The sequence below is a fragment of the Tachypleus tridentatus genome, chromosome 11 (assembly GCF_004210375.1).
Source record: "Tachypleus tridentatus isolate NWPU-2018 chromosome 11, ASM421037v1, whole genome shotgun sequence".
NCBI classification, from domain to species: Eukaryota; Metazoa; Arthropoda; class Merostomata; order Xiphosura; family Limulidae; genus Tachypleus; species Tachypleus tridentatus.
Genome location: NC_134835.1, coordinates 72557882 through 72629970, shown reverse-complemented (window position 1 = coordinate 72629970; position 72089 = coordinate 72557882). Strand labels below are relative to the sequence as shown.

At 34.5% G+C, this 72089-nt stretch overlaps 1 protein-coding gene across 4 annotated transcripts; it reads right to left on the bottom strand.

Annotated features, from left to right (window-relative positions):
- Nucleotides 1-24988: 24988 nt before the first annotated feature.
- LOC143232451 (synaptotagmin-A-like) lies at nucleotides 24989-46852 on the bottom strand. Of its 4 annotated transcripts, none has more exons than XM_076467917.1 (8): nucleotides 46603-46852; nucleotides 33752-33803; nucleotides 32618-32765; nucleotides 31958-32157; nucleotides 30813-30941; nucleotides 29440-29787; nucleotides 28082-28196; nucleotides 24989-27587 (listed from the first exon to the last, which is right to left on the bottom strand). In XM_076467917.1, exons 4-8 carry the CDS (start codon nucleotides 32042-32044, stop codon nucleotides 27250-27252), a joined length of 1017 nt encoding a protein of 338 aa, XP_076324032.1. In that variant the 5' UTR covers nucleotides 32045-32157; nucleotides 32618-32765; nucleotides 33752-33803; nucleotides 46603-46852; the 3' UTR covers nucleotides 24989-27249. The 4 variants fall into 4 exon arrangements, with proteins under 4 accessions (XP_076324032.1, XP_076324034.1, XP_076324033.1 ...); XM_076467919.1 differs by lacking the exon at nucleotides 46603-46852 and adding an exon at nucleotides 35101-36712; XM_076467918.1 differs by lacking the exon at nucleotides 46603-46852 and adding an exon at nucleotides 33916-34069.
- Nucleotides 46853-72089: the final 25237 nt, after the last annotated feature.

The following is a 72089-nucleotide window of genomic DNA, read 5'->3' as shown; positions in this document are numbered from 1 at the left end:
ATATTTTGTACGGGTCAAAGTACGGGTCAAAGAAGGTGTAAAGAATGTTTGCTTCTTCTTCAAGAGTAAAAAATACTGATGAAACTTATGGCATGAAGAAAAAGGAACACCTACTTCTTTCCTCCTACCTAGTGAAATAACAGCTAAATAGCTCTGGGTTTAAATTAATCAAAATTATAGTTCCAATCGTGTTTTTTTTCTTATAGCAAATTCACATCAGACTATCAGCTGAGCCGACCGAGATAAATCGAACCCCTGATTTTAGCGTTGTAAATCCGTAGACTTGCCGCTGTACTAGCAGGGTGGCAGTTTCAATCGTACTGTCTATCGAATAGCATGTATTTGGAGAAGCAAAATAGACTGTAATTAAAATTATAAAATAAACTACCTAAAGACGTAATTCCAATACAACGGAAAACTGTTAATATCAGTCGAAAAACTATTTTGAAAAAGAAAAACTAATATAAAGTGATAAATTTGGAAGATTTTATTGCACAAAGAAACAGAAGGAAGTGTCGTATGATAATATCAACAATTGTTAAAAGTTATACCCACTTAATTTAATCATATATATATATATATATATAAACTGGCTCATACCGTACCTACAGATATGTATAACCTAATATGGTCTTAATAAAGATTTTTATTCATAACTTTTAATACCTGAAACAAACTACTAAACTTTTTTTTAAAAATACAGCTGTGTTTTGTTTGTAATCCTCGTTTACTCCCTAAATTTCCTCTTGTACCTGTTTTATTGCTTCATTGTCACTGTTAAAGTTCTGCCTTTATCATATACTCACACTCACTGGATTCTTACGAGTAAGAGTAATTCCCGTGATACCTAGATCAGTAAAATGTGTATTACAGAGTTGAATCTGAATTTCCAATAGAAAGAAGAAACTGGACATTAACTGGCAGTTAAATTCAGTGACAAAGTTGATCTTCTAGTGGCTCTATGCAAAGCTCGATCCCGAAAACCATATCCACTGTTATTTTCGGTAATACTACACTACGATATCATGACTTTCAAATGAATAATGTGCTATATTTTACTGCAGTAATTACACGAAATACAGACCAACAGAGACGAAATTCATAAAGTTGGAACTGGCATTAGTTGTAATGACGGAATTCAGCGAAAGAGAAAGGAAATTGTAAAAAATAAGGCATGAATAATCAAATTCTGAAACCATGATGGATTCTTATCAAATATATATACATATATATGCTCTGGGACAGCCATAAAAATGATAAATGTATGGTTTATATTCGATTATTCTCAGATAATTCATCTTGTTTTATTATAAAGGTAAATTTTATGTATCGTAACTGAGCCACGACAGCAGGGATCTCTTACAATTTCGTGATTTCAAACAATTGTATGAGTTTCATGGGCCTAATACATTTCTCGTGGAACAATAAATACTTTATTTTAGAGGTAAACAGCTCATATTTCAACTAAGAATAAAAAAAACAGGTCACATCATCTCAACTAAGAAATGTGTAAAAGATGAAGGAAAACACTTCTTTTGAAATGGAGAGAGACCTGACTAAGACTCAAGTAACGAAACCTTTTCTACATGTTCGAATGCAATCAATTTATCTAGAGTGTATTTGTTACCAACTTCTCTTAGTTGTTCTATAGGAATGAAAGTCTAAATTCTAGTTTCAAATAACGAACCTGTCATAACACTAGCTAAATATTTTAACACTCACAAAATCACGTGCTCTTAAACCTCAGTACCAAAATTCCGCACTTTTCATGAGTCTGTATATTTTATAGCATATCAAATTAAATACTCTGAAATCTCACTACTAGAAGAGATTCCGTACGAGACTATATACATTTTATCACAAATCAAATCATATGCTATTCTATAGGTTGTGAATGATTGAATCCCAAACATATGTTACTATAAGGCTTCCAAAAGTACAAAAGATGTTGACTAACCATTTCTGTAAAGAAACTCCTTCAATAAATATTACAACTTTACCTACCTAGAAGGAAGCTCGTATACCTTCGTGTTCAGTGAACTGTATGTCTCTAAAAATAGTACATCAAATTATGTTTATATTTCCAATCATGTTTTGTCTTATGGTCAGGCGTGTTCTATTGGTTATTGTGCTGGTCTGAAGATACAAAAGTTCATGATTTGTGTTCTGTTGTTAAAAAAAAAAACGCTTTCTGCAATTTGAAGCCAGGGTGAGTTATAAGAGTAACATTCAGTCTTCACTTTTAATGGTAACAACTTCATATTTTGCGTTGAGTGGTCCTGACTTGTTGCTTTCATTCTAGTTTACCATTTAAAACTTAAATACGAATGGCACAGATATATTTTGTGTAGCTCTGCACGAATATTCGAAACATATCAAACCAAAACAAAATCATCTTAGTAAGAAAGCTTTACAAAATACCCTGGGCCTTCTACTCTCAGTCATTTTTCTACGTTTTATTTTATTTTTAAAATATATAATGGGAATGACTTTTGGCATAAGTTAAATTACAGTTACTCAGCAAATGGAATCAACGTAAACTATGTCTGAAAACATTATTGCAGGAGATAATAGGACAGCTGTTAAGTGAAAATCAAGAGTTTCGTAACAGAGAACAACCGCAATCAGCTTGGTTGATATACTAATCCCTACTGCTGACCTACACCCTTGTGCAAATTAATTGAAACAAATGGTCATTTTACAATATTTTCAGCATGGCGGCTGGTGTAGGCTCGCTGGACCCGCTGATTTCCTTTAATAGTCATTTATCCACACAGACGGCATCATTAGCTGTGTTTTGCAGTACGGTTGATCTATTTTTGGGATATATGACGAAATTTTGAGAAATATTACGTCATTCGAAATTGCGTTAGAAGGGCAAGGAGACCAGTCAAGAAACAACTTCTTACCAACTCAATGAAGAAAAAACGGTATCAATGGGGTCTGAAATACAAGAACTAGACGCATGAACAATGGAGGAAGATGTTATTCAGTGACGAAACTCATTTCTTCGTACAGAGTCAAAGAAGTCTGCATGTACGCAGAACTCCAGGTAAGAAACTTCGAGAATTTCACATCAATCAGTTCGTAAAACATCCCTTGAAGAAGATGTCTTGGAGCTTTTTCAACTACTATGGCGTCGGATGCTTACACATCGTAGAAGGTATGATGCAAGGACCACAGTACATCGAAGTTTTGCAGAGAAGAGTCGTTCCAGAATTGAAAAAGAGATTTCCAGATGGATCTGGCATTTTTCAGCAAGATCTGGCTCCGTGCCACACATCGAAACTTGTGAATAATTTTATGACTACAACGCGAATAAAGGAGCCGGACTGTCCTGGAAACTCTCCGGATTTAAATCCTATTGAAAATCTTATTTGTAAAGAAAGACTTCGGGGAATTGACTGTACTGCGAAAGATAAGCTAATTGAGGCCATAATTGAGGTGTAAAAAACTTAGTAAAGATTGCAGTCAACTCGTGGACTCGATGCCAAAGCGAATTAATGATCTTCTGAAAAATAAAGGTGGTCATATCATGTATTAATTTGTGAGTAATTTTTGGATTCTCAGAAATAAAACGCAAAAAATTGAAAAAATCGCAATTTTCCGTTTTATTTTAATTAATTTTTACAAGGGTGTACTACCGTTAAAAACACCCAGAGATTTATAGTTACAAACCAGGAACACCTTTACTTGTTGAAACACTTTCTGCAGTATTCTGAGAAGTTTGTTTACACGAGGGCTTAATCTCGTTTCTAGTGTGATCACGAAACTCTGTTTTATTGCACTTTGCTGGTTACAATAAAAAGTGTTCCTAAAGCGTAGAAGTATTGCCTTCGTGGAACAAAATCGCAGTCGATTCAATTTGGATGGAAATTTTAGTAAAATTAATTTCAGTTTGGAGTTTTAAATGCTGAGTGTTTTACGGAAATCTAAGTTTTCTTTACACATTACACTTGTGTGTCTAAAGTTACGCTATACAAAAAAACTGATTATTACATATCGACAATGTTTTAGAAAATTCTGTTTGGAACACGGACAGATGGTGTGTGTGTATTTTATTTTATAACAAAGCTATGTCCACAGAGAGGAATCGAGCGCCTGATTTTAACATTGTAAATCTGAAGACTTATCGCTGTCCCGGCGAGGGACTGAAATACAGACACATATTGTTTTTGTTTTAAGCACATTTGGCCTTAGAGTAACAGCTGAAGGTTCTCATGGCACGCAGTTCATAGAAACTAATCAAGAACTTTCCAACTGAAATGTAAGAAAACACAGGAATCGCTTCTTAACACCTTTCTAAACCTTTATACTGATAATGAATGTACTTCCTGTTTACAGGCGTTATATAAAAGCAGACTAAATGAAAAATTTTATTTACAATTTTGATTTCTAAAGCATAAAGCTCCTAGTGGCTCAGCGGTATGTCTGCGGACTTACAACGCTTAAATGCGGTTTCGATACCCGTGGTGGGCAGAGCGCAGATAACCCATTGTGTAGCTTTGTGCTTAATTCAAAACAACAACTACAGCATAAAAGTAAATAAATATTATAGCCTACAATAGGTTCTTTAGCTTATATAAAAATGGTACCAATTACATTATGTGATTCGGTCGAATCCAGCTAATCTAATTAGATTTTCAGCCAGTTTGTATTGTTAAAATTTAAGGAGTTTGTGTAAATCCTTGATTAAAAAATTCACACAATCAGTGTAATAAAATACACAATTTAAAAAATATATTCTTAAAGAGTCGTGAATAAATTAATACAAGTATACTGTAAGTATCTATTTTGATAATGTTGATGGTTTTGAATACATATCATAAATTGTGTATTTTAAAACATTCAGTTTATAATACCGATGTATCCTTTTTTACATCAACTACTTTAAGAAACACAGAATTTATATGTTTTTCATGTGTGTATTTAAACTGTTTAGAAAATGTATCTATAACATAATCCAGATCTTGTCTTTACTTCTACGTCATCAATCATACTTCGTAATATCAAACTAGCTTGTGTGCTCGATCAAAGCGTCGAGTTATTCCTGTCCCTAAATGTAACGGTTGTCAGAAGCCATCATATAATCTACAAAAAAGAAATTCTATTTTTTGAAAAGAAAAGGAAGATGATGTGAAACATTCCTATTTAAGAAATTTCTGAAGTTTTATTAGTCGGCAGTGGAATACTTTAATCCTAGCTCATGTTTTACCGTCTTTTGAAAAGACTGAGAGAAAAGTCGCCAAGAGTTCTGGTGGTCAAGAAAACTGCAAATAGAAATAAGTATGAATGGCATGGGTTTTAACAATAACACGGAATAGAATAACGGAAGGTATAACACAGAAAAACATTCTAAAAGTCAGATAAAAAAAACTGATAAAATTCAATCAGGATAGTTTAAAGACGAAGTAAAAAGACATCAACAGCAGAGTGAATTGGAAACTGATAATAGAAAACACATATAAACTTGGCGTAAAAAGATAAAACCACGGTCCTGGATAGTTGAACTTCACCTTTGTTTCTATAAGAGCTTTTAAGAGGTCTGGTATAGCCTTGTAGTTATAGCGATCGATTTATGATCATCTAGTCGTTGGTTCGAATTTCCTTACCAAACCCTCTCGCCTTTACAGCCGTTCACGGATGTGTCATATGTGATAGTCAATTAAACTTATGGCGAAATATTGTGTTTTCACTCCTACATCAGGGAATGAAGTGTTGAGTGTAGTAGTTAGTTGATTGTTCAGTTCATGTTGTAGGTTACAAATTAGGAACATTCTTTTTTCTTAATGCCCAATCACTTGAGTTGTTTGTTCTGAAGTGTTCACTGTTTGTTGGTTCGGTGGTTTTAAATACCAGATATTGAAAGGACTGTTATCGCACTTTTCTTGTTTCTGGTAGTTATGCCACTGCATCTCAAACTATGATCAACTTATTATGCCTGAGATGGGCAGAAAGTGAAATTTTTTATCCAATAAACATATGTCGATATCTATTGAAATGGAACAAAAACAATAACGCATGCGATTCATAAATTAGGAAAGGCTAGGATATGTAGTTTCGAACAGCCTTCGTGAAATTCAAGAAACAATCAAAGAAAACTTCTTAGCCTGTCTTGAAAAATGAAGATTAAGTGAGGGATTTAAAAAAACGTTCCTCATTAAATCAAACTATCTTTTTAAAAATATCAAAATACAATGTCGAAAAATTAATATATAAAACTAAGTTCTGTCTGTTAGTTCGTACCTTTCAGGCATATGTTCCTTATACGTTTCTATATTTCTTGATCAATCAGCACTAAATTTGGACACCCCATCTAATTTAGGAAAAAAGTATCAAATTAGCATAACTTGAACAAACAATACAAGACAACATAAGGAAGGTCTTGAGGGGGTTGGAACCTCACCTAATTTCATATTGATAGAATTCTTGAAAACATACTTGTACGTTTATGTACTTTTGTTGTACTTTTAATGCGTGTAATATTAAGAAAAAAATAGAAGCACAATTTCCTATCATTTGTTATAAACTAGTTTTCACCATTCCAAAGGTCGGGTAATCCAGCTAGTACATAATATATCAAAACGTACCTGAAAATGCTTGTCATCTAGTTCATTCCAGGCCTCAATGTAAGGTCTGAAATTTCCAGCCATATTTCAAAACGTATGTTTGTATCTGTGAAAAAATACTTCTTGCTAAAGTAACATAGAGAGAGTTTGCGATACAAAAAGCTGTATAATGGATACAGCGTTAAACCTTCATAAAACACACAACAAAATAATTGTTACTGTAGCAAAAAGCTTTACGATATAAAGTTATCTTGTTTTTTTTATCTGAATTACACAAAGATGAAAACAACAATACATTATTTACTATATAACTCAATGCATGAAAACTATTCTCGGCTTTTGTAAAATGTGCATTTTTAAAGTTCTGCGTGGAAACTTTTCAGTTAAACATTAAATAATTAGGTGCAGAAAAAATAGTGACACTTTTCGTTTCCAATGTTTAGAGGACAGTTCTTCAGACACCGAAATATCTAAACAAAACATTTGTTTGTTGCTAGCGGATTGTCTTTAGTATTTAAATCGCTTAAAGAAGGCCCAGGTGGTTAAGGCGTTCGATTCGCAATCTGAGAGTCACGGATTCGAATCCCTGTCACACCAAATATGCTCACCCTTTCAGCCATAAGAACGTTATAATGTGACGGTCAATCCCACTATTATTTGGTAAAATAGTAGCCCCAAAATTGGTCAATGGGTGTTGATGGCTAGTATATATAGCCCTCGTGTAGCTTTGCCCGAAATTCAAAACAAACCAAACAGCGCTTTTGTTTAAAATTCTCTCACTATGAGCTCAATCCCTATGACCGACTTCGTAACCATTTGTGCTTGTTATAAATTTCGTGCTATTATTTTAATACAATATGTATATCTCCACAAAATTTTGCATAAGTAAACATTACAAAGCTCTCCTACGCAAAATATCATATTTTTAAGTTTTAGATTTTTAAAGTAATAATTTGCTCATTCATTTTTTCTTTCAGGACGATCGATATTCGACATGTACAGTAATTTTTAATTTAAGATTGAAAAAACTTTTATGCATCAGAAAATTTTCAAATTTCACATATGAACTCTTTATAGCCTCCAGTTATTTATCAAATGTTTTTATAAGAAAAATCTTTATATTTTATTTGTTATTTTAACTATTGTATCTCTGTACAGATTTAGTCAATTTGATAGATCACGTAACCACCACTCTCAATAGTTAATAAAAAAAAACACTTTTAGTCATTTAATAAACCATAACATTATTAACTGCTTATAAAACAGCAGCACATTCATTGTTTAAACATAACAGCATTTTAATTGCTTAAAAACAACAGCTTTAGCTGCTTTCAAAACAAAAATGATATTTGATATCGTGTTCAGCTTAACAATGGAAATGTTTTGTTTTTACGCAACTAAATCTTCTGAATTCATGATACATTCGTTTTATCAGATATAACGCGGATTATAAATGTCGACTTTCAAATTTTAGTATACATTAAACATATTTTATTTTGTTGTTGTTTGTTGTTTTGAATTAAGCACAAAGCTATACGATGGGCTATCTGTGCTCTGACCACCACGGGTATCGAAAACCGGTTTTCAACGTTGTAAGTCCGCAGACATATTTTATTAGATAATTAACATTTTCAATATTTTCAGAGTAATTTAAATAATTCAATTACATAATATGTATAAAGAAAGTTTAGGAAAACAACTCCATTTTAAAACAATAAAATATTATGTATTAGGCGTGAATAAAAATAAAATTACAATTATCAAGCAATAAAACTTTACATATAAGATGTCAATAAAAATAAGATTACAATGTCCAGCAAAATAGAATTTTAATGTATAATTGGTAACACACCTCAGAAATTGCTAGACGTAATACAAAATAATTTCCACAGTAAGTCACTAAAACAAATTGAGTGTTCACTAATTTTGACTAAAGTTGTTTATTGTTTTGTCTTCTTTATCCAATGAGTTTACTGACCAAAACATCAAAATTCCAACCGGAAATGTGCTGGTAGAATCATAATGCCAATACTGGTGATAACTGATCTTTATCTTTATATAATAAAAACAAGCATTATATTTCAATAAAAATTATTTATTTAGATGATTTCATAAAACAATGCACATGAAAATAAACAAAATTACGTGAAACTATTCGCGGAGACTCTAACCAGAGATTTTAGCGTTGTCAGTCCGTAGACTCACCACTGTTTCATAGGGGGTACATACAAATAAGAATGAAATATTGTTATTTTCATTTTATATGAAACATCGAGTCATTCGATTTTTTTACCATTTGTATGCTGCCATCTGTCGAGCGTATTATTAACTGTAACATAACTGTGATAGCATAAACTATAAATGAGTTACTTATATTTAATTCCAGATTAATATTAGAAATTAAATGCACTCGATGCTGCCTCATCTGACGGTCCTTTTCTCTAGCCATGGTTTGTGCAATTCTTGAGGTTAAACGAAAAGAGAGAATTTATTATGTTTAAAGTGCTAACAACAAGCAATTAATAAATATATGAGGCAGTTTATGTTGATGTGACACGACTAAAATTACTATATGAAGAAGCTGAAGATGATTCAATGTCTTTATTGCAGGTTAACTCTTCTGTGTCCCAATTTCCTGGTGAATATGGCACTGGAAGACCAACCACATGAGGTACTGGTTTCATTTCACATGTAATATCTGGACATTTAAAGTACCGTGTAATTTTGTTAAATATCCATAAACATTAGCCATGCAAAACTCACAGTCAATAAAATTTGCTTTTGGCTCATGACATATCATGAGAAGTGCAAATTACAGAGTTATTCTCTTTTTATTAAGCCAATGTGTCAAACCTGATGTGCAAACTACAACACGCACGTGGAGCTCAATGTTTTTCTTGTTCCACAATTTTACACCCATAACAGTGGTACGAAGTTACCTTTACCTTGTGTGTGATGTTTTTTCCTTTGTGAAACTGTAAAATATTTTCCAAAAATATAGAAAAAACTATTTGGATGATTTTTGCACTTTCTGACTTTACTTAAACTGAAAGCAGCCAACATTTCAACTGATTTTCTAATAATCAAAATTTAAAATAGTTTAAAAATAAAGTTTTGCAGAATTTGATTTTATTACGAGTATGATGGGAGGAAGAAAATCGGACTTTGTTTTGATTGCGCACGTAGCCAGGAGAAGTGACCAAGTGAGTAAGTGAGAAGCAACTGAAAGAAAGTGAGGCGTCTGGTTCCGCCCCTTTTATGCTCATTCAAAGAACGTTTCGAATATTCTAGCAAATCGAGCACATGAGGGTTTCGTGATTCCAGAGCAGAGCAGGTGAGCATACGAATGAAGCAAAAGTGTGGCATTTACCTACAAAAATATCGAGAACAAACAGTATACAATACTACCAAAAGTGTCAGGACAAGATAATATTCTGTTTTTCTTTCCAAGTATTGGGGCTACTTTTCCACAACATTACAGATTGTAACTTTCAACACTATAGTACTGCTTCACTGTTTCCTGTTCACAAATTAAAGAGCCAGAGAGACAATACTTATCATTCTTTAAAATTCTCATATACTTGTACTAAAGACATGTCATGAGGGTTTCTCTTGAATGAATGTGCTGATTAATTTTAGGTCTAAAGGTCTAAAATAACTGTCATGGTAGCCCATGCAAAGTCTTAACTACATAGAAAGAAGCAAATAGCTAGCGTAGAGTACCAGTATATGCAAGAAGAAACCAATTTAATGGCACTTCATAAATAAACCTTGATAAAAGCAGTTAAACATTATATAGTAAGTTTCATTGTCATGAACGGATCAAACGCGTAAAGCATTGTCAGTAGAGCAGAAAGTTCACATAAAAGCTTTATGTAATGCTAATTGGACTCTTCGACAAATTGTTGCAGACTAAAAATGTTCTCCAAACTCTGACAAGTAGATCCTAGATCGTAAGACCGAGAGTGGTAAATTAAAAAAAGGAAGATGTATAACACCTAAACTTAACGATACAGATGTTAAGTATCATTGTTTATGCAGCCCTTGGAACAGAAGGAAGGCTGCCACTAGTCTCAAATATGGAATAAATGACCATGTGCCAAATGGCAGAAGTGTCCAAATGTATGGTATCAAAAAGATACATTGATAATGGAATATTTGGTCGTATAGCAGTTAAAAACCTTGACCTTAACCTCAAAATAGTGTCAAAAGACTGCAATTTGCTAAAAGAGTACGAAAGTTGTATTATGGATTGATGAATCCAAGTTTGATATATCTGATTCAAAGCGTAGCTTGTACGTCCGGCGGAGGAAACTTGAAAGATATTTATCTCAATGCATAGTACCTACCATAAAGCAAGGTGGAGGCAGTGTGATGGCTTAGTGGTGTTTCTTTGCTGAAGCGAAAGGAGATATTTGCAAAATGGATGGAATAATGAACCAGCGCAAGTATTATTAGATACTGATCTGCCAGGGTATACCAAGTCGTTTCCGTATTATTGGTAAAAAATTCTACTACCAAGAAGGTAATGACCCCAAACACTCATCTAACCTATGCAGAAACTACTTAGCTAAGAAAGAAGCTGCTGAAATCATTCAAACGATGCAATGGCATCCACAAAGTCCCAGACTCAACCCAATCGAGGATATATGGGATTTGATAGATCAAAAACTTGAAAATTTAAACTTAGTTCCAAAAAAACGTTATGGAAGTGTGTTAGAGACACTGATTAAAATATGTTGCAACAATTCCTGAAAAACTGTCTGTAGTTATTAAAGCAAAAGGAGACACACAAGAAATTAACTGTTTGCTGAACTCAAGCACTTCCACGGAGTTTCTGTTGTACTAAACATGAAGGTTAATAAAATGTTTGTGTTTCAAATGTGATTTACCTTCCACTGTTTTTTGAAAGAAGTCTGAAATTTAATTTTAACTTTGTTCTAACAATTTTTCACATACAGTATATGGACAACATATATGGAATTTTACAAAATACAAGATAGTCAGTGTTTATAGTTATCAAAAATATACGACCTTTACCCACTAAACTGTCCAAGCAAACTTAATTTCACAATATAAATCTATTTTACTGAGATGACTGCATGGTATTTCACATAATGCTGATAAAATAATGATATATTAAAATAACCCAAACTCTGGACATGATGGACAAATTTTGAATTCATATTTGAAATCAGCACCACAAAATTACCCTCAACTACTTGAGGTTTATCCAGTAGCAAATATTTTGTTGTCTAGTGTAGTTGTCTAACAAATCAATATACGACCATATATTGCAAAAATTATGTTGACTCGTACGTAATGGTTGGCTTTTATGCAACAATGATTTTCCTGTATGAGTTCTAAAGCTGCACTCAGTGTAAATAAGTTGAATGTTTCAAATATAATTAGAAACCCGGCTAAAATATGGGTCTGTAATTTCAGTAAAAAATGTCTACAGTATCTCCAGCCTTGTTTCATTACTTCTCACTATCCCTATTTACATTTTTTAAATTCCCAATTCATTATTCACCTTGCAAAATAAAATGCTCAGCTTTTTATACAAAACATGTACTCCTAACATCATAAATTAAATTACAAAGACAAGTGTTTTTTTTCCTTTAGCATATGTTGGTGTTTTCTTATAGCAAAGCTGCATCGGGTTATCTGCTGTATCCATCGAGGAGAATTGAATGCCTGATTTTAACGTTGTAAATCTGGAGATTTACCACTGTCCCAGTGTTGGACGTTTTACTAATGAGTAACTACTATTTGTCTTCCAAATCAATTATCAGTTCCACAAATGGTACTAGCTGACTTACCATCATTAACAAGCTGGTAACAATAAGCAGCACAATGGTATGTTTGCGGACCTATAGTGCTTGAAATCGTGTTTCGATACCCGCAGTGAGAAGAGCAGTGGTAGACTTTTGTGTAGTTTGTGCTTAATAACTCAATCGTTGCCCACCATGGCTAGGTGAGTTAAGGCCTTCGACTCGTAATCTGAGGGTCGCGGGTTCGAATTCCCGTCACTCCAAACATGCTCGTCCTTTCAGCCGTGGGGCGTTATAATGTGACGGTCAATCACATTATTCTTTGGTAAAAGAGTAGCCCAAGAATTGGCGGTGGGTGGTGATGACTAGCTACCTTCCCTCTAGTCTTACACTGCTAAATTAGGAATGGCTAGCGCAGAGAGTATTCGTGTAGCTTTGCACAAAATTCAAAAACAAACTACAACGTTGTAACAATAGTTACAGGGTACAGTAGTAGAAATAAATATATATTAAAATACACAAACCATACTGTTTGTATTTTTATAAATATTTATTCGTTAAGTTTACTTATTCTGACGAATTGAAACTTTACGTACAAAGCTGAAGATTATTTTAATTTTTACAATAAGAAAAGTTATAAGAAGTGAGCTAAACACGTGAAAATAATGAAAACGTTTACCGACTCTTTATTACGTACGTTAAATAAACACAGTGGTACCTCGGTTCTCGAACTTAATCTGTTCCAGATGGCTGTTCGTAAACCGAATCAATTTTTCCCATAAAAAATACTGTAAATTAAATTAATTCGTTACAGACTTCCAAAAATTACGCATTATGAAGCATTTTAAGTAAAAAATTGCTTATTTATACCTGTATAATAATACTTACATGCATAAATTCAACCACAAAAACTATAAACACAATAAAAAACAATAAATGAAAATTTAACTGCACTTTACCTATGCTGAGGAGAGCGGATGGCGTAAGTGAAAGGTGGTGAGGAACGTGGAGTGTAAGAGGGTTATTAATCTTTGGAAGAGGAGTCACCTTCTATAAAAACGTCAGGTAACTCTCCTTCTGGGGTCCTTTCTCTTTTCTGTCTCTTTGCACCGCTACAACCTGCTTGAGACTCACTGGACCTATTTCTCACTAAAAACTTATCTAATGATATTTGTTTCTGACTGTATTTTAAAATTTTCTGAAGACATCGCATTGTCATTGAAAAGGTTTATGCTGCGGTTTGTTAAAGCTTTGTCAGGGTGAAATTTTTCCACAAAACTTTGTAACTATCTCCATTTTCCACACATTTCCTTGATTACTGAACTAGGAACATCCTCCCTTCCCTCCTCCTCATCTGAAGACACTTCGTCAGTTGCCTTCTGTTGCTGCTCCTTCTGAAGGTCTTGGAGTTCTTCCGTGGTGAGCTCAGTGTTGTGGTCTTCCACAAACTCCTCCACATCATCACCACTCACATTCAAGCCCATGCACTTGCCTAGTGAGACAATATCCTCGACAACAGGCTCAGCCTCAAGGCCTTCAAAGTCTCAATCTGCTACTGAGTCTGGCCACAATTTTTTCCAGGCTGAGTTCATAGTCCTCAAAGACACTTCCCTCCAGGCTTTGTCTATAATCCTCAAGCAATGGAGGATATTAAAGTGATTTTTCCAAAACTCTCTGAGGGTTAACTCTGTGTCAGAGGTCACTTCAAAGCACCTTTGAAACAGTGCTTTGATGTAGAGTTTCTTAAAGTTCGATATGAACTGCTGGTTTATGTGCTGAATGAGAGGAGCTGTGTTACGGGATAAGACCTTCACCGTAATGAAACTCTTACTACTCCACCAACCCGTCCTCCAAGCCTGATGGGTGAGCAAGTGCATTGTCCATCACAAGATGGGCCTTGAGTGGCAACTGTTTTTCCGTGAGATAATTCTTTACACTTGGGGCAAACACTTCATGGACCCACTCCATAAAAAAATTGCCTGGTTGCCCATGCTTTACTATTAGCCTTCCACGTGACATTTAGTTTACTTTTCAGGAAATTATTTTCCTTAAAAATCCTCGGGTTCTCAGAATGGTACACAAGCAAAGGCTTAAGTTTTAAGTCCCTACTTGCATTACTACATAACAATAGAGTTAGCCTGTCCTTCATTGGCTTGTGTCCTAGCAGTGACTTCTGCTCCTTGGTGATGAGGTCCTCTTTGGCATTTTCTTCCAAAAGAGGCCTGTCTCATCACAGTTAAACACTTGTTGGGGAATAAAACCCTCAGCTTCTACATAGTACTTAAATTCTCTAACAAATTTATCAGCAGCGTCTTTGTTACAACTGGCACCCTCCCCATGTCTCACCACACTATGTATGCCACTTCTCTTCCTAAATTTTTCAAACCACCCTCTACTAACCTTAAAAGCATCAATTGTACCAGCACAAATGATGGTCTCAGAAATGCTATCACTAACTAACTGTTTTTCGTTTACCCAAATCTACATCATATTTTCTACCTTTTCCATCGTTTGTTATCTTTGTTTCGTAATCACTGTCACTCCTTTTGCAACATCAGCTCCTTTAATGACCTCTTTATTTTTCAGTATGGTGCAGACTGTAGACTTCGCCATACCAAACTGTGTATCAAGGTCAGACATGCGAACACCACTCTCACACTTCGCTATGAGATCTTTTTCACCTCTATTGTGGCTCTAACAACTTTTCTTTTTGGTTTGCTGCTTTCATTATCCTTCTTTGACCCCATGGTGGCTTATTTAATCAGAATATTTAGAAAATCAAAAAGAAAAACGAGAACGTTCACAGCAGATTTTAGTGTGGGGTGTGGACTGAGTGACTGGTGCGGGTAAAATGTTTTGGGCAAGCTTGGCGTGGGCCGAAAATGGTCGAAGGGTCGTTCGGGTCATCAGTCGGGTTATTTCGGGGTTCGGGTACCGAGTTTATGTTCGACAACCGAGACATTTTTTTCTCAAACAATATGTTCGAAAACCGAATTGTTCGAAAAAAAGTCGTTCGAGAACCGAAGTACCACTGTATACTGTAAGTTTGTGATAAAAATACTTTATGGCGTCTTAAATGTACGCATAATTTATAAAAAGATGTTTAATTTCTTGGGTATTATATTAACTGTTCATTGCTTGTTAAACAGAAAAATATTTTTCATCCACATCACGTGTCTGCGAGCTTAAGCTGTTAAAAACCGCGTTACAACACCCGTGGTGGGCAGGGCAAAATAAACAAACAAACAAACGAAACATCTACATTACTATAATGTAAATTTTGAAAGCCAAGAGATGGCGCCAGTAATGATACGTTACCCATCATTACAAATAGTTGATAATTTATTGAATTAATTCAGTTTCGTTAGGTTCAAGTGAATGGCATGTATACTTACTTCATATTTTAAGATAATAAGTTAATAACATTTAGTTATTTTACATTTCAAAACTCATGTGTCTCCTAAAATAATTAGTGTTCCTAGATAGGTTAACTGTAAGTGTATGAAATACAATTTTAAAATTCGGTGTTCGATTCACGCCAATGGACAAAGCGCAGTTAGTCTATTGCATAGCTTCGCCTTAAAAAAATAATAGATATGCTTTCCTTTAGAGTATCGTACCATCGGAGGCTTAGTGGTAAGCCTGACGGCTTATAATGCTAACATTTGGTTTGTTATTTTGAATTACGCACAAAGCTACACAATGGGCTATCTGTGCTCTGCCCACCACGGGTATCAAAACCCAGTTTTTAGCGTTGTAAGTCCGCGGACATACCGCTGAGCCACTGGGGGGGGGCGCTTGGTTTGTTTTCTGCAGTTGACACAGCACAAATAAATTATTGTCATAGTTCTAAGTTAAAACAAACTAATCGTGTTTCGTTTCCGTAGTTTTGTATGTTAAGAGTCATTAATTTAATTATGAAGTGTAATTATTGTTTGTTTCTCTTGGTATTAAACACACAATTACACAATAGCTATTTAGGATATGCCTACCACGAAATTCACAGCCTGAATTTTGATGTTGCAATCACCTGCTAATAATATATCTTAGATACCGCACTTCATCACAATTAACCTGTAACAAAACTCAAATTATCAAAAAAGCCAAGTTAGCCCAAATATTCTAACTACTTAGACAAAATATTTACAAATTCAATGATCAAAGTTGTAGAAATGCCATCAGATATTGATGAATATTGTCAAACGATTTCTGGGTGTTCGATAAAAAGAGACAAAAACAACACAAAATAGAAAGTACATCCAAAAATAAGATCGAAAAAAGACGTCAACTTAGAAGACAATATATGGACAGAAGAGATCCAAATATTAAAACACAAATAAATTTTATGAAGAACAAAATAGCTGGTATAGTTACTGTTCCAATTTAAGTAATTGTACAGAACGTAAGAAAGTTTGACACATTTAAAAAGATTTACTAACAATCAGAACACTTACAGATATGTGACCTTACATCACAATAATAAAACAGTCTTTACAAATAAGCAAATACAGAAGCCTTTAAATAATAATCAAACAAAAATTAAAACATAAAAACTAGATATGGATGAACACTTTTATAACAAAGTAAATATCACAAAAATCAGGGCTTATTTATATACACGCCAAAATTTCAGGCCACTATAACAATTCCCAAACAATAACCCCGATCAAGTACAAAAAAATCAACAATAACCAAACCTGAACAAGAAACAAAGCATCAGGATAAGACGGAATATAAGTTATATTATTAGAGAAAGGTATTCAGAGACTGTTTGACCATCTAACATCATCACTGAATTTATCCCTAAATTCAGGATACATCTCTGCTTCTTGGAAGCAAGCAAATGTACTTATGTTCTTAAAGGAAAGTAAACCATCAAATCAAACAGAAAGTTACAGACAGGCCAGTTTAACTAACCAAAATTCTAGAAAAACAATTAGCAACAGAGTCAGTGACGACGAGAAAACCCACTTGTAGAGAAAAATATAAGAAAAAAAATTTTTTATGTGGAGGAGCGAAGAAGGTCGAAACGTTGTTTGCTCCTCTACATAAAAATATTTCTCAACCCAAACCAGCTATTTTTACATATAATTAGCAATATACTTTCAACTTTCCCAGAAACCACATCATAATTACCTTACGTTCAAAATGCTTTCAGAAAATTTGAGCAAAAACTGATCAGTTAGCTAGGCTAACATAATAGATAACTTTAAATGTCGCTTGCTTTCTCGATATCGAGAAACCATTCAACACTCTAAGGGACAATGGCTTAAGATTCAAAAGAAATGGAATTACCAACAGAAGTCATTCCCTGGTTATCCAACTTTCTAGACAACAAAACATGTAAAAGGCACCTACTCAGAGTATTTTATTCCAGAGTTGGGTGTTCCTCAGGAATGGATAGTTAGTCCTATCGTTTTTATCATGTACGTAAGAGATGCCATTAAATGATACTAGATGTAGTTCAGGTTCACAGTTTACTGATGATGTGTACATCTGGAAAAGTTCAACCACACCCTCAGTAGTATATAATAATCTACAACCACTACTAAATCAAATAGTAGAATAATGTTAAAAATACAAAATCAAAATGAATATACCAGAAACAAAACTAACGCTTTTCGCAAAATCGTTTAAACTTCGCAGAAATTCTCCCACACTATATTCATATAGTGCTGTTTTTGGTAGCTGCTCATCAGAAAAGCTTTTAGGAATAAATTATTATTCAAAACTAACGTAGATTAAACATATTACTGAAATAAGAAGAAAGAATGGCAAAGAGCAAACTATCCTAAAATATTAACAGGTGAAGACATAAGAGCAGCTACAGAAAACATTAAAATTTACAAATATATGAAACTAGTAATCGAACATGCTTGCTCCCCATGGCTAAAGACAGCAAAACCACATCTCAACAACTTACAAACCACATCTCAAGAAATTACAAACCACACATAACTCAATACTAACTACATCATTAAGAATATCAAGACAGACAAATTCAACAATTTTACATAATTACGCAAACATGCTTACACCAAATGACAGATTAGTAGATTGCACTGCAATAAACATTTATACAAAAACGATTTGTTACGAAATATGTCGTTAACTCGCACATCATGATGACAGGGTTAAGTTTCTCTCTCTCCATTACATTTATGTTTTGAGAACAAGACTACCAGTACTGCACTTTAAAATTGTTACTAAGATTTAGATACCACCAAAGTATTTAAAAAGGGGTATTTAAGTGTAAATACGCAAAGGTAAGTTTACCTCGTGAACGTATATTATTTGTGAACATACATGACCGAAAGAAGAGAAACATTTCTGTGTGAATTATATGTAAGTGTTTACGACCAAGAAAAGACAAGAGTACAAATAAACAAAATGTTACTATACTCTATTCAAGGACAAGGTCTTAAAAGGCGAAGATAAATTGATGTTTTGTATTGCGCTAAGTGTACAAACGAATCTTGATGTATCTAATGTTATCAGCAGCATTTGTCAGTCTCAAATAATAGCAAAAGGAGGAAGGAAAACGTCGAACTGAACCTTTCAGGTCGATCAAAAACTTAAAATCCGATGCTAAACACACCAGCTGTGAAACTTACCACTGCGCCACTGACGAGCATAATTTAACATATCATAGAAAAAAGGCATATTTTGGAAGCAAATCTCATGAAAAATACGAAAGTATACTAAAAATAACAAATTCACACTATAATAGATGAACTGGAATAGACTACAGTATCAAGTATTAGGCCGATTGCGAGTACCCGAAGAATAAAATACAATTGAGATAATAGATTTTTATACGGAATTATTGCAGTAGTTAACAGTTTGAAGATATTTTTAAAGAAAATTCTCAAGTTATCTTTATTACTTTAAGTATGGAGGTCTTATATATTCATGTGTACATCTTATTATGTCTTTTTGACATACAAATCTTATGAGACCCCATTGGTTTGTTTTGTTGTTTTTTTAATTTCGCACAAGGCTACACGAGAGTTATTTGCGCTAGCCGTCCCTAATTTAGCAGTGTAAGACTAGAGGGAAGGCAGCTAGTCATCACCACCCACCGCAAACTCTTGGGTTACTCTTTTACCAACGAATAATGGAATTGACCGTTACATTATAACACCCCCACGGCTGAAAAGGCGAGCATGTTTGGTGCGACCGGGATTCGAACCAGCGACCCTCAGATTACGAGTCGAACGCCTTAACCCACCTAGCTATGCCGGCCGCCCCCATTGGTCTTTCGAAGTATAAAGTATAATCTTGATATTACTCGTTCTTTCTAAATTTCGTAAATACACTGCTAGCCAAAATCTTAAGACTAATGAACATAAAGAAAAAATGTGCATTTTGCGTTGTAGACTCAACCACTTATTTGAGTAGAGCTTCGAAAGATGAAAATAAGAAAAGGGAAAATAAAAATAAAAACCTTTTTAGCAATTAATAAGGAAAACATGAACACTGTGAAATCAGCCTAAATACTAGCTGGTCAAAAGTTTAAGACCATACTGAAACGAAGCGTTAATCGGTAAATACGTAACGAAATGTAGTCATTTGTGTTTAAGCATTAGCGTTATCAACATCTTCCACTGAATTCTCCTGTGTTACATTGGGTAAAAACACGACAAAGGCTAAAAGGTTGACAGTTTGAATGTGGCAGAATTGTCGAGCTGCAAAAGCAAGGTCTCTCTCAACGTGTCATCGCTTGTGAGATTGGGCGTAATAAAACGGTTGTTGCAAATTTCTTAAAAGACCCTGAGGGATACGGAAAGAGAATTTCAAGTGGTTGACCCAAGAAAATATCACCGGCGTTGAAAAGGAGGATTCGACGGATTGTCTGGCAAGACACCAGCCGATTGTCGAACCAGATTAAGGCCCTTTCGGACGCATAATGCAGCTCAAGAACAATAAGACGGCATCTACGAGAGAAAGGCTTCAAAAACCGTAAACGTCTTTAAAGGCCAGGCCTTCTCTCACACCACGAAACAGCTCGGTTAAACTTTGCTGAGAAGCGCCAAACATGGAACGTAGACAAGTGGAAGAAGGTTTTGTTCTCTGATGAGAAAAAATTTAACCCGGATGGTCCAGATGGCTTCCAACGTTACTGGCATGATAAGGATATCCCACTAGAAACATTTTCTACACGACACAGTGGAGGAGGTTCTATCATGAACTGGGGTGCTTTCTCCTTCCATGGAACAAAGCAGCTTCAGGTTATACAGGGGCGTCAAGTAGCAGCTGGCTACATTGACATGTTGGAGAGACCATCCTTATTGACTGAAGGCCTTCGCTTGTGTAGAAATGATTGGATCTTTCAGCAGGACAACGCTGCAATCCACAATGCCCGCAGGACAAAGGACTTTTTCATGGCGAATAACGTGATTCTTTTGGACCATCCAGCGTGTTCGCCCAAACTGAACCCCATTGAAAATGTTTGGGGGTAAATGGCAAGGGAAGTCTATAGAAATGGACGTCAATTCCAAACAGTGCATGATCTTCGTGAAGGCATCTTCATTCCAGCTAGCCTTCTACAAACGTTTACATCGACCATGCCAAAGCGACTGTTTGAAGTTATTCGCAAAGATGGCCGTGCAACTCACTATTGAGACCTCTTGTGGGGCATTTCCTACCCTGTTTAGGACTTCCTTTTGGTATGGTATTAAACTTTAGAGCAGCTAGTATTTAGGCTAATTTCATAGTTTTCACATTTTCCCTATTAAATCCTAAAAGAGTTTTTTTTATTTTTATTCTCCATTTTCTTATTTTCATCTTTCGAAGTTCTACTCAAATAAGTGATTGAGTCTAACAACGCAAAATGCATAGTTTTTATTTATGTTCATTGGTCTTAAGATTTCGGCCAGCAGAGTATATTGAAAAATCTATAGGTAAAAAACCTTTTTCCCGTGCTAATAAAGTACGTGTTGTATGGTAATTTTAAAATTCTCTTTATTTAAGAAACCTTCTGTGTATTTGTTAGTAAATATAATGGGCTATCCGTGCCTACCACCAGTACAAAAACCCGACTTTTAAAGATTATACGTCCCTACACTGTCACTGAGTTACAGGGGTATAACTGTAATTATCCACTTAATGCAAAGCTACACAATACGCTATTTGCGCTATATTAACCTAAAGAAATCGAACCCTGGGTTTTTGCATTGCAAACTTATCATTGACCAATGGGGCACTACAGCTCATGATTGCATATATTTTCATCAAAACTGGAAAACGCCTAATGTAGAACTTGAAACAAGTTTCTGAATTTAATTAGACGCCACAATTTTATGAATGGCCAATTGTAAATTTAAATGTTAGTAGAAGACTCTGACTTTAACAGTTGGTTACGAATACATAATATCAACTAACTTTCCACACTGTCTTCGTTTGACAGAAGATAAAATATTAATAAAAAATAAATGTGCAGACAGAATTCATATTGATATTTCTAACCTTAACGGTACCTTTAAAGATGAATTTTCAACAAATTTAATAATTGCCTTAGAAACTGTACTTTGGTTAAGTATAATCCCTGTGTGGTTGCCATATTTTTAAACACTTTAGTTTTGGAGTAATAAATGAAACAAAATATGCGGGTCCTCGAACTCAAGTTCCTTTGGGCCGTTCGACTGTTTCCGTGACGTTTTACAACTATGACGTAATAATTACCAAACACGCTTCGTTGCGCGCCGACCATGTTGTTCCTTTAAGAGCTTGTGTTTTATGTAAATCTATCGGTGTTTTTCGGATTACATTTCTTACTTAATACTTATTTCAGAGAAGATGCAGAGCTGGAATGGGAAGCCCACAACAACAAGAGAGAAAGAAAGTTTACAGTCTTTGAGAGCTGCTTGAGAGCTTTGTTATACATTTATGGTAAATATTAAATTATCTCTTCAAACTGCTACATCTAGTTTGATTTTATAAACACAATTATGACGTATAATTGAAATTCATTTAGTTACGAGTCACAAATGCCTGGTACAAATGATTGTGGAAGGGCCGAGTATTACTGTAGTTACCATAGTCGGCAAGGTTTAAACAAATAAAACCCAGTCTGTGATACCAATAATTTATAAACACCAGACAGGTTTCGAGATGCTTAAAATTGCACGTGAAATAATACAGACCATATTTGTTGTCATGGCTTAGGCTTACCATTCTTCCACTGGAGGTATGACCGACTCGCAACAGGCCTGGGCGCTATAAGTATCACTCACAGTTCCGCTACTCTCGCTCGTGGAACTGTCCTCATCACTTGAACTTGTCAGATCTATTTCAAAAATAACTGTTCTAGGTTCGTTCAGAGTAGGTTCGAATTGATATGGCACTACTCAACACTGTTTCTCTGTTTCGACTTCTGTTTCTCCGTATGCACTGGCCATGTTTATTTACATTCAACGCGCTGGCGTTGGCGGTTTGTTTGGCAACTATTACGTCACAGTATTTGTCCTAGCGGCAAACGTAAAAACTAAAACGTTCTGATTGTCGCTCGGAAAGGGCTCTTTCTGCACAAAGTTCTATGTTTCATTTATTAGCACATATTGTTTATCAAAAATGTGTACCTGCAAAATTAATCTGTATGAGTAGTTCTTTTGACTGCAAATTTTTCTTTTTCTGTAAAATTCACCTTTAACATATAGACTAAACGGTTTGTTTGTCTGTTTATGAATTTTGCGCAAAGCTTTCGTCCCTAATTTAGCAGTGTAAGACTAAAGGGAAGGCAGCTAGTCATCACCACCCACCGCCAACTCTTGGCTACTCTTTTACAAACGAATAGTAGGATTGACTGCACATTAAAACGCCACCACGGCTGAAAGGACAGGCATGTTTGGTGCAACGGGGATTCGAACCCGAGATCCTCAGATTACGAGTCGAAGGCTAAACGGCCATGTCAGCGACTCCAATGTCCAAAAATGGCATTCCATATTTTATTATTGACCAGAAGACAAAAACCTAGTTAACAGCATCCGCCATCTATGTGGGTACTCTGGTTCAACAGTTACAGTTTCATGTTACAAATATAACACCTATACAACTGAGAATGCACAGTGTGTTCAGAAACATTTCGGTGCTCAAGCCTTGGACCTTTTGACCCACAGTATATCACGCTAATCATTAGGCTATGTAAGATTCCCGAAATTGGAGAGAAAATGGATCATATCAGAAAAAGTTTTTAAACATTCATGAATACAAAACTTCGAAGTTTAGCGAATGTCTGTGCAAACAGTAAATGAAATCATAGGTAAATTAAACTGTGGCCTGGCATTTAGCCCTAATTAAATACTTCATAAGACATATATAGAACTTTGGTTTACTCAGAAGAAGAGTTGGATATCCAAATATTTTTTAAAGAAACATTGATCAGAAAAATTTTGACTAAATATTCTTCCTGTGTCTGTTGCTGTGCTTTATTAGTTTACTTTCTTGTATGTTATTTTTCATGTGCTTATAATTAATGACACTTTGTAAACATGACGTAAAACATGGAAAAGTGTTGATTACATTAATTAAAGAAACTACAAGATATTACAACTATCAGAAGATAGTGACTTAAGTAGTAACAAATAACAAAACCTGACAACTGTAAACAATATTCCACAAGTTCTTTTATTTACTTGTAGTAAGTCTTTGATGTTAGAGATACTTATGCCAAGAATCAGGATTTTGGTGTCAGATCTTGAGAAAGCGTAAATGTTGTGGTGATTATATTTTATCGTGTACAGTTTGGCTACAGACCTTGAGCTCAGTTTTAGTAGCAGGTTCCTCTGAGAGTGTTAGAACTTTGGGGTTTTGCTAAAAAGCTAGCTTTGAGAAGCTTGCGAGATCTAAGGCTCAGCTAAATGTTCCTTAGTTTAGTTGAGATTGATTAATCCTACTCTGTCTAAACAGTAAACAAATGGTAATTCTTTATCCAGTCTTTCTTGCATTATTCTACTTCGTTTTACTTCTTATTCATTTATTAAGGTTCTTGTTAGGCAAACTCCTATATTGAAGTAAATAATAATAGAAGAGTGTATAACAGAGTGCGTATAGTTGACAGTTTCTTCTCTTACGTGTTGATTTCTTATGTACAAGATACAGAAGAAACTGAACAGAAACTTGATTTAAACATTAGAAGTTAGAAACTGTTTAAAATAAGGTTCATTCCACAGAAAATAAGTTGTTGTCGTAGTTCATGTGTAACGTGTGTATTGGATGGGTAAAACTATTCTCACTTTTTAAAGTTTTTCCTTACTTTTACTTACGCTATATACCCAGTAGTCTTGTTCCTACCACCTACCATAAGCATCTCAGTGGGGGTCTTCTGTCTCTGGTTTAACTGCGAGGACATACCCGAACTCATTACGACGAGACGACGAATGTCATAGAAATAGTTTTTAATAACTAATAACTTAACTTGGAAAGTATTAAATCACATATTCTTGTATATTAAAGAATTAAGTGATTAAAAGGGTTAAAAAGTTTTCATTCCGTGTTCAACATAAGAAACCATACCCGCTTCACTCTCTAGTTAAAAGAATTTTCTGATAAAACTATCAGATCCAAAAAATACATGGTGGATAAATATATAGATAGAACAATAGAATGTCACTTTTAAAGAATAAAACAACTGTTTTTTCTCAAATATTGATCAGTACAAACGCATTTTAATACCACAATTTCACATCGTAAGAGTTGCTGTTAAGCCTAAAATACAAAGTTAAATTTAAATTGTTTTACTAGATAAATAGACAGCTTTCGATAAAATATAAATTACTATTTCTTCGTTTATAACACAGGAATACAACGTTCTTATTCATGTATTAAACATAGTCTAATATATAATATCCTGATAATAAAAACCACTATTAATATTCACAGAAATTATTTTTTTCGTACATTAAGTAAAAACACAAAATCGCTTGTTTTGGTTGCAGTAAGTCTAAAGCGTGTACATGAAGTTTCTCTGAAAGAATTAGGATCCCTCCAAGATTCAGAGTTCTCTCTTCATGAATTACTGTAGCTTTGTGCTTAATTCAAAACATTTATTTCACCAAACATAAGAATCTTTAGAAAGTAACCTTTCACTTGAGCTCATCATATTCAGTCAATGCCTCTATGAATAGCATATTATGACCCTTTTTTTTTTCTCTGTCATTACTGACCAGAAATTTGTAACTGGCACAAAATTGCTTTTACTGGAATGCTTATCACCTCTGTCTTTGATGCTCAAAACTAATAAACAGAAATCAACGATTGCACTATAGGGTTAGAAAGACAAATCTTGAGCTTCTTGATCACTCTATTTACTAAAATTCATAAATATTAATTATAGCACTACAAAGTGTCACAGAAATAACGGAATAATACCATTTAAAAGTATTATCAAATCCAATGAATAATACAAAGCCATATTTAAACCTACAACCACATATACTTGGGCGGCGTATTTTGTTTTCTTCAACAAAACAATTTAAGCACTATTTCAATATTTACAAAAACTTTCATTTTAACTAACTGTTCTTACTTTACTAGACTCAATAAAGACTATCTCTATTTCAATTTAATTATATGTAACATATTATTAACAATGTCAGATAATTTGATATTAGAAATGTTCCACAGGAGTCAAGAAAATAATGTGCGTTTACTTTTGTGATAAAAAATATTATGTGTTTAAAAAAACGGTTTATGGGTGCTTAAACCATTATGACATTGATTAGTTAAGATATTCTAATGTCTTATAATTAACACGTTAATTAAAACAAACACAATAAGACTTTTCTGTAGGATAAACCAATTTTCTAAGTTTGCGGTGCTTTGAAGACCAATATTTCTGTGAAGCAAAATGTTAGGAACATTCATTATACTATACCTAAACAATTTTAAGAATAACAGTTTTTTAACAGATATAAGTTCTGTTAAAAATTCTGGGTTAGATGAACGTGCATTAAACACTAAGTACATTACGAATTTCTAGCCACAAACTTGTAAAATTGGCGTTCCAGACTCATCCGTCATTAGTCATAGACGACGATTAGTTCAGAATCGGAACTTAAATTTACCTGTGGTTTGTCAGAAGTCACAGATGGCCACTGTATCAGAAAGATCTACTTATTTGTTTTTCATATGTCACAAATGACCTTTGGTCAGTATTAGAACTCGAATATGCCGGTGGTCTGTCACGTTACAGATGGCCTCAGTATCAGAAAATAGGCTTACCTGTTAACTGTCACAAGCAGCTTGTCAGAATTCTTCAATTAGGCTAAGCCCACAATAGTTAAAAACCTGAAACGCTGTTTATATACAATACAGTAAGTATAAATATATATATAAACTTCACTTGAGAAACATGTATAAAATGGAGTGATTGAGAACACTATGGAACTACAAACCGTTGACAAGCGTGATATTTAACTTAAGTATTGGGCCTTAATAGTCTTCATTGCTTTTACAGCTTCTGGTTTTAAACACAGTAGAACGCTTTGCTTGTTTTGGAATTGAAATAGATGTAAAAAAAGCAATAAATTAGTTAAACTAATGTAATACTACTGTTAAAATAAGAATATATGATTTGTTATAACATGAGAAAAACCAGCGATTCTCAGCCAAAGAAAAATCCAAAAATCTATAATATTATTCTGTTCAATCAAACAGAATTACTTTAAAATTAAAACTACTTTAAATTTCATATAACAGTCTTTTGTTGCTTGCGAAAATCTAAAGTGAGACACATCCCAAAAAATTAAACTAAATATTAAGTTCGGGAATCTTTTGTACAAAATATATTTTATATTATCATTTATCAGTATACCATTGTTTAACAAATCGAAATGTTTGGTTTAGTGTGCGCAAACTTTTATCCAAACGTGTTAAATATCTTATAAAATAATTGTTTCCAGCAGATTTTAATGAATGGTATGCCACTGGGTTACTTGCTTTCTAGGTGACTGCTTCATTGCCAACCAATGATAAAAGGCACTTCCACGTGCTCGCGGGCCGATTACAATTTTGCCCACATGCTTGTCACGTTTGATCGACTTGGGACTAGAAGAATTCTTATAATTCAATGTAGTGTCTCGGTGGCTTACGGCTACAATGAACATGACGTTCTCCATTTCCAACAGAGGAAGATCAAAAGTTAGAGATTCATTATAGGATGGGCACTCAGATCCTAGGCGACTGGACGTCTTCCTTTTCTTTAGCATCTTTCCATTGTGAAACAAAAGTACTCGTACGTAAGGAGCTAAAGAAACAAACTTGTATATTTAAAATGCATAAACATTTATAACTACATATAATAAAATTGCTGAAGAACCAAGGATGGAAAGTGTTGAATAAAAAAGGTTTCAATAAACAGCATCATGTGGATTTTCTTGAGAAACGGTGATATTTATGAAATGCCTTTTTAAGTAAAACACTTTGTCGTTAAGTGTTTTCGATAATTAAATTTAATTTTATACAAATATTCTATACTAAATTTCAGTGATTAGAAAGAATCATGTTTGTACTTACTACTTCTTAAGATGAAATATGTTTTAATATTTCAACATCTTTTCTTCAATCCAATTATAAACAAGTTATTGTGAAGATGATTTCCTAATAGAACTTATTTGTTGCAATAATTAATTTTTGTTAATTCGCAATGGTCTCCAAAGTTAGAAAGTGTGTCATATCAACAAGTTTTAGTCTTATTGATTAGTTTTAGCAATGTCCCTTTTACTTTACCTTTCTACTTACCAAACGTTTCCAAATCATCAGTTACAACACGAAGATTACTGCCTTTTACAATAGTAAATGTCAGGCGTTCTGCAGTTGGTAGATAGCTTAAACCAAACAGAATCTCTCCATTGTCCTTAAGAAAAAAAAAACGATTTTTAGTTGTATGCTCAATTTGAGAATACAGAAATAACACATCTCTTGTCCTCATATCATTTCTTTATTGTTAATGGTCTACCTAAACGAAAGTAGGTTGTTACTTGTAGTCAATCCGCCATTAGTTCTTAATTAATAGATGTGCTTCTACAGTCTTAAATTACTGAGTTATTTTACACGTAACATTGAGCTATATAATATTCTTAAAGCAGCACAGTTGGTGTTTAAAAATGCAAACTAATCTGAATTTCATTCTAATGTATACACGTTAATTACAAACCAACAAGTAATGAAACGAATTCCAGAAAACTACTAATAAAAAGTCATATCTTATTTGGAAATCTCACAATACTTTTTAACTCTTATAACCTTATCCTCTAAGCAGCTTATTTTTAATTTAACATCCTCTGACGATCACCTACTTGATGTAAATTAAAGATAAAATTACTATCAATGCTATAAGTATAGCTACCAGTTTGGTCAGCAACTTTTGGTCAATTCTTTTACGTTGCACACTCAATCTTATTTGTCCACTTTTTTTTCACGACTAAGGTATTTTTGATTAGATTATTCTTTACCTGAATGTCACCTGTTACCTATAGGACATTGTGGTCCACAAAATATACGTTTTATACTTTCAGATTTCAGTATAAAGACTGGCAAAATTCTTTCAAACGTAGTAACACAATAATAGTTCAACATAAAAATTTATGTTTTCAGTCAATTGATTGCATTTGTTTAATATCTCAATACGAATATCAACCGGTTACTCACCGTTTAAGACCTCATAAGTCAAAATGTTGTTTTCTCATACACATAAAATTTGCCTAATGGTACTAAACCGAGAAGTAATTAATTATAAGCTTGTGCTACTCTTTCTTTTGTTTCCTTTTTTGTACCAGATATTTTAAGCAGACACATTTCATCCAGGATTAAGTGAAGAATTAAAGGTTAACTATTATTTTAACGCCGTATTTTTATTCCACTTAGAGTCTGGTAGTAAAATCCACAAATAAGTGTAATGAATAGTCATAAAGCAGTAAAATAATATTCCTAAATTTTTTTTATTCATAACAGTTTTATGGGCGTTTTAAATGTAATATATAATCTTTATCTAACACTACTATGAATGATCATTAATTTCCACAATAACATGAGGCGAATATTTCTAGCTTTAAAAGAAATTATTTTTGGCAACGACGAGTAAAATATTATAAAGTTACTTGTTTGGGCTCCAGTAGGTCTAATACGTGCACATGATTTTCTTCTAGATGGAACTCCTGTAAGGGAATTGAGATTTCTCCAAGAACTGTGTCATTCACAATCTTTTCCTCATCAACCACAGCAATTCTTAGAATGTAGTCTTTCAGTTGTGAGCTCAGCATATTCACTATCACTGTCTCTCGAAACAGAGGATGCTGACTTTTTCTCTTCGTACCACTTCGGAATTCATAATAAGGAAAGGAGCGACCTTTAGTGCGACGTTTGTGACCTCTGTCTTTGATAATCTGAACTAATAAATAAGGGTCAATGATCCCGCCATAAATACGAGAGGGTAAATCTTGAGCTTCCTAATAAAGTAAAAATACCATTTATTAAACTAATAATGTCATTGAAAATTCAATGTACAAGTCCAATAAATTACATGTCAGCTAAACGTGTTCTTCTATCCACAACATTAACATTTAAACTCACACTTTGATATTTGAGACTGAAAGTTATTTTGCCCTACTAGTGTTACTTTGAAAATACTGTATAAATTATCTTAGCTTTGTCTTGTACTCAACCTATTGTTTTAAAACAGTGCCAAAACATAATATTAATCTATCCGAAAGCTATGATTCTTAAACTTCAGGAAGTGTTAAGGGTTACGAAATTCTACACATATATGGGAACTACATTTGCATGGTACAGAAATTGCCCCTCCCCCAAGAAAAGTTGAAGAATTTGACAACAAAAGTACCAGTTTTTACGTTTTTACTGAACGTGCCGTAAAACTAAAGTTTAATCCAATGACACACGTCCTCTGGTGGGACAGTGGTAAGTCTTCGGATTTACAATTTTATAACCAGGGGTTTGATTCCCCTTACCAGACCACATACTACGGCATTTTCACCTTCAAACAATACAAGAGTTTCCAGTATCAAGGACTCTGTAAGAATTTGATTTCCTCCCACCCTAAAAGAAATTTAACTTCAATTATATTTTTAAAATCGTTAATATCCTTTGAATTGAGGGTGAAATATTTTCCTAGAAAATAAACCCCCCATCCTCTCATTCATGGGAAGGTTTGCCTCCCAATAGTTCATGGCATATTTACTTGAGAAGATAATTTTTATAAATTGAGGTACTTTTTGTCTGTCTAGCGTTAAACTTTAAACTGTGTAATAGTTATGCATGTGCTTAGGTTTATGGTATTTTCGTATTAACTACTAGATAATTAGAGTTTAAAGCTTGGAGTACGAGTCGAGTGCCTTAACCACCTGACTATGCCCAGCCCCACAAAATAGTTTGGTATTAAACTGTTTAGTAATTATGCTTTGTTGTAGTCGTATTCTTAGCATTTATTTGGTAATGTTTCAGTAATTCTTCCTACCTTTAAATAGAGGATGAGTTGCCCTTCACTTCGGTTTTGTTGTTGCTTGTAAACAATAGAGAAGACCACTTGACCGTAGCTTGCCTCCATATCTTCATTGGTGAGGGGAATGTCGAAAGAAAGTTCACTCTGTGCAGTAGAAGACAACTATTATCTGTTTATTCAAGAAGTTCGCTTCCCAACAGTTTCCTTTTGAAGGTAAACTTACACTACAATTATACACACGTAGACAAGTGTCAGTGTATCGAAACGTCCCCCATCTAAATCTAATAACCCTTAGGCAGACTGTTAGGAAGTACACTCCAAAACAACTTCTTGTTTATATCATTTCATGAACATTTACGGTAAAGTTCGTGTTTATAATTTTAATGCTTGCGTTAATATTTGAAATACCTGTTTTAACGAATATTTATAGATTTACGTTTAGTGTGGCTTGTTATTTATCCCTACATATTTCTAAACAAAACTTCGATTTCTTTTTCTAATTAGACCACAACTCCTGTACGCCAAACACTAAGAAAACAGCCTAAAGAAGGTCTTAACAGAAAGAGCAAAGCATTTCAAGAATAGCTGAACAGTTATTTTATTTTAGAACTATGCTGTAAAAAGTATAATATATAGCAATTACTTCATTCAGGTATCACGAATCATATTTATGCACATGCTATCTTGTTTTTCAACAGCCCTAAAAATCTGAGAGAAACAATCACAAAGCATATTGTGTTTGTAGTGAGAAAAATAATTGAAAGGACCTCCCCCGCCTTCCTTATTTATTATTATTTAATACACACACGTCGACAGACAGCGTTTTCTTTTCAGAAATTCGCGCAAACCTACACAAAGTCCACTTATGTAGGTATCTAATTTTGAGTAAACAGACTAGAGGGATAATAGCTAATCAGTAAGATCCATTGGCAGCTATTGTGATAGTCTTATTGGGAATTTGGTCGCCACTCTCTGATTCACTCAGAGCTAAGTGATTTTGTAGCAACAAGACATGAACTATGGACTCTCAGGTTCATAATCCGATGCGCTAATGATTAGGTTACAACAAGTCTTGTTCACATGGAATCTTTTACATAAAAATCAACTAGTATTGTTTTCAACTAATACATAAATATTATCTATCTATTTATCAAACCAACATAGAGAGATATTGTTCCGTCACCACGACTGCTACCAGACATGCTGCTATAGGTCGAGTCTTCTGTGTATTTTCTACTTTCTACCATAGGTTCTGAAGTTACACGAGAAGACCGGTTTGATTGAAGTCCGTAGTGACGCGCCACCGTTCGTTTGATGGGCGTCGCTTCCCCTTGTAATTCAACATCATGCAATTTCTTCTCTAAAAGTAAATAAATCGTATAAATAACAATAACGTAGAGTGATAATTAACTCCAATGCTTATGTTATAGAAAAAATTGGTACTAGTTACCAACTGATCGGTGGAAAAGAAATTTGAGTTTTGAAATATAATAATTTAAAAGTTATTAAGGCTGCTACTTAGGAGTGACTGAAATGAATAATGTAGTTTGGCTAGATCAGTCAAATGTCAGTTCACTGTGTAATCGAAACAGTGTGAAAATGAATTACTTTTTTTACCTCTAGGTTTAAAGAACATCTAAAACACTTTGTGAATCTTATATTAGGAGAAATGAAACACTGCCTCAGTTCATTGTTATGGTCACAAGTTGTCGGTTCGTTGAAATTAACAAAATTAAAAAAAAAAAAAAACTGCTTCTCAGAAACTACAGGTCCGCTTTTTGTCAACTTTGAAGCAAAATATTTCTGGAAGGACTGTTTACCTTTTTCTTTGTTCCGATGTACGCAAGTATACAGCCAACAAACGGGAGTTACTACGCACACTGTGAGTAGGATAGTTAGGGTTAAGGATTCCCATAACGACGGCGATAGTCAGCAGTTTCTCACCATTGGATAGTTTTAAAATACCTTCTGTTTTGGTAAAAAACAAAGATTAAACATTAAACGACAGTGAACACTGGAACATTATTAAAATAATTTTCCAATTTAATTTAACTACGATTTCTCATGAAAATTTTAAAATTTACAATGTTATTTAAGATAGATAAACTCATTAGTTAAATAATAAATGTTCAAATCAAATACTATATATAATGAATATAACATTTGTTAATACTCGGTATTCTTTGCAACTGACAAGTTTTTAAAGATAAGTCTTACAATATTATTGAAAAAGTAGTTTCTTACAGGTTCTTGACCAAAAACAATTAGCAACTCGGTTAAGTAGAGTTGTCTTGTAAAAGAAAAACATGCATTAACTTAAAGAATACCTAAACTTTACTCACTTTGGTAACTTTGTACATGAAACATAATGCTCACTTTCAAAATTTTGTTATATTATATTTTATTATATTATATTTGTAGACATTCACTTCCTATGTACGAAAACAAATTTTGTGCTTATTTCTAAACTTGACTTAATTGTCACATTATTAATGATTAGTGAATATATATATATATATTACAAATATCAATAGTAAATTTATAACTTTGAGAAATTAATATGTAAACCTGTTTAATCTATTATCTAAATCTTAATCATAAAGTTGGCTTTTAATATTAAGACGTTTCAAGTAAAATGTTTCGGAAGGTGAAGTTTTGAATAAAATAGTAATCGAATAACTCAAAATTCGGTTAAAATTGTCTGTTATGTCAAAAATAAACAATATTTTTTAAAGTAATAATGATGTCGTACTGTATGAAAGTTTAATTAGGGTTTTTTTTTCTATCCATCCACGTAATTATAACTAGAGATCAACGAATCTATTTTCTATAAAAATATACCGTTACCCAATAAGAACAAACTGGTAAAAATATTGAATATTTACAAAAAATATCTAAGAAAGATTGTTGACAATTCCAAATTAAATAAAAAAACGCATAAATCATTTAATTACCTCTGTCCATGTTCGGTTTTGCACCGCGGACCTATCCTCTCGAAGTCAATATCTGAAGATTTTAAAAGATTGTAAGAATCGTTTCTCATTAGTTTGTGATGATGAAACAAAATTCAGCGAATCGATGAAAAAGGAAACATAAGTGAAGAAAACATTTAAATTACTGATATTTGCTGTCGCGTACTTTTCGTACGTGAAAGGTTTTGTATTGAATTTGAATTTTGAATTTCGCACAAAGCTACTCGAGGGCTATCTGCGCTAGCCGTCCCTAATTTAGCAGTGTAAGACTAGAGGGAAGGCAGCTAGTCATCACCACCCACCGCCAACTCTTGGGCTACTCTTTTACCAACGAATAGTGGGATTGACCGTCATTTATATAACATCCCCACGGCTGGGAGGGCGATCATGTTTGGTGCGACCGGGATTCGTACTCGCGACCCTCGGATTACAAGTCGAACGCCTTAACATACTTGGCCATGCCAGGCCATAAGGTTTTTGTATTTTAGTACATCAGAAATTCATCGCATAAATAAACAGAACGTTTAGACTACAGAAAATCCATACTTTGAAATTACATTACACTCTGCCTTTGTGACTTTATATTTCTTTCAATGACGCCCCCAGTGGCACAGCTGTGTGCCTGTAGACTTACACTGCAAGAAACCGGGTTTCGATACCCATGGTGGGCAGAGCAGAGATACTCCGTGATGTAGCTTTGTGCTTAACTATAAATAAATAAACTTTCAGTGAGGTTTGTAATTAACAACACACAAAACTGCACCACTGTCTTAATCCTCGTGGCCCAGTATGGCCAGATGGGTTAAGGCGTTCGACTCTTAATATGAGGGTCGCGGGTCCGAATCCCTGTCGCATCAAACATGCTAGCCCTTTCAGCCGTTGTGGCGTTATAAAGTGACAGTCAATCCCACTATTCTTTGGTAAAAGAGTAGCCCAAGAGTTGGCGGTGGGTGGTAATGACTAGCTGCCTACCCTCTAGTCTTACAGTGCTAAATTAGGGACGGCTAGTGCAGATAGCCCTTGCGTATCTTTGCACTAAATTAAAAACAAATAAACGAACTTAATCCTCGTAACGGAAAGCAAATGTACTTTTGAAGCTGCACAAGCAACACGTCATTGAGTGAGTCGTTAAATGATTCACTCGCTGAGTCACTGAGTGATTCACTTAAAATGAACATAAATTTCAAAATGTTCCTACTTCATTTATAAAAGAGTACATGTAAAAAAGTGAAGTGATGATTTAAAAAAATGAATAAAACTAGAAATAGGAACGAATTTACTTAAACATAAACGCATATTTCTAAAATGCAATAATTGTATCTCATATTTACCACATGAAATTGGGTGATGTTCAAAGTTATTTGTCGAAAGTCGTTTTCTCAACATCTGCATGAGAACATTTAGATGTATACGTGTTCAGGAACAGCTGAACTTATCTATATGATAGCATTTCAATACTAATACAAGGCTGTTTTTCGTTATCAAGATATCTTTTGCAGTTTCACCACTCTTCTTTACTGCAACTAGCCAGTAAGAACGCGTCTCACCGTGGATCGGCGACTAGTACGTTCTCCAAAAACCTAGGATCTGGGTATCGATACAAACAATGTGTAGAAACAGGTAGCTAATTCTCTACTTTCCTGCTTGGCCCTGCATGGCCAGGTGGTTAAGGCATATGACTCGAGGCATATATGTAATCCGAGGGTTGCAGGCTCAAATCCCCATCGCACCAAATATGCTCGCCCTTTCAGCTGTTGAGGAGTTACAATGTTACGGTCAATCCCACTATTCGTTGATAAAAAAGTAATCCAAGAGTTGGCAGTGGATGGTGATGACTAGCTATCTTCCCTCTAGTCTTACACTGCTGAATGAGGGACGGCTAGCACAGATAGCCCTCGTGTAACTTTTGCGTGAAATATAAAAACAAACAAACAAAACTTTTCTGCTCAACAACACGAAATGAACAGTAGGACTGCAAATTTAAAAAGAACTTGAAATGGAGGCAGAGTATAGTATAACTAGGTTTGGGGTATTTTGGAAGCTTAGAATCGTCACCAATTGAAATTCGATAGGGAAAAGTAAAGTTTCAAAATTTAGAGAACAAAAATTTGTAATTTTGTAGCGTTCATACCATCTCCAAATTATAGATTTGAATTTTTAAATTTTGAATTTTCCAAATAGAAGGTAAAATATGGCCATGATAACTAACTACGTATAACAGATTTTATGTGTTACGAATGTAGGTGTTATTTCAAACACTCGTACTGCCTACAGCTGTCAGCCGTACTTCTAGTGCAACCGGTACATGCATGTGTACCACATAGCGGTACGAAACCAGACTATACGCACTGGTTATCATAATCGGACCCCGTTGATTCGATGAACAAGCCTAGAAAAAATGTTGAGAAAATGTAAACGTATTCCAGTCCCATTACGAATAAGTATTTTTTATATCACAAATTCATACAATCGTCCATGCAATATAACTAACTTTAAAGATGTTTATATTTTTCGTACTTATCACTTACGATAAATTACTTTCAGTCTTTCGTACAAACATTCTTAACAAACTTTAGGATATAAAGATTATTCAAGATAAATCTGATAACGTGGCTCCGCTTAGATGACACAACTTACTTTCATTTTCCTTAACCTGTTCAGTGCCGTAGACGAGATAACTCGTCCAAGCCTATCGGTAACACAATGCCACGGACGAGTTAATTCGTTCTCAATAATACCTAACTTCAACGCTAAATGTTAGCACCATACATGCATTTGATTAACTTACAAATTGTTTCACTTTCGATCCAAAATGGCGTCACGAAAAAAGTTACAAAATGAAGAAGCATTAGAGTTGTATTATAGCAGCTTAAACACTTGGCAGTCAACAGGTTAATTCTCAGGAATATTTGACGAGTGAGAATGCTACTATTCTTTATTTACTCATTAAAAAAAAAAAAACTGCTCATATACTGAATTCCTGGTATAATTTTCTAAGTGCACAGCTTGCCCCTAATGGTTCAGTGATAGGTTCTGGGGCTCTTAACACTAAAAATCGAGTTTTTTTGCTGACAGTGAGAAGAGCACAGACAGATCATTGTGTAGCTTTGAGCCAAGCAACAGGCAAACAAGTAGGGAACTTCAATGGAACTGAAGAACTATATTGAAGCCATTTAGTATCAGCAATTGGGTTTCCCTAAGATCAAATAAGTAACTTACTTGTTTTCTAAAATACGTTTTGGAATTTAAGTTCCTTGTAAAATATAATAATTTGCAAAAATCAAATAATGTACACAATACAACTTGAAACTTTAATAACGCGTAAGTTATTTTCCGAAAGGGGGACAAAGATCACCTACTTTAATCACTCGTATCATATTACAGTAATTTGTTGCTGTCATCCAGTCAGTAGACACTAAAATACCTCACAAAAGGGAAGCTTAACGTTGAAATTTGTACTGACTGTACTGTCGTGACATATGAACTGCAAAAACAAGAAATAAAAATATTTGTTACTCTCAATTCTGGTTTCATTTACTCTTGAAACAAATTTTAGAACCTTTTGAAAGTACATCTACTGTTAAGACTTTGGAAACAATTAAAAATAACTTTCCTGACGAATTCATAAGTTAATGTTTTATTTTTACTTAAGTGTACGATTATATAAAGGCTTTTCTGATTTTCAAAGTCTTACAAGACATTTCAATGAAGTTTATCACTTTTACAGAAAGAAATCTAAAATTGTGCAGAGTATTCTCATTATGTCTTCTTTTTTTTAACATATAAAAGTATCGTTATCGGTTAAAGCATATAATTCATTTTCAGTAGCGGCCGGTATAGCGAGGTTGTTAGAGATAGAAGGTTCACTCTTTGTCACATCAAATTATACTTGCCATATCAGCCGTGGTGGGAGTTATAATTACACGATCAATCTCATTATTCGCTGATGAAAGAGTAGCCCAAGAGCTGGCGAAGGGTGGTAGTGATGACTAGCTGCATTCCCTTATTTTTAACCCAGCATGGCCAGGGGTTAAGGCACTTGACTCGTAACCTGAGAGTTGCCGGTTCGAATCCCAGTCACATCAAACAGTGAAGGCATTATAATGTGACGGTCAATCTCACTACTCTTTGGTAAAAGAGTAGCTGAAGAGCTGGTGATGAGGGTGATGACTAGTTGCTTTCCCTTAGTCTTACACTGCTAAATTACGGACGGCTACCGTTGATAGTCCTCATGTAGCTTTGCGCGAATTTCAAAAGAAACAGAATATTTTAATGGCATATATTTGATGGCTTTGTGTAGTTAGCTTGTCCTTAACAATTTTCTGTTCTTTAGATGTTGGTCATAATCTTAAGAATCCAAATAACAGAAGCATGTTTGCAATCTTCTAATGACAGATCGTTACAAAGAAAAAATATATTAGTTGATTATGTGGCACCAGATGGCGTTATCATTATGTTATCTTTGTTCCTTTTTAATATTTCTTAAACACAAACCTATATAATTAGCTGTTTGTGCTGTTCTTCACCTCCCACTAAATGTGTTTGTAGGTTTTTTAACGTTATAAGCCTTCAGACTTACCCTTGAGTAGCTGGGGGATCATTGTATTCTAAATAATTTAACCTAAGCCTGGATCACTTTATTGTTTTTTTATTTATATTCAATCTTTAATCGTTTATAAAATTATTATTATACTATCTTACCTTTCCGAATGTCTAAATGTTCAAAACCAGTTACGAAATTAGACAGCGTTTTAAAAGATGGTGGTATTTTTCTTGGATACTGCATTTATATAAAAAATAATAATCGTTGGTTAAAGTAGAACGTTGTTATCTCCATCGTGATATGTCAGATGGATCGGCCAATAAAAGCAAGTAATATATATATATATTTCACTGATAATACAATCTCGAATCTATTATTCCTCCTTGAGAAAAAGAAATAGTCACAGCATGTGTACTTTCTCACGTCTTTTCGCATCACTATCGTTTCGATGGAATAGTCCTTGTTATCTAGATCTAGAATTTAAAAAAATGGGACAGTTACAGATCGTTTTTAAAGTTAACGTGGAATTTTCTAAAATCAAAATAAGGAGATTTACTTTCCAGAAGACGTTGCCAAGATGACATCTAAATATAAAAAAAATTGTCGAATGATACTATGAAGACTGTTCTAAAGATATATGGTGAACAAGGTTTAAAAAAATAAAAAGTGCCCTTTCTTAAAATAAGGACAGTAATTTAGTAAATTACGAAAGCGCTTCAGTTTGTGCTTTATATTCTTAGACAGGGTGACTATATAACTTAGAGAGAACCGTTGACTCCATCCTGAATTATGAATAAACCCAACACTCGAAAAAAACAACAGTATCAGTCAACTAACCTCGTCTTCTTCATGCCCTTTTTAAGGCTTAAATATTGTTCATTGTAAGGAAGTTAAACACTTTTAGTTCCTTTTATTATCTGTAAGTTATTCAGCTATTACATTAACTTTACGGAATCTTTAAATAAAAATCATTTATCATTTCAGTTTACTTATGTGTTATATAACTTTTCAAAAAAAAATTTAAAATTTCTAGGTTTTGCTATCGTAAAATAATCAAACTTATCAGTTGAGTTTTATCAAAAACAGTTGATACGTCCGTAGACAGTATATCTGCTAGTTGTCACACATTAATTAATGATTTATGCTTCTATTGTTATTCTTACACGTAACTTATATATATATATATAAGCAAAAGTACCTGTCCCCAGTGACAGTAGATATTGAAGTTAATCTATCAACTAAAATTATTTCATGTACTTTAAAAAGGTTAACTGTATTGAACTCTTGGTTTACTCAGAGCCAAAATTCTGAGTTACTTATCTCGCCCACCACAAAAAGTAATTGTTGAGCATTTCAGTCATGCTAAGAGTCACTCAACAATAACATATAGTAAATATCCATTTGTATTCTTTAAGTTACGTCAAATTTTTAAGTGTGAATAATAGTGTGATTAATTCCCAACAATTTACTGCTGTGTGAAATAAACAATTCAACATTATTGAAGCTTCTTCTCACGTCATTTCAAACGAAAGGCAGACGAATACACGAACAAACACTACGATTCGCATACTATGTAAAATATAATGTGGGTGGTATGTACTTCGCTTTAAGTCAGGATTTAGATTAAAAATATGAACTTATTAATATTCTACATAGGCCCGGCATGGTCAGGTGGTTACGGCACTCGACTCATGATCCGCGACCCTCGGATTACGAATATTGGGATTGACCGTCATATTATAACGCCCCCACAGATGAAAGAGCAAGCATGTTTGGTGGGGGCGTTATAATGTGACGGTCAATCCCAATGTTCGTTGGTAAACGAATAGCCCAAGAGTTGGCGGTGGGTGGTGATGACTAGCTGCCTTATCTCTAGTCTTAAACTGTTAAATTAGGGACAGCTAGCGCAGATAGTCCTCGTGTAGCTTTGCGCGAAATTCAAAACAAACCAAACCAATATTCTATAGGAACATTCAAAAGAGCAAACTACATGTTACAAACTACTTGTATTACACAGCGGTTGACTACGAGTAAATATTGGAGCTGATACTTTAATACACACCGCAAACAATGCAGAATTTACGCGAATAAAGACATGTATGAATTACGTTGTTCGAGTTCAATTTAAATGTTTTTTTTTTTGTGTAAGCACCAGTGTTGCTTCTTCAACGGCGCAATATTACCTTCTTGTATAATAGCTAAAAAAATATTACGAATGAGGATCCAGACAAGCAAAGTTGGCACAGAGTGTTCCATTGGAGATAAAACATGTCTGTAGTTAACCCTGTCTAGAATTTCGTTGTGAAATTAAATCCAGTTAGCTGTAATAGCATCAGATGTTTGATAACCATGATCGTATTAAATCTGCCCTGTTTTTATCCCTCTGTAACCTCCTTTCAGACAAAATGGCCTGTACTTCAAGCCTTTCAGATGTTGTAACTTATATTTTGCCCATTCGTAATAAATAGCTAAGGTTTCTTCTTATGTAATAATCTGATAATGTAATAATTAGCTAAGGTTTCTTGTCATGCGGTAATCTGTTAGTGTAATAAATAGCTAAGGTTTCTTCGTATGTAATAATCTGATAATGTAATAATTAGCTGAGGTTTCTTGTCATGTGGTAATCTGTTAGTGTAATAAATAGCTAAGGTTTCTTCTTGTGTAATAATCTGATAATATATTAATTAGCAAAGGTTTCTTGTCATGCAATAATCTTACACTGTAATAATTTGTTAAAATTTCTTGTCATGTAGTAACCTGATAATATATTAATAACTTAAGGTTTGTTTTTGTAATGTGATAATCCGATAGTGTGATAATTAATAAAGCTTTCTTTATGTGGTAATTTGGTAGTGTAATAATTATTTAAGATTTCTTGTCATGTGGTAATGTGATCCAATATTCTTTACTGCATTTCTTAATCAAATTTCCAAATAGCAAAAGCTACTATTCAGTGCATTATGAAATATATTATTTTATTTGAGGTGAATTGTTTAATGTAAAGAGTCACGCTAACTTTTTACTATTTGGTGAATTTACATAGATACCATAGGCAAAGTATACGAAAGCATCCCATGTTTGATTATTATTATTTACGGAAAGCGGCCCATTAACCGTTGAGGGCACTAACATCTCTAGCGTCCTGCTCGGGCGTGTTAGTACATAAAGAAAAACTCCGTGATTTTCTTTTAATATTAATCTAAATTAAACCTTTATTCTATCAGACATGTGTTATTAGCTATATTATGCTAGCTCTGTTAACCGTGTGGGTGTTATAATGTATCGATGAATCCCACTATTCGTTGGTAAAAACGTAGCCTAAGAGTTGGCTGATCTTTCACTGCTATATTAGGTACAGCTAGCGCAGATAGCAGTAGCGTAACTCACACGAAATCCAGAAAGACCTATATTATTTGTGAATTTTTTAATTTGGTACATAAATTTGTTTTAAAAGCTACATGTAATAAATGATATACCCGTTCAACCCACGGGGAAGACACAGGAGTAACCCGGCCGGAGGTGAGATAGGAGTTCAGGTCTAAACACCAATCCTCTGTATCATTACCCCCGGAGGGATTACATTCTAGGATAGGTAACAATCGATCCAGCGGTTTATCTATCATCAGCGGACACGAACACACAGAAAGGATTTTGCCAAATAATGATGTTGGTTACTGTAAACAAAATCCATAAAATGGGTGAGTTATATTTATCGGAAATTCAATGTAGGTATGTCACTCTGAAAACATAGCTAATGTTACTTTCAATAAGTTATTTTAGCAACACCTTTAACAGGGTAAACAGGAATATTAGTATTAAAATATCATGCTTATTCCTCACTTCGTTTGGTTAAAACAACAGCAAACACGAAATTAAAAGTGTAGTTTTAACTGTCAACATTAAGATGACTTCTTAATTAATGTATATATATATATATATGTACACACACACACGTATATAAATATATAAGTGTATGAACATATATATATTTCTCTTCTAATATGATTTTTTGCATTTATGAAAATGGACTGCTAAATTAACTAAAATAACAAAGCGCCGTAAAAATGATATAATCTTAAAAACTTATCAGTTTTAACAACAGAAGCTATTATAGATATATATAAATAAATTCCACCGGAGTATTCTGCACTAAAATATACCCCCCCAACCTCCACATGGAACTTTAAATTGTATATTAAAAAGAGGTTAACCATAATAACTTATTATGTAATTCGATAAAATACTGTAATTCTTTCTATCTCTTCTTATATGTTCTATTTATATCAAATACATTTAGTTTACAATTAGACAAGTTAATCATATATTATTTACATTTCTTTATTTACCATTTAATATAAAATTATACAATGGGCTCTCTTTGCTCTACCTACCACGACTGTTCTGTCTTATCGTTAAGCCACTGAAGAGTCACCTGTTAGGTACATTATTAACCATAAAAAACGCAGTTTATCTAGTTCTGTAACTAAACATATTTATATACATTCATGCGGATTACCTATGCCTAAGAATTTGTCATTTTTAATATGATTTCTTGATTTGTTCTTTAAAACCTTCTTCATTAAAAACATTCAATCATTTCAGGTCTTAATTAACCACTTTATATTCATTTACTGGTCTTCTAAGTATTCATTTGTGGTCCAGTCTTTAGCCTGATGATTGCCCTCGGTTGTTACCAAAATAAAAATCGACCTCTATTGTATAGTGATGAGTGGTGTTGACCGGTTACTTTCCCTCTAGTTTATCACTGCAGCATTATATGGACATCTAGCACCGATAGATCATTGGTAGTGTTGCGCGAAATTAACCAACAAACAAGCAGTCAAGTAGTTACTGTGTGTCACGATCGTCTATTTGTTATAATACATTGGTTAATAATTAAGTGCTAGTAAAAAAAAACTGATTTAAACTGATACAGGAAAACTGAATAATACACAAAGATGAAGAGCTATCCACCATATTGAGAAAAATATCATGGCCAACAAAACTTAGAGTAATTTCTTATTCTTCTTTTAATAACTAGTTTTAGTTTACTTTATTTGATAGTTACGAACTCACATACACACAGAAAATCCATTTGAAGACAAACTAATTGGAGTTATATATATGTGATTTTTAAAAATACACAATGATTTATAATTAACGAAATTTTCATTACAAATACATCGTTCATGAGAAGATAGTAATTAACTTACTGATTTTTTTTGTCGTAATATACGTTAATATTGTGAAGGCTTTGTCCTACTACTTTGTTTATTTCACATTTTTCGCGAAAATTGTTTCTTTAGAATTTCGAGCAAAACTACAAGAGGGTTATTTTCCTAGCCGTTCTTAATTTAGCAGTGAAAGACTAGAAGAAAAACAGTTGTTCACCTCAACCCACTGCCAACTCTTGGACTACGAATAACATTATAGTTGACAGGGCTACCATGTTTGGTCTGACGGGAATTTAAACCCGCGATCCTAACGTTACGAGTGGACGCCCTAACCACCTGACCATGCTGAACCCATTTTAGCGAGAAACTACATGATAGTTTACTTATTTTCTTGAATAATTGATTTTGTAAGCCTAACATTGCATTTTGTGAACTTGCTACAAGTGGTTGCTAACTTGATCGTAATTTGACGCTGCGGGCAAGGTTACCAAGATTATTGGTTTATACAGTTTTTATTCAACACAGGGAATGTTTATGATTAATATAGAAAATCTAAAACATAATGGAGGTCACGAGCTCCTTGTTGCACCAATTAACTTCTTTGAGGGTAGCTTACTGTAATAGGTTTATCAATCACACACACATAAACAAAAACAATTTTATAAGTTTAATGCGTTCACCTAACACACTTAAGTCGTATAATATATATATATATATTATAGAATAAGAAACGGCTACTTTTACTGTCATCAAATATTATAAGAAAAAACAAGAAATATTTTTGGTTTGTTTGAATTTCGCGCAAAGCTATACGAGGACCATCTGTGCTATCCATTTCTAATTTAGCAGTGCAAGATTAGATGGAAGACAGGCAGTCATCAACACCCACCGCCAACTCTTGAGCTACTTTTTAACCAAGGAATAAGGGGGTTGACCGTCTCATTATATAACACCACCACGACCGAAAGGGCGAGCATTTTCAGTGTGACGGTGAGTAGAACCCGTAACCCTCAGATTACGAGTCGAGTGTCTTGACGACTTGGCCATGCCAGGAATAGTTGTAGTGGACTAGATAATAAATGTAGCGACTGTAGTAGTATTTATTGTTCAGTTACAGTTGATATGTAATAGAGCACCTTTCTACACAAAGTCACAGTGCAGGTCATGTAACTTTACCAGTTACAGTTGAAATAAGTATTAAACCTAAGTTGTTTTAAAAAGTAGTACAAGCACCTTTACCTTACAAATCAACTAACTTATAAAATTACAACTTAGTTTTGCGATAATATAGGTATCCGTCAGCTCGATTGTTGTGTACGTTTGAATGATAAAATGAAAGTTACAAACTGTTTAGATTTTTTTTAAAGATTTAAACCATTGCAAAGAAGATATTTCGTTAAAATGATCTTCAAATTAAACCCTTATTGATAGACTTTATCGAATAACAACTAGGTCGAATCATATTCCAATAAATCGTGACATTTAACAACGACGATATGTTTATATTATTGACAGATGTATTTTAATAAGGACCATTAAGATTTTTGAGGAGGATCTCATTCGAGAGGATTTGCAATTTTATTAAACATAATCAACAGGTGGTTTTATCTATTTTATGTTTATAGAAGGTGGTGTTTGTCAATTATTTCGATATCAGAACCAGCTCCATGCCTCCTTAAAATGTCACAAACCACTGAAGTAAACGTAAAACATGATTTATATATGAATATTTTGTTAGAATTTTCTCACAAACAGGCAAAATGGTTGTGAGGATAATCCTTCGGTGGTTTAGAGCACTCAAACATGCAACGGCGAAATTTCACACGGTTAAAAAATTCTGTTGATTAACTTTCACTAAATTTTCATAATCAGACACAAAAATGATATCAGTCTGTGATGATAGCAGTTATCAAAGTTTGTTGAAAGTTTTTGTTTGTTTGTTAATTAACCACAAAGCTATAGAATGGGCTATCTGTGCTCTGCTAACCACCAATATCGAAACCTGGTTTTTAACCGTGTGAAACAAGAAACATACCGCTGTGCCACTTGAGGATTTGAAATACATGATTCAAGTTTGTTAATTTACTTTTGACGAATTATACTTTCACCAGAATTGTATTGTTTATGTATATATTTATTAATTTACTATCCACAGATACGTGTTACAGAAATACCTTATCACAAAAAGGTGTAAAATAAAAGAGTAACAACTGAAAAATTCAGTGTAAATATATAAGTAACTAAAGTTAACTGCTGCTGTTAAAATGTGGTTCCGCTTTTTCAGGAATTGTCAGTTTAAGAACGTAATATTACATATCTTATTTCTAGCTTATGAAGGTGATGTGATTTAACCTCGCAGCAGGGGTAACTTTGTATGCTAGTCTATAAAGTATCAGTTGTATTCATTTGAGTTGTATTTATTACAAGGCTTTACGGTGGCTCAGAATTAAGCTTAAGAGCGTATAACGCTAAATATCGAGGTTTGATAACCTCAGTCGGTACGATGAAGATATACCATTTTATAGATTTCTTCTTATAAGGAAACAAAATTCATTACAAAAGTCTCTTTGGTCTCAATTAAAAATGTTCACTACATATAATTCTATTTTCAGTTTAAATATTTAAACATTCAAAAGTTTAGGTTTTATCAAAGTATTTCATTAATTCATGAGTAAATGGGTGTTTCAATTCCTAAATATGTGTCTCTCGACTGGTGGTTCAGTGGTAGATATGATGGCCTATAAAGTTTAAAACCTGTTTTGATACCCGTAGTGGGCAGAGCACGTATGTGTATGAAAGTTCTGTTGTGAAGCTTTGCGCTTATCAACAAAACAAACTTAAACATTTTTCCACTGGCAGTCTTCCCATTGTCTGTACGAATAATATAAAATAATTCTTGAAAAGTAATGGGAAAATATACATATATAATAATTAATTACTAGCCTTCAACTACATGTACCTATAGTTTGCAAATAAAGTAGGATGTACTTTTTATCTTAATAAATATCATAGGTTTTATTAGTCAAAAACTAAATGAAATTAGGTCTCCTTCCCGACCTTACTGAATTTTAAAATAGAATAATTCTTTACTGTCACATTACCAAAACATAACTAACCTGATAATTAAAAAAGTCTTTAAAAAACTGCGAAAGACAACGCCTATGCAAAGCCATCAGTTGCTTCGGAGCTATATTGGTCGACGGGATTAGATGAAACAATAACGAATCATTATAAATGTTAAAATGGACTGAACATGAAATTCAGAACATTTAAGCACTGTACTTGACCTTCAAGATATTATACTTTAGCACAAGTACTGTGTCTGAAAACATGTTAAAGTATGATCAAGGTTAACTTCTTTGCAGTACATTCAGCAAATGCAGTGAAACGGAGTATGCGCGGACTAAAGCTGCCGGTCACGTGCACATCATTGTATGTGTAGCTGTGCGCGTTTGAAAGAAACATAAAAACTTATCGTGTGTACCGACCTCTGTTGTGTGTTATTCTCAGAAAAAGTGTTCTGTCTTAATTTGAAATATACAGTTAATTGTTTTCAACCTTAATAATATTTAATGAATTTTCTCATCAGCTATCACCCCAAAGAACAGAATACAATTACGTCGCATGTTTTTTTCCGTATTATTATTACTATGTGCCCCCCAGTACACATTAGTATGTCTGCGATCTCACACCATTAGAATCCAAGTTTCAATACTAGTGTTTGGCAGAGCTCGGACACCCCATTGTGTAGCTTTGCGCTTAATTCAAAACAACAATCCTATTAAGACTTTATTACCTGGAGAACAGTATAGATTATTTGTATAACTATTGTCAAAACATATACATGTGACACACATTGTTTGTCATTATTATTATTAATAACCATTAAACGTTTCTAAGTTTAAAAAATTACTTCATAAAAAGAACTATAATGTTTGTTTCACATTTTATAAATAAATTAGTATTTAAAATAAGCTGTGGCTGGCAGACAATTAGATTCAGTGGCAGCAGTGATGGGAACATAGTGTTCTTGTTTTTTTTAAACGTACTTAAGTAATACAGTTACCATTAGGTGAACTCTTGGGCAGTTAGTAAATAAACACTGTGGTTTTTATTCGGTGAGTACAGCGGTAAGTCTACGGATTTACAACGCTAAAATCAGGGGTTCGATTCCCCTCGATGCGCTCAGCAGATAGCCTAATGTGGCTTTGCTATAAAAATAAACACATAAACACACACCATTAGGTGAAGTCTTGGGCAGTTAGTAAATAAACACTGTGGTTACCATTAGGTGAAGTCTTGGACAGTTAGTAAATAAATACTGTGGTTTCCATTCGGTGAAGTCTTGGACGGTTAGTAAATAAACATTGTGGTTACCATTAGGTGAAGACCTGGATAGTTAGTAAATAAACACTGTGGTTATTATTAGGTGAAGTCTTTGACAACCAGTAAATAAACACTGTGATTGCACAATGCGTAACATGCAAGACTAACCACTTGGGAGAAGTGACAAGTTTAACAGCTTCAGTTCGTCCTGGGTGATCATGTCGAACCTGATTCCATGCATTTTGTTGTGAATGGAAACCCTTAATGGACCTTTTTTTGTACACTTACTTTCCTCAATTTTGCTTTTAAAGGAACATCTGTTTTGTACTGGTCACTCATTAAAACAAGTCTTTGAATAATATATATGTAAAAACGGCTCGTTTGGGTAGATAAAATATTTTACGTAGAGGAGCGAATAACGTTTCGACCTTCTTCGGTCATCGTCGGGTTCACAAAGAAAGAACGAGGTTTTTACAAATATATTTTTCTCTACAAGTGGTTTTTCTCGACATCACTGGAGTCTTTGAATGATCTCTAATCTCACTCACATCAATGTTTGGCGTCTTACTAACTTCACATGAAATTTATTTTGATACGATACAATCATTAGTGTTTGTTGATGCGTCTTGGTCTGGACTTTCTCTACAATATTTTTCTTATCTAGTGTTGGAACAATGCATTTTTGTATCTATGCGACGCTTTTGTTTGTTTTTTGTTTTTGAATTTCGCACAAAGCTACTCGAGGGCTATCTGTGCTAGCCGTCCCTAATTTAGCAGTGTAAGACTAGAGGGAAGGCAGTTAGTCAACACCACCCACCGCCAACTCTTGGGCTACTCTTTTACCAACGAATAGTGGGATTGACCGTCATATTATAACGCCCCCACGGCTGAAAGGGCGAGCATGTTTGGCGCCACCGGGATGCGAACCCGCGACCCTCAGATTACGAGTCGCACGCCTTAACACGCTTGGCCATGCCGGGCCCCAAACTTAGAAAGGTAGTTACTTTTCCCGCTCACCCCAGTACTTTTTTAATGACTAACAGTATTTTAAATCTTTTATTCCTTAAAAACCAATCAAAGGCCAGCAGCTTTCTTACACTTACTGGATTTTACATTCTAACTCAGAAGCACTATAATATGTTCAAACAATATTATTCTCGCTCTCTGGCCTCGCTTCCCAGCATGGCTTCTTCCATGTTCGATTGTATTTGAAGAAAGTGTGTATCTTGAGCAAGAATTTAGAGCTGTACAAAATTTTCTGAAACTTATATTAAACAAACACTCTGTGGAACAGACATATCTATATTCATGGACAACATCATATATGATTTATGTAAACAACTGTAGCCCCTTGATCGAAGAATGGCACTGAGATTTTTATCTAACGACACTTCAAGATGAATTGATTTATCAAACACCCTAGCATTTCTAACTGTAGGTTTAACGACATATATTTTTTCTGACATTGAATGGGGCTTTATGTTTATGTTTGTGTTTAAGGCCGATTTGCTTCTTGAAGATTACTTTGATGCAACATATGTTATTTTTACACAGGAAGACCATCAACAAATTGTTTAATCTCGTTCCCCTGCTGTTCCCTGATGGATAAATAAATGCTTTTTAACATCATTTCCTTTCACTAACACCATTGCATTCCTGAAAGGGTAGAATAGGGAGAACTTCCTTCTTTCATAAGTCAGCGACATTCATTGACATAATAAAACTAAAGCTGTCATTTAAGGGCCACTGTTGTGCGAAATTTCAGTTTAATAAATTATTTCTATATTTAATTAGCCTTTTAATAATCACATCTACATACATCCTACTCACAGGGTACTTTTCAAGAACTTTACCAAGATCACATGGCTTATCTTACTTGATTGCATCTCAACAATAAAATTTTTTAACATTATTAAAACTTTCAGAAGGTCACAAAGAAATAGAGTTTATGTTTAAATATTTACATATACAACTACTTTATTGGAGAAAAGTTGTTTTCATAAACATTAAAGTGCTGGTTACAACCAAAGATCAATTCTGTGCAAGATTTCGATAAATTGGAAGAACATTACCAAAACAAACATTGTCATTACTGAAAATCAACCGTACAATATCTTTAGAAGTGAAAAAGTGTATTTTTTATTTCTTGATAGCCACTTTACCACACCTACATTACTGGAATGATAAACCACAAGAAGACAAATTTCAGTATTTTGTTTAGCAAGAGTTATTATGCTATATTGTGTTTCTCGAGATTTGCGACTGTAATGTAGATCACTTTCACGTATCAGCTCCCAAATATAGTCTCCCATCATTTTTTCGTTATACGCTTCTTGGTAGTGGTGCTCAAAGTCTAGTATATCTTGGTTGAAGCACTCTTTCTTGCTCCTCTGAGTATGCCCCATGTCCTCCTTGACGCTCAACTTGATAAATTCATTTTGTCATAGTTCTTCATTAGAGGTTCAACCAGTTCCACATAATTCTCGGCCTTGTGATTACCCAAAAAACCCGAAACCACTGCGGAAAAGCTGCCCCAAGCTTTTATTTCTTTCTTACTGAGCTGCTTAGGAATTTCTGTGCACTTCTTTATTTGTGGTCCCAGGAAGACACCAACTTTAATCTTTGCCTCAGACAGCTTAGGGAAAAGTCTAGAAGGTACTTGAACGCTGCAGATTCTTTATCAAGAACTGTGACAAATTGTTTCATAAGACCCACTTTTGTGTGCAATGATGGGAACAACAACTTCTGGAGGTCCATTAGTGGCTCACACTTTACATTGTGCCTCCCCACAGATAACTCGGTCCGCTGTGGCCAGTACTTCCTGTTGTAGTGCGGTGTCTCTGCTGTCCCAAAGGCAAGGATAACAGGGAAACTTGGTAAAGCCTCCTTGGAAACCCATCAGGAATACCATCATTTTGAAGTCTCCGATAACCTCCCAACCATACTCATCATACGTCAAGGCGATGGATGATGGAAGGTCCAGATACATGATAGCAGATGCATTCTTGCCAGCCCGACGTTTCGAAGATTCCACCATGCAGAAGTAGCAATTGTTTGAGTGGCCAGTGGGTTTACGCCAAATTCTTGAAATAGCAAACTTCATGGCTTTCTTTTCCCCTCTGTATCATCCTGTAAAAGAGCAAAATAAAATTGTTATTATGAAAAATAAATTTATTTCATCCACAACTGATGTGTAAGAGGTTCATGCAAAATATTTTATCTGTGATATTTTTTCTAAACGACTGAAAATTTAAAAAAATATATATTTAAATTTTAAAAGGTCTAATATTTGTATAATATAAAATCTTACTATTCAAGCAAGCAAAAATTGTTCGTCTTACCTTCTAGAGTTTTCTTGCAGTGCTCGCAAGTAAAATGAGGTGCCCAGGGTTTGTCTTGATCCGACAGGCATGCAGAAATATGCCTTGTAGGCTTCACACATTTTAACAGATGTTGTCACAGAGTATTTTTTCGCTCTTGTCTTGATAAATTGGCCATGTTCATAGCAGAATGCGTCTGGAAAATGCTTGCAGCTTCTTGATACCATCTCTGATAAAATCAGATAGGTCTATGTGTTCACTTAGGCAGCTAGAATTAAACTGAAGTGGTGAATGGTAAGCCCCTCTATATATATTACTATGAAAAGTTCTAGACAATTCTAAGATGTTCTTTAAAATTCTTGTAAGCTCTACAACATTTTAGAAGATTCTTGTAAGTTCTACAACATTCAAGAAAGTTCTTGAAAATTCTTGTAAGTTCGAGAAAATTCTCTATCAGCTGCTCAGTACAGAATCTACTTGAATATTTTTAAAAATGGGTAAATTTTAAAATTTCATTACTCAGGCCACAAAAGCAAAGTTTGAAGAGAAAAATAGGTCTTCTCCATTTATTTTAGGCGTAAGCAATCGGGAAATAACACTTTCTATCCAGGAACAAGAAAAAGTATAAGTTTTGTTACATAGTGTTATTGTTCATGTTTGCAATTCAATGATTAATGAGACATGCATTATAGATTCATAGCATCATAACTTAGTATTAACTTAGAGTTAACTAAATGTTAACTCAGCAGTTAATTTAATATGATCATTTAACTAATAACAAAGGCAAGATGCAAGATAAACAGTGTTTACTTGAACAGAATGCGCTTCATGTGTTTTGGAATGGAACTTGGACAAATTCAATTTGTTCTGATGGAACTTCTTCGTCAGGCTGTTGCAAACGTTTTTATTTTGCGTTGATTAAGCCGAACGTTAGAGCTATAAAATTCGGACCAGTTTAACTTATAATGATCTATTGCAGCATTTGCAATTTAACCATGAAATAATTTAACTTTTTGTTTTCACAAACTGCACACAGGGGGTCATTCGTATTTTGTTAAACTGTTTAAACTATTACCTTGCAACTAATATCCTTAATAGCAAAGAAATGATTGTTATAGGTTATTTTCAAAATAAGAGAATATATCTTGATTAGATGAAATTGAATTACTTTTACTACAGTACGTTTATAAAATTGGCTTTCATTGATTAAAAACAAATTACGACTTCAAACATTAAGGACTGTTTGAGTAAGTAATGGATGAGGTAGTTTGATAAACTTTGCATCTATATATGTGCAGTATCACCCTTAACTGCTTTATAAGCTAGAAGAACTATTTTTTAAGAACAGAAATACCTCACACAGAATGACTCAGTGAATAAGCGATTGTTGATTTATTTCATTGTCGACTCATTAGAAATAATCTCACAAAAAATTCAAGAATGTTTAAATCATCACAGCGCAACGCTTACAAAATTTTAGAAATAATTTTACGAAATGTTTAGTATATTATGTCTTACAACAAATCCTTAAACTTCCAGTATTTCACAATTCTTTATGTAACTAAATATTTATGAATTATCATATATTGCACGTTTTGCTTTTTTCATTCCCGCTTCTTAAAATTCTTCATGTTTTAATATTAAATATCATATGTTTAATCATATCTAAATAAACAAGTTGTCAAACAGATGTTGACTACTGAAATAGTTAATAGACGGAGGCACTGTACAGTTTTTTGCTATTTCCATGAGTTGAGTTGAACGTAACCCTACTACAGAACAGCCCCGTATACTGAAAGTTCATCATACTGATGAAAACGTCAATCTATAAACTCTGAAGAGATGTGGCACTTATTAAAATCATATTCACTAAAACAGTGTGTCATTTACGAAAAGGATGACAATCATCACCTTGAATAAAACTAGGGACGTGGCTTCATTTGAAAATAGGATATTAACTGAGATCAATATATAGTTGTTACGGATATTATAATAGGACCGCCTATGCATTCACAACGTGTTCTTAATAACACTTACAACGTATATTACTATGGACCAGTATCTGTTAACTACGGTTCAACTTTGTCTTTATCGGACTCGTTTAAATCCACTTAGCAAAACATTCACGTTTATTAGTCATATCAACTTGATGAAAACTAAACTTATTTTGATGCTAAATACCATCTAATCTCATTTGTTGTCTGCTTTTAAGAAATCAATTCAAGTTTATACTCTCAACTTCAACAAAATGTTTTGTTAAAGTTAGACAAAGCCACGAAAACAGACCACACGGGTATGAAATGTATTATATTTGTCATCATCGTTTTAAGTTCTGGCATAAACATATTAAAATCAAATCATATAAACAATCTGTTTCATAACTTTCCTAATTTTAGTGCAAATATTGATTCCCTGTCAAACAGAATACCAGTATTTTCTTTCCATACGGTCAGAAATGGTATTAACTTTCAGGGTGTCTAACTGATGAAACAGTGCATTCTTTCGTAAACTTCCTTCACAGCACAATTACGGCTCATTCTCGTATAAAACTTTAGTTCTACATAAAACTTTAGTTACTAAAAACTTTTCAAAGAGGACCACATGTAGGTTCTAGTTGTGGAAACAAACGCGAAATGGGACAAAAGGAGTAAAGCGCCACGTTTTGTTTCTTTGTTTGCTTTACCTTTTATTTCTGTTCTTGTTGCTTTTTTTCCTATCCAAGCTTTTTTTTTCAAATAATTGCTATTATGTTTTCACATGTGCGAGACACTTTGAAAGTATGAAGTTCTAGGTAACTGCCTACTTTGCCTAATGGGGAGTACAGCTCTGCGTTCAAATTTAAATTTTCTCTGTTACCTCATCAAGTCATCATTTCATAGGATCATTAGCAACATGTTAAACTTATAAATGTGTTCTAAACACCCTTGTTCCCTGCAAGACAATTGAATCTTATAGATTGTTGGAAACAATCTTATAGATTTTTGGATTCGTTCATTGCAGCACAAGCTAATGTCTGGTCAGCTGATTCTGAGAGTGTATATGTTTCTTGTGCAACTGTGTCTCATCATTCGGCCTGATATTCCTTCTTTGTACCATATCAACGAAGTGTTTCGGTACAAGTTACCACGTTAATCCACTTGAAGTCCACACAGAACCTTGGCATCCTCCTCTCTTTCCTACAATTACTACTGACTTTGACCAGGAATTATTTGTAGGTAAAATAATTCCATCCTTCCATATCCAATTAATTTCATCACTGGCTTTATTCTTGGCATTTCAAGAGAAACTATATCATAGTCACTTTTAACGTTTCCAGTATCTGAATTACACTACTTGATTATTGGCAAATCCACCTGGTCAACAAAAATTCATCAGTGAATTCTACAGCAACCTTTAAAGTTTTTGTGCTAGTCTAGATCCAGATTTTTTAAAGAATATCCAAGTTTTCTGCAGCAATGTATTAAACTGGCTTTGTGTGGTGTACGTAAAGTAATACTAGTTACACTTCTCATTTAAGGTAATTTTCCTTCACACACATGTATCAGTATACGTTTTGAGAGGTAACTTAAATGTGAGATTACAATAATTATAAGCCATAACTAGAATATACAATGATCTTGGTGTAATAAAAATTCAAATAAGTGTACCTGGTTATTTAACCTGAAGATGTGTCCATGAAACATTATTTGTAATAGATAATTTCAATATCAGCATCTTCATACGCGCATGTTACTTTACTGGGTTCATGTATATACTTACCAGCATTTATTTTTACCAGAGAGTTAGAGTTCATTTGTTTGTTTGTTTTTGTTTTTTGTTTATTTCGCGCAAAGCTACTTGAAGATTATCTGCACTAGCCGTCCCTAATTTAGCAGAGTAAGACTAGAGGGAAGGCAGCTAGTCTTCACCACCCACCGCCAACTCTTGGGCTACCCTTTTACCAACGAATAGTGGGATTGAGTACCACATTATAGCGCCCCCATGGCTGAAATGGCGAGCATGTTTGGTGCGACGGAGATTCGAACCCGTGACACCCAGATTACAAGTTGAACGCCCTAACTCACCTGGCCATGCCGGGCCAGAGTTCATCTGATATATAAACTGAAATAATAGGAAGCTTCTGTGAGATTTTAGCCCAAAATGCTGCTGCTCGAGCCAAGGTTCATAATGATAGTTTTTTACATGGTTATTGTTGATATCAGTACTGATGTAAGTTATTCCCTTCAGTATTACTGTTAGTAAGAAGTCTGTGTTTACTGGTTGGAATGCTTGTTTACATGGTAGTGACTCGCAAACTTTCAGATACATTATACTTCTAGCTACTTTTATATCACCTAAAAGTCTACCTCTCGTTTTTTATTAAATTATTATTATTTTCATTGGCAAACAGCAAACCAAGGTCGGTCCTATTGATGTAACACTAACTACTAAGCCTGAAAGGACAGACAGATGGCTGTTTGCTCTCCTAAATCCGTGCTTATTTTGATACAGGACCTGCCATCTCAAGTTAGTACTTATAACATTACTTAAAATCTTGGTTGGCATATAGTTTCTTGTGCAGATGTGCAGAAAGGACTCCTACACCATTAATTACCAAATCGTCCACACCTTTAGCCCTTTGCTTGCTCTCGACGTAGAACAAAAGTCTCTCCAATCCACATCATCATTACATTTAAAGCATACTAATTAGAATTTCTCTGCCATTGCAATTGAAATATTTTACAAACTCTTCACAATCATTTTTATTTTGTTATTCGTTTATTTACACCAGAAATCAGAATTTCTGTCACTTAAAAAAAAAAAGTGAAATGTTAGTAACTTTATTATAGTACAATTATTTTTTAAGTGTTTCCGGTTATTTTTAATTTATATGTGTATTATAGATTTGTCTTAATAATAACATTGCATTATCTTATACATATCGCAAACTATGGTGTCTGTTCAAGTGTTCATCTGTCTCCTGTTCGAAAAGATACACACTCAAACAAAACTCAACGTTCACTCTTGAAATGATAGGAGAAGAAACTTAAATAATGTTGAAACCAAATTTTATTGTACAACCAAAAAAAATCTATAGTAAATGGTTAGAAATTAATCACACTGTCATTCACATATTAAAATGTGATGTAACTTAAAGAATAAAAATGTAGTTTTACCACATGTTATTGTTGAACGGTTCTTAGCATGAGTGAAATGCTCAGCAATAACTTTTCACGGTGGACGATATAAATTGCTCAGAGTTTTGGCTACGGGTCAAATCGAGAGTGGAACATAATTAACCTTTTTTTAAATCCATAAAATAAATTAATAAATCAAATTAAACATTCCCTGTCATTGCTAGTGGAATATAATATTGTATGTTGTTTGATCACTAAATATTTATTGTTATATTATTCAAATGTATTGTTGTTACGTTTCACATATTTGACAAACTGTTTAAAAGTGTTTGTGTTTTCTTATAGCAAAGCCACATCGGGCTATCTGCTGAGCCCACCGAGGGAAATCAAACCCCTGATTTTACCGTTGTAAATCTATGGACATATCGGTGTACTAGGTTATAGCAAAATGTTAAATAGTAAATACATAATTTAAAATATTTCTTATTCTACAATTTCAAGTTTCTGTATATAAAATAACAATACACAGTCTTACTCCATTTTTTATCTTAGTTGCTTGGATTATGATCTCGAAATTAATTAAGAGCAAGTGTTATGCTTTTGTTGAAATTGTATTTTATTTAAAAACAAGGTAATGCTACAAAATCACGCACTTCTAAATATAATTAGGTACACATAAATACCAAGTTTCTGTATTGACTAGTTAAAAGGATATAATGACCATAGATACTATTGTTGTGTGGCAACTGTTCCTTGACCGTAGATACCATTGTTGTGTGGTACCTGTTTGTTTTTCAGCCAAAGTCTTCCATGTAGTAGTGAATATGCGAAGTCTCTGATTGAGTTGATGTAGCATTTTTCACAGGTCAGAAGATGTGCAGCCTAAAGGAAGGTATGAGTACTGTGCAGTCCACAGAGAGGGTACTCAGGTCACGGGGAAGACTTGCTGCGTAGATTGTTAATTGCTATCATATTGCTGCTATGAGCTCAACAAGAAGAATGTCAACAACAACAACGTTACTTGTTGCTATCAGAATGATTGACGAAATTCTCCCGTAAGTATAAGCCTCAACACAAATGGAGGCTAGATTATTTAGAATTGTCATTGAGGTGCAAGGTTTAATATAGTGCTCAAAGTTATTTGCTGACCAGAGCAACAGAGTCACAGCTCTGATCAACATCACTCTGAGAGAAAATACAAAGGAAAGGTGCCATTGGTAGATGGCACCAAATCAACAAAAGTTGTTCTGCCAGCAAGGGAAACAGTAGGTCTCACTGGTGAATAAGCTGATGAGTGGAGCACTAAGAAGCCTCTCGATGAAAGGAGGTATACTGCAGAAATAAGATCTTATGTACAGGAACTACACTGTTAGCATATCAGACAGTAGGAAGTCATGGAGGAGGAAGGTGATACGTAGAGCATTAGTGGACCTCTCTGTAATAAGAGGCCAGCTATTCAAACAACCACAGGTTGCAGAATAGCTTAAAGCACTGTAAGATCAGTAGGTGAGATAATATCTGTAGCTCACCTTTCTGCTATACAACGAACAGAGCTGAAACTCGATATAATGTAAGATACCTGCTACCCACCTCTGTGACAGTATTCTCATAATAGAAGACTGTCTTATTCAGGGTTGATTGTAAGGCTATGAATGGAATGTTTGTGCTACTCAAACATATATGATGATGATGGTGAGGCTTAAGGGGGTTTGACAAAGATAAGCTGGAAAAGTTCTTAAGACAATTCGGGAAAGCCATTGTATGCAACCAATAGACTTAGGAAAAGTTGATGCAATGCCTGTCTTTTAACTTGGACAGTCCATACCTCATATCTTTTAAACAATTTATAAAAATACAAATTTGGTACTGCAGTGCAATTCGGATCAAACTGTACTGATATCTTGAACTACTGGAAAAATCTGGCCATTCATCAGAATAAGTACAAGATTCAATGCCTAGAGGAAAATATTGTGATAAAAACTGGTTATTGAACCCAATGTTAAAAAGATAAGGAGAAGTATTTTACCTTGTTAAGTGTTATTGATATAAAATTACATAAATAAATCTTACTACTGAACTACTTTGAAATGTTTTCTATTTCAATTAAAGTCACTTTTGAAAGTATTCTGTACATCTGTACATAGGAATGTGAATGTAAGTATGACAGTGTACTGGATATGAGTCATTAATTTCAATTTAAATGTTCTATAAAATATAATGACAAGCTTAAAGATTGGCTCATTTAACACTGTTACCAATATGCAAATTGTTAACTGACAGGCTCTAAAGAATTAGATAACCTTATAAAACAAATTTCAATTTTGCCTTGACTTGTTGCACCAACTGATTCATACATTTGTAAATAGTATTTCAAATTAAACAAGGTGAGGTAGTTACATTATTAGATAGTCTAGTTATTGACCAAACATTTTATATATCTATGACATCTGAATTTGTAGCAGTCATTTTCTTTCAAATTGTTTATGGATCACTGATATGCCTGTTAAATACATAACTTTTTTTAGTTTTAAACGTCTCTTCTATACAATGTTTTAACGGGCTTGTTCACACAGTATTCTTAAATTTAATAATAGATTGTACGTGGTAATTACTAGGGGTATGTATCTCCCCATAGTAAGTAGTCTACATGATATCTATCTAGATACTAAAGTTTTACTAATGGTTTATTATAAAATTTGACAGTCTCGTTTGTAATTTTTATCTATATTGCTAACATTTTCTCATCAAAGTTTTTCACACTATACAATATTTAAGATTTGATCAACTAAATGACAATTGGCAGGAGAAGTAAAATAAAAAAATAATAGTTTCTACTCCATTATTGTTAATTTGTTATGTTAATTTGCATGTAATGCACTTGATAAAAGAAATTTAAGATAACATGTGGTACTCAATACACATCTTTCTTCAATCATTAATTTTTAACAAAATTCTTTATTATAAATTTTTTTTTCGATGCAAAATAATGATAATGTTTACTGAAAGCTTGCCCAATGTCGTGAAGAAGCATAAATCATGTCATATCGAACAATGTAACAACACTGCTTCTCAATATGATACTTTTATTTTATTGTCACACTTATTAATTACATTATTATATGAAGAAATGGGCCATATTAATAACATTTCATGAATATGACAACTTTCTTTTAAAAAAATCAGTTCTTTATATATTATCACTACTGCATATGGAATCAGTGAAAAATGCTAAGACATTTTCTTCTAATTAAAGTTAAACCACAATTTAAAATTAGATCTATAAATAATCTGTTCTTTAGAATGTGAACTTTATTTTCAAGGTGTGTGTCATGAGTATATATTTCAATTTATTTATGAATGTGTACGTGCTATGTGAAGGAATATATATATATATAGGTAGAATCCTAAAGATTATATTATACTCCAATTAAACCTGGAAATTGTTTGGATGCTGTTTAACACGTATAGCTACAATGCATTATGGCTTTTGTTTCCGTAGCTTATGCATATCTGAGAATAAGTAAAATCTAAAGATTATTTTATAATTTAGTTTTGTTAATTTGAAAGTAGCTTTAAATCAGCATGAGTCAACTTTTCCATTTCTCATCATATTTTGAACACGGATTTTGTTCTTTAATCTCAAGTATTTTAGTATGTCTTGATTATTTTTCATATCAATAAAAATGTTATTTATTTTAAAAATAAAGTTTGTTTTAAGTTAGTTCTTTTTTATCCATTTGAAGTTTCTAAAGACAAATTTTATTCAACTATTTGTAACTTTTGTTAGATGGACATGTAAAAGTATGAAAAAAAAAGAAAAGGGCCAAGCATTAAACGTATTTATAAATACAAACTGTAAAAATAAAAATATTAAGATTTGTTTATTTTGAATTTCGCGCAAAGATACACGAAAATGTAAGCCTAGAGGGAAGGCAGCTAGTTACCACCACCCACCGCCAACTTTTGGGCTACTCTTTTACCAAGGAATAGTGAGATTGACCATCATGGCTGAAGGAGTGAGCATGTTGTGTGTGAAGGTGATTCGAACCCGTGACCCTCAAATTACCATTCGAGTGCCTTAACCACCAGGCTTGAAAGTATTAAGAAAAATTAACTTTGTCATTTGAATACCAGTAATGCAAATCATAAAACATGTTCTTTAACTAAGTTACAAAGATAATTTTAAATCACAGAAGAGGGAGCACATTGAAAAGTTAAATTAGGTTGTTATAGATTTTTGAAAGTTTTTAACATTACAATCATAATTTGTAGTAAATAATAGTATAATAACAACATATAATATTTTTTTGCAAATTAAAGTAAGATGGTCAAAGTTTTAACTTAAAGTTTAATAGTGTAAATTTTACTACAACCTTAAAATAAGTTTAGTTTGTTTGTTTTGGAATTTCGCACAAAGCTACTCGAGGGCTATCTGTGCTAGCCGTCCCTAATTTAGCAGTGTAAGACTAGAGGGAAGGCAGCTAGTCATCACCACCCACCGCCAACTCTTGGGCTACTCTTTTACCAACGAATAGTGGGATTGACCGTCACATTATACACCCCCACGGCTGGGAGGGCGAGCATGTTTAGCGCCACGCGGGCGCGAACCCGCGACCCTCAGATTACGAGTCGCACGCCTTACGCGCTTGGCCATGCCAGGCCAAAATAAATTTAACACGTGTAACAGTACTTTAAGCTTGGGTATATTTCAATTTATTGGTAATTCATAAAACACTCTAAAAACTAGTTTGTCTCTTGGTGTTTTAAGATTTAAATTATTTTTCTAAGTTATATATAAATAAAGATAAATTTATTACTTTAATGTAAAGACAAAGGTGGGATAACAAAAATTATGCAGTTGGTTCTTGTTACGATTAATGGTAACAGGGTTAACAATAGGCTACAGGTATGTGATAATGAGTATTTATTTTTAGGTTATAAATATAAATACAATAATTAAGACCAGTGTAGGATTTAAGTGTTCAGATTGTTGGGTGCAATGGGTGGATTTTATTTAAGAACTTGGGACTGGCATGTAGTCTTAAGGAAGCTCGAACTCAAGATGTGCAATTTTAATGTAGAGTTGCACAATTATAAAAGTCGGAAGCTATCCTAATTATAGTAGCGGCAGATAGATAAAAAGCGGTACTTAAACTTTTTGCATGCAAGGCATGCATCAGATAACAATGACTTTCAGGAGATTAGAATCAGTACAGTTAGTGTTAAAACTGTAGTGAACTCATTTATAATGACCTTACTCTATTGAGCAAAATCTTTCAGCCCTTGGCTTCTGTTGATGAGGAACTACTGATAAACAAAAGGTGAAAGGAAGAAATGGATAATAAACTTAAGTAGGCTATAGTTATAAGCAATTCCTTGACAAGGCATGTAGAAGGAATAGTCTGTGGAGTAAATAGGGAGAAAAAAGTTAGATTATGCGATTCAAGGGCATGAAGGCTATAGCTCACATAGCAGGATGTATAATAAAAGGTGCAAGCAGACATTCAGTTTTTATAGTGAATGTTTTTATAGACAACTTCTAGAATCAAATCATCATGAAGTAAGGTTTTTGGAAACAGTTTAGGATGGCTTTCTTCACCAATTAGTCAAGGAAACTACTAGAAACTAATGCTACTTTAGATTTATTATTAATCTCAAATATAGAAATTGCAGAACATTTGGCTGCAAGGGATCATTGCTTTATTAGGTTCAGTGTATTGTTGCATATGGAGATGAAGAATATTTTTGTTACAAATTTCAAGAAAAGCTAATTTCAAAAAGACTCAACAAGAATTACCTGTTGGGCATATAATTATTTGAAGACACTGATTAGATGTGGAAAAATGTTAAATATTCATGATAAACATATTCCTTACAGTAGTTGAAAATAAAAAACCAGGTTGACTCACAAAGAGTTTTAAGAGATAAAATTAAATAAATTTAAATTGACTAGTATGACAGGAGATTTAGAAGACCAAGTAAGTTGGTGAAATAGGCACTTAAAATATCAAAAAGGATACATGAGAAAAGTTTCTTTGAAAATGTAAAAATTAATAATGAGGATTTAAGTACGTTAAGATAAACAAAATGTTAAAATAGGGGTAGGACATTAGAATGACAATAAAGAAGGTCTAGTATCTAATGATTATGAGATGGCTGAATTATTAAATTTTGCTTCTATTCCAGTTTTTCTATTGAAGATTTAAACAGTATTCCACATCTTGAACAGTTGATAAATTGAAATGAGATCAAACAAACAACTGCATTAATTCTGAGCTGGTTAAGGAAGTTTAAAAAATAAGATATCATCTCTCCAAAGGTTTTGAAGGATGGGAAATATTTGATATGTGAGCCACTTATTACTTTTTTTGTCAGTCCTTAACTTGTAGGCAGGTTCCAGAGAAATGAAAGTTAGCCAACCTAACTCCTCTTTCAAGGGAGGTGAAAAACTTATCCCACATAATTATAGACCTACTAGTTTTACAGAAGTTGTGGGAAAAGTTTTGTAAGGTCTGTTAAGATGTTTTGCAAAGTCATTTAACAAAGTTTAGAATCTTATTGGACAGTCAACATTGTTTCACTAAGAGAAAATCATAAAACATTTGACAAGGTGCCACATAATGGCTTGTAAATAAATTGTATCTGTAGGTATTGGAGATAAGTTATCAAATTGTATAGAAGAATGGTTGGATAGAAGAAAGCAGAGGGTTTTACAAATGGAGTTCAGTCAAAATGGCTTAATCTCACAAGTGTGGTTTTCAGGGCTTAGTCTTAGGACCTTTTATGTTTTTGATTTACATCAGTGACATGGATGAAGGAATAGTTAGTAAATTATTTAAATTGGCTGATGATATTAAGGTCCTAAGTGCTCCTAATTGTGAAGAGGATATTTTTGATACAAAAATTTGAATTTCTAAACATTTCAAAGGCTATTTTCAATTTAAAAATGTTTCGGTTGTATGATATTTTTAATATAGGCAATACTGGAGAAATTGAACTGAAGTGAAATGCGTAATTTACCACATTTAATTGAATAATTTGTTGCCTTATATATAAAATTAGCTTTGTAAAAACAATTTTGGAATTGTTTGAAGCTATAAAAAAGTTTTTTTAGTTCTGGTACATATATCTAATCAACATTCCATTGACCCAACTGGAAACTATGATGGAGATTCCAACCTGTAGCTAGAGAGGATTAATATTTATTACACTAAAGGCTCTATTAAGAATTATCAATGTGTTTAGAGTAATGTGCACATCTCAGTGGGCAGGAAGAAAGATTCCCCAATTATACTTTTTGAATTATGAAATGTAAGTAACTTAAGATAGATGGAGATGGACATATAAATCATTGAAAAGAAAAGAAACAAAAATTAAACTGGTTTATAAATGAAATAGCTTGCAACTTTCTTGAGAAAGAAATGAGTTTATATTCTAAAATTATTTTTTTCTTGTAATATCTTTTTTTATATTTTAATGCCTTACAGTGTATTTGTCCATACAAAATTCTCAACCATTACTTACCAGTGAGGGTAAGAATACTATGAGGTTTCAAACTATACCAATGAAATCTCATTAAAATAAAGGTTATTGTTTAAGTTTTTAATAAATCAATTTTAAGTGGCTTGTTTAACAGACTAAGATACACAATGCAGTATTTTAACTATGGCATTCTGAGTGAAAGATTACATAAAGTGTTTATTGCTTATCTTTTTATACAGATGATCCATATGTTCATTTTCTAAATTTATTAATAGTTGTATGTCTTCAACAAAAAGGACTGAATAACAAAACTTTGAGTTTATAAGTTTAAGTGTAATGTATGAAGTTTAGTCCTTAAATAATAACTAGCAGCTACTATCACTAGATATTGTATCTCAGAAAGAATAAACAACTTGTTTATTAATGATCTATGGAAATATATTTTGAAATTAAAAAAATTGATGAAATCTTTATTTTTTATTTAATTTATGTTTCATGATAAAACTTGTTAACCTTTTGTAATCCCAAATAAGTGGCATGTGTATTCAAAGTTCTGGTGGACTTAGAACCTAGAACCATTGCTTCAGTTCTAATAGAACTTTTTTGACAGCTTTTTTAAGCCAGATAACGTTATTTTTGGTAAATGAATATAAAATCTTATATATTTTATACAGGTATTGTTATTCTATGAAGACAGTTTAAATTGGGTAGTTTATTTGGTTCATAACAAAACATTTAACTATCATAGTTATAACAGGTTTTTTGTATTTAAGTTGTTTTATGAGCACTTTAATGATAATGAAAATATAAAATGTGTAGTGAATAAAAGCATAGTGTAAGTTTGGAATTGTGAAGTTAAAACACTCTACTAGATGTTAAAAATTACTTTTCATGAAACTTATTTTCTTTAATTTTTCATTGTTAGTTTGTGAGAAAAAACATGGAACAAGTTTTTGGAGGGATACTCTAGTCCTTTTGAAAGTGAGAGAGGAGTACCTGGACCTTATTATGACCACCTTTACTGTCGTTCCACCTCCTAAGAAAAACCTTTAGATCATAAAGTATGTATTATCTATAATTTATCTCTTCTCCATTTTCTTATCCTCCGAAGTTTATTTTTTAAACGTTATGCCTTTTAGAGAAGATTCTACATCACACTAAAATTTTACATTATTCACCTTACCAGTGGTTGTTTCAGTGTTTTCAGGAATAAATATGTGGTAAAAGATGTTCAGATATTATCTGTGAGCCATAACTCAAACATTATTTTCTTCGGCTTCACTGTTACATGTGACAAATATTGTTTCACCATAAATTACATTTCAGCAAAATTCTATAAACATTAAGACTTGGGTGTTATTAAATATATAAATAATGATGGGAATGCATCTTGTGTAACATTCTAGTTTGATGCTACTGTTTAAGATACTAAACGGTTTAATACAGCTACAGTCTATCTATTTACTCAGTTTCTCCAGTTTAAGTCAAATGTGTGTGTAAAAGGAAATACTAAGAATATTCTTTTCCATCAAGTGAGAACAAATAACAAACCTAATTTTGTTCAGATAATTTCATCTTCAGGAAATTCAAATTACTAGTATTTACAAACTAGAATATTAAATAATCTCTTTTCTGTTTGCTGAGATATCGTTGTTTTAAAAATACTTATTTATTCCAAGCATCTATTAAATATGTTTATAATGTTTAATGTAAATAAATGAAATTTAAGTTCTAGTGTATTCACTTTTTAAAGAATATTTCACTTTTACTTTCCTATAAAATATTAACACACACTGTATGTATACCTAAAACAACTTAGAATAGAAAACTAAGTTGATATTCAAAGTATTATTTATTTAGGCTTCAGATACAGTTGTGGAACTATATAATGCCACTATCAGCCCATCGAATTGTTGAAAAGACTGATGAAATATTCTGTATTGACAATAAATCTCTCTATGACATCTGTTCCCAAACCCTCAAACTAACACCGTTCTCCTGTGGATTCCTGTATGTGGTGAGTGGACCTCCCAGAGAAGGTTCTGTACTTTCAGTTTACCTCCTCTGGTTCTAAACATCCACCTGCGTGTTTGCCATCATGGTGCCCGTGAAGGGGAGGAGAGGATCCTGGTGGTTGAGGGGTCCAACTCCAACACACCACTATGGCCTTGAATTCCTGTAGACTGACGGTCTTGGGCTGGCCCCCCAAGATCAGTCAGCTTGTCCATTTGGGCCAGCGTAGGGCGTCCTCAAAGGGTGTAATGGACAATTATGTCTGATACTGGTGTTCGGGTATAGCGCTCACAAAACTCTAGCATCGCTGCAGTGACCTTATATGGCACTGTAGTGCATCTCCTCGTAGGGCTCCATGGTAGGTCGGGTCAGTGGGCACCGAAATATAATTTTTTTTATTATGGATGCCCCTTAAATAAAAAAATAAACAAGCATGACAGCATAGAAAAAAATCTGACTACTGGCAAGCGACCGCGCATTGATGACTCTCTACGGTCAAACTCACAACTTGAATCTGTCCCGCGATTTTTAATTATACATTCTTTAACTGAAAAACCTTTAGGGCAGTAGTCTTCATTTTTTATTTAGAAGGGTTTAGAAGGGCTTGTTGGCTCTCCTAAATCGGTAAACGAATTATGGTCTGGGGACATTTTAGTGGAAACAGCTTCATCACAACATTCCAAACTTCTCTTGAAGTCGAAGGCCATTCCAGATATACCCATTGAGGTTACTCTTCATTCTACATTGAATTATTCCAGAGGAGTTATAGTTGACCCCTCGGTGTGGATTCCCGTACGTGGTGAGGGGACCTCCCAGGGAAGGTTCTGTTCTTTCAGTTTACCTCCTCTGGGATCTAAACATCCACTCACGTGTTTGCCGTGCGTGGCGACCCGTGAAGGGTAGGAGAGGATCCTGGTGGTTGAGGGGTCCAACCCTAACACACTACTTTGGCCTTGAATTCCTGTAGACGGGCGGCCTTTGGGTGGCCCTCCTTGGGTCAATCGGCTGGTCCACTTGGGCTAGAGTCAACCAAGTACCAGTGTTGGAAGTTGTCAGTAGACATGGGTGTTGTGGACATTGTGTTTGACGCTGGTGTTTGCGTATAGTGCTCACGAAACCCTGGCGTTGCTGCAATGTCCTTGCATGACACGCTGGTGTTTGCGTATAGTGCTCACGAAACCCTGGCGTTGCTGCAATGTCCTTGCATGACATTGTAGTGCGTCGCCTGGAGGGCTCCATAGTGGGTGGGGTCCGTGTGTTCTGAAATTTTCCTTTTTTTCCTATGGATCCTCCAACACAAAATTTAAATAAAATAGTGAAAAAACACTCAATAGGTAAACGACCACGTCTTGAAGATTCTGATCAGCAATCTTCAACATCTGTACCACCAGCTGTACCTCATTTTCTTATCCTACATTCTCTTTCAGAGAATCGTTTAGGACAAATGTCCCCCTTTTTTATTTAGAAGGGACTTGCTGGCTCTCCAAAATCAGTAAAGAAGCTTCGATATGGAGACATATTGGTTGAAACATCCACATCCCAACACAGTGAACTACACTTGAATTCAAAGGCAATTGGAGATGTACCTATTGAGGTTATCCCTCATGCTACCTTGAATTCATCACCAGGAGTTATTGTTGAGAGGGATTTGAAGAACGTCCCCGAGTCAGAGATTCTTGCTGGTCTCTCCACTCAAGGAGTTTCTGCAGTGAGGCGCATCTCTACTCGCAAAGACGGAGTTACACTGCCAACAAATATCCTCGTTTTGACATTTACATCACCACATGCACCTGCCACCATCAAGGCAGGTTATCTAATTTGCAGGGTACGGCCGTACATTCCAAACTCTCTTCGATGTTTCCAATGTCAGAGGTTCGGCCACTCAAAGACGTCCTGTTGTGGTTCCCTGACATGTGCTCGTTGTGGTGGCAAGGACCACGATGCCTATGAGTGTCACACAGACCCACATTGTGTCACCTGCAATGGTTTCCACCCTTCCTACTTTCGTTCTTGCCCAAAATGGTTGGAGGAAAAAGAGGTGCAGCGTTTGAAAACGACTCATAACATTAGTTATCCTGAGGCTCGGAAATTGCTGTCAGCCACTCCATCTCGGACATATGCTGCTGCACTTCGTTCCATAACTACAGTGGGAGTGCAGGCAGATCTCTCTGTACCTCCAAGAGAATCGTTTTCAAAACAAATGAAACGCCTTTTGACCTCCATGGCTAAAAAGGTTGATGAATCGACTTCTACACCCATCTCTATTCCTCCCATACAGTCCAACAAATCTCAAGATCCACATCCTTCGGTTTCAAATACGGACATTTCTTGTGATACATCTTTTTCTCCCACCCAACGATGCAAAACAATCATTCGTTCACGTCCTCAGTCACTGGAATCCCCTTCCAACAACAAAGACCTGTCCAATCGACCCAGGGCAGGATCCATGGAGGTCGATAGACCTCCTCCGAATAAGGACAGTAAGAAAAAAAGACGTGGTCGTAAACAGAAGGGTTTTTCAGCCACTTTGCCTACCCATCATTAAAAATGACCACCTTGATACAATGGAACTATGGAGGTTTACGTTCTAATCTGGATGATATCAAAACACTGATTGCTTTCCTTAGGAGAAACATTTCTAAAACCTGCTGATACAGTCTCCATTCGGCAGTTTTCTCTGTACAGAAATGACAGGCTGTGTGATGGAGGAGTACATGGAGGGGTGGCACTATTGGTTGATAAGCATGTGCCCACCCTGTCTTTGTCACTCAACACACCCTTGGAGGCCGTAGCCATCCGTGCTTCTTTGGGTCATACCATCACTGTATGTTCTCTCTACCTGTCCCCTACAGAGACATATGATCAATCAGACCTTGATGCTCTCGTTGAACAGTTACCGTCTCCATTTCTAATCCTGGGGGACTTTAATGGACATCATCCCCTTTTGGGAAGTGCTGTTATTGATAGGAGGGGTCGCTCTGTGGAGCGTATGCTCTTTGATCACAATCTTTTTTTTTAATACTGGTTTTTCCACTTATTTTCACGCACCTGGTCAGTCCTTTACCGCTAATGATCTCTCGGTTTGCTCCCCTTCGTTATTTTTCCATTTTTCATGGAGGGTTGACAATAATCCATTAGGCAGTGATCATTTTCCTATTTTTTTGAGAGAGACTGGCCGTGGTCGATGCCACCCTACCCGCGTGCCTCCGTGGAAGCTGGATCAGGCAGACTGGTCTACTTGCACTGCTCTTGCAGAACATGACCTGCCATCGTGAATCAGCCATCAATAGACGACTGTGTGGCAGAGGTAACTGACTGTATTATACAAGCAGCTGCTCAGTATATTCCTAAAACCTCGTCACGTTTTCCACGATATCCTCGTCCGTGGCGGAATCCTGCTTGCCACTTGACACGGAAGGCTCAAAAACGGGCCTGGGATACTTTCCGTAGATATCCCACACTTTCGTCCCACATCGCTTTCCAACGGGCCCGTGCACATGCTAGGTGGGTAAGACGTCAAAGCCAGAAGGAATCTTGGATTAAGTTCACAACTAGCATATCTTCTACCACCAGTTTCAAGGTCATATGGGACAGGATTCGAAAGGTCAGTTGGCACTACAATTCTGTTCTTCTCTCCATCTTACTCTCTGATGGCCAAGAGGTAACTGATGTCCGGAGCATTGCCAATACTCTTAGTGAAAGCTTTTGCCGGGTATCAAGCACTTCTGCTTGTTCCTCCACTTTCTTGGTCATCAAGACTCGGGCAGAGCGTTTACCTCTTTCCTTTCTGACTGTAATTTTGTATATAATTGTCCCTTTACACTGGTGGAACTGAAAATGGCCCTTCATCGGTCTCGCAGTACATCTGTTGGACCTGATGATGTACACTATGACATGCTGCGCTATCTATCTCCTGCTTCTCTTGATATTCTTCTAATTGTTTTTAACCAGATCTGGCAGGAGAATGTTTTTCCTGATGCCTGGCGCCAGGCTATTATCTTACCTTTCTCTAAACCTGAGAAAGATCCCAAGATTCCTTCACACTACCGTCCAATTGCTTTGACGAGCTATCTCTGTAAGACCTTAAAGAGGGGGGTTAATGCTCGTCTTGTTTGGTTCCTCGAATCAAACAACCTCCTCTCGCCCACCCAGTGTGGGTTCTGACGACAGCATTCCATCATGGACCACCTAATTCTACTTGAAACATCAATCAGAGAAGCCTTTCTCAAACGCCAACATCTTGTTTCAATATTCTTTGACATTGAGAAGGCTTATGACACAACATGGAGGTATGGCATTTTGTGAGACCTCCATATATATGGGTTACGTGGCCATTTACCCATGTTTATTGAAAACAAATTTAATGGACAGGAGATTCCAAGTTCGTGTGGGTTCGACACTTTCCCGTTATTTTGTTCAGGAACTTGGGGTCCCTCAGGGCTGTGTTTTGAGTGTCACACTTTTCAGTATAAAGATAAATGCCATCACTGAACAACTCCCACTCACTGTTGCAAACGGGCTCTATGTCGACGACTTTCACATCTCGTGTCAGTCGTCGAACATGAGATATATTGAGCGGCAACTACAAACTGCCCTAAATCGTGTACTGAAGTGGACTACGGCGAACGGCTTTAATTTTTTTCTCTCTAAAACCGTTTGCATGCACTTTTGCCACCAACGGGGTATCCACCCTGATCCTGAACTCCGTATTGGTGAAGTTTTGCTGTCAGTGGTCCCTGAGACCGAGTTCTTGGGGCTTATTTTTGACCGTAAGCTGACCTTTATACCACACTTAAAGCAGCTACGGGTCAAATGCACAAGAGCACTGAACATCCTTCGTGTCCTCTCTACCTCCAGTTGGGGAGCGGATCGATGTTCTATGTTAAAGATATATCGTGCTCTTAGTTGATCGAAACTCGACTATGGCTCAATGGTCTATGGTTCTGCCAGACCCTCGGCCTTAAAGATGCTGGACCCCATTCATCATCAAGGACTTCGACTCTGCACTGGGGCTTTCTGCACCTTCGCAGTTTAGAGCTTATACGTGGAATCTCACGAACCTTCTCTGCACCTTCGCCGTTTGCAACTGTCTTTACTGTATTCTTCGAAACTTCGCTCCTTCCCAAAGCATCTCACTTGTGGATGTGTTTTCCTTCCTCATGTCGGCCTTACTTTTTCAAAACAGACGATCTGCCATTGCTCCTTTTGGCCTTCGAATCCAGACGCAATTGGATGAATTGGGTCTATCCTTGGATAACATTGCAGAATCCACTGGTCAGCCCATCCCCCCATGGCTTAATACAGCCCCCAAAGGTGACCTTTTTTTAAGTCATCTGAAAAAGGCAGATACTCTCGATTGGAAGTACCGTCTTTTATTTACTGAACATCTTTCGAACTATCATTTCATTCCAATTTATACGGATGGTTCAAAATCAGGTAATTCTGTGGGCTCTGCCATGGTTTGTTGCGGTTCGGTGGTTGCGCGCAGAATCCCCTCTACAGCTTCTGTGTTCACTGCTGAACTGTACGCCATATCTCTTGCCCTGGATCATATTGAAGCTGAGCAGTACTCCGACTGCACTATTCATACTGACTTCCTTTGTTCTCTGCTGGCCTTGGAATCACTTCACGTTGGCTCACACCCTGTTCTCGCCGATATTCAAAACCGACTGGCCCATTTCTCATTTACATCTACTTCTATCCAGTTTTTCTTGATACCAGGCCACGTTAGTATTCGAGGGAATGCGCTTGCAGACATGGCAGCTAAATCTATCTGCTCTGGCACTATCACCACTGTGCTTATTCCGTACATGGACTATGGTCCTGTATTCAAGGCTCGGCTCCTTGCCAGCTGGCAGTCCACTTGGAATAAGCAACGTGACAACAAGCTTTTTTCAAATAAAACCCTATATTGGGCTTTAACCGTCTAGCTTCCGTAAGGTTCGGAAGGAGGAAGTTATTCTAACTAGACTACGCATTGGTCACAGTTTTTTAACTCATCGTTTTCTTTTATCTGGAACTGATGCACCAGTGTGTAGTTTGTGTAACACTCAAATCACTGTAAGCCATATTTTACTTTCCTGCCATCGTTACGACTCTCAACGACGGCACTATTTTAAACATGTTCTGTCCCAGGGTTTGTCTGTAACATTGTATAGTGTTATTGGTTATGGTGACACTGTCCACCTTGATAAAGTTTTTAGTTTTTTAATGGCCTTTAATCTTTTTAACCTCATTTAAGTGTTTGATATTTATTCATTACACTTTTTTAATTGTGGTTCCCTTTTCAGAGTCTCAATCTCTCTATTTCAATTTCACATTGGAAAATGGCCAGAACATTAAATA

Coding starts and splice junctions, on each gene's coding strand:
- LOC143232451 (XM_076467917.1), bottom strand. CDS start 32,044: ATGGTAGAAAGTAGAAAATACACAGAAGACTCGACCTATAGCAGCATG. Junction 29,788..30,812: donor AACTCATCCTCTATTTAAAG/GTAGGAAGAATT, acceptor TTACTTTATTAG/GAAGCTCAAGATTTACCCTC. Junction 28,197..29,439: donor ACCTACTGGAGCCCAAACAA/GTAACTTTATAA, acceptor TTTTTTCTTAAG/GACAATGGAGAGATTCTGTT.